At 39.0% G+C, this 72089-nt stretch overlaps 4 protein-coding genes and 1 non-coding gene across 5 annotated transcripts; 2 read left to right on the forward strand and 3 right to left on the reverse strand.

Annotated features, from left to right (window-relative positions):
* Positions 1-4029: 4029 nt before the first annotated feature.
* On the forward strand, positions 4030-5325 carry LOC140888375 (uncharacterized). The gene is made up of 4 exons (XM_073296055.1): positions 4030-4317; positions 4462-4656; positions 4762-4872; positions 4969-5325. The coding sequence occupies exons 1-4, from the start codon at positions 4030-4032 to the stop codon at positions 5323-5325; spliced, it is 951 nt and encodes a 316-aa protein (XP_073152156.1).
* Positions 5326-9610: 4285 nt separating this feature from the next.
* Positions 9611-17610, reverse strand: LOC140891547 (uncharacterized). Its single transcript, XM_073300087.1, has 9 exons — positions 17452-17610; positions 15777-15873; positions 15301-15365; positions 15105-15201; positions 14764-14828; positions 14510-14659; positions 10330-13176; positions 10073-10222; positions 9611-9978 (listed from the first exon to the last, which is right to left on the reverse strand). The coding sequence occupies exons 3-7, from the start codon at positions 15323-15325 to the stop codon at positions 11849-11851; spliced, it is 1665 nt and encodes a 554-aa protein (XP_073156188.1). The 5' UTR covers positions 15326-15365; positions 15777-15873; positions 17452-17610; the 3' UTR covers positions 9611-9978; positions 10073-10222; positions 10330-11848.
* A 327-nt stretch (positions 17611-17937) lies between these two features.
* Positions 17938-18881, reverse strand: LOC140888376 (uncharacterized). The gene is made up of 2 exons (XM_073296056.1): positions 18636-18881; positions 17938-18525 (listed from the first exon to the last, which is right to left on the reverse strand). Exons 1-2 carry the CDS (start codon positions 18879-18881, stop codon positions 17938-17940), a joined length of 834 nt encoding a protein of 277 aa, XP_073152157.1.
* Positions 18882-26701: 7820 nt separating this feature from the next.
* LOC140888377 (uncharacterized) lies at positions 26702-28129 on the reverse strand. The gene has a single exon (XM_073296058.1). The coding sequence runs from the start codon at positions 28127-28129 to the stop codon at positions 26702-26704; it is 1428 nt and encodes a 475-aa protein (XP_073152159.1).
* Positions 28130-28187: 58 nt separating this feature from the next.
* On the forward strand, positions 28188-28294 carry LOC140893993 (small nucleolar RNA R71). Its single transcript, XR_012153550.1, has one exon. It is a non-coding gene; the product is annotated as a small nucleolar RNA R71 (small nucleolar RNA).
* Positions 28295-72089: the final 43795 nt, after the last annotated feature.

The raw sequence follows: 72089 nt of genomic DNA on the forward strand, positions 1-72089 counted from the left end.
GACTGTCCCTCTATGCAACCGCAATTCAATTCTTTTATTCACATTTGGATACATTGTTTGTATGGGTTGGACAATTGGGTTCTCAATGATATAAGTCTTGCCGGCCTTCATCTGATCTTCAAATATTTGTATAATGTTTTCAAACATTATACCATGAATCATTGTACCCTTGAAACAGAAAACACAAGCAAATTCAGTAATTTGAGTTATTACAAGTAATAGGCAGAATATTACATTTTTCAGAACACTTATGCGTAAATATTATAATTTTCAGAACACTTTTGCATAAATATAATAACACTTTTGCATATAAAGAATACTTTTAAAGATGTTGGTTGTGCTACAGAGGTATCACGTTCATTTAAACAATTTAGTGGTAATTTTTAAATGTTGTTTGCCTCTCTCGATTTAAAATGAAAGAAAGTTGATCTTTGAATTATTCAAATCATCAGAATTTATAAAATGTGATTGACCAGATCGATATGTATAAAGAAACAATTGTTTTTACCAAAAAAAAAAAAATGGAACAATTAAATTAAATTAAAATTAAACCTTTCAACTTACTTCATCATCCATGAATATCATCTTCCAAATTGTTGTTGAACTTTGCATTGTGGAAGTTTGATTTCCTTGTCTAAGAACCAGTACTTTAATTCGTACATTTTTCTGGTTGGTTTGAATTTTTTTTATTGGAAAAATAACAGAATTATCCATTTCCGTTATTAAAAGAAAACCACCAGACCTTTTTTTTTTCTTCAGAGAGAAACTGGGAATAACTTTGGTTTATCTGTTATACTATCTATCTTCTATCTGTTATATATAATGGTTGTTTTTCGATTTTATCTTATTTTGAAGAAATTAACATTAATTAGTTTGGTATTTTGATTAGTTCTCACCGTTTCACAATTGCTCAGTTTCATTTTATTTCTCATCGATTCAGAATTGCTTGGTTTCTCACCTTTTCAGAATTAATTAAATTTAAATTTAAAGGAAATAAAATAAACAAGTTAAAATTAAATTACACTAAATAAAATCTGAAAGTGAAGAAAACGAAAACACCTGTGGTGGCTGTAATGGAGTATGAGAAAAGACACCGAATGCCCACAACTCTTCTTGTTGATGCTTTTCTTCTTCTACTTCCTTTTGAATCGGTAAAAGTCAAACCATCCATATTTTGCTACAATCATAATATGAATAAAATTAATAAAGACGGTGAAATCCAGATCTTAATTGGTAGATGAGATTCTAGCATATGGATAATACCCAAACCATGCATCCAACGGTTCGTATTTTTACACATAGACATAATTAATTATATATTGTTGACGTGGCAAATCATGGAACACTAGATCTATCATTGGGGTATTACCCATATGCTAGGTTGAAATATACCATCTTAATTACCCGGACGCATATATCTAATTTATTACATAGTGCAAACAAGATGATGCAAGTACCACGTGATTGCCGGAGCAGACAGCAGGGAAGCAAATGTGGAGAGAGGCGTTGATTGCTACAGCGTCTTGTTATAACTTGAAAGGATGGTGATGTGGTTATCATAAAATGAATACCCGGAATTGGGCAAATTCCTGGGTGGAAAAGATAGGTCAATACCTTATCAATTGAGAATTGAAGGTTATTTGGATATTTGAGAAAGTGAGTGTGTATGCGGAATAATGGTGAACCCGAAGATTCACCTTAGGTCCCTTCTTATAGTCGCCCGCCCGGGTTCTTAATGATTATTGGGTATGGGCTTACTGACAGCCTGTAGGAGGATGAGATGTTTACCACGTGTGATTTAGACACCCCGTCACTTCCCGCAAGAGCCCATCCTGTTGGCACGTGGTTAACAATGATTTGGTCTGTGATTTGCATCTGTTACACTCCAAGTAGACGTGACCGCTTCCTAGCCCTAAAGATAGAAAAACTCAGGTCCCACCGACCTCCCGGGATTCTTGAGGCCTTATCGGGTATTTTACACCCTCCGGGGTTTATTTATACCGGGTCGTCTTATACCAAGGTGACCCACTCTCCCGGGGTACTTTTTCACCGGGACATCACCACACTTCCTAAATATTGTCGGGCTAGGACCTGCTCCGCTGTCCCGAAGAAGAGAGGAGCCCGAACCGGGCTTTCTTGTACCCGGGTGAACCACTCTCCCGGGGTACTTTTCCACCGGGACATCACCACACTTCCTAAAGATAGTCGGGCTAGGACCTGCTCCACTGTCCCGAAGAAGAGAGGCGCCCTAACCGGGCTTTCTTGTACCCGGGTGAACCACTCTCCCGGGGTACTTTTCCTGGTAATTTCTCCCGGGCTTTTCCTCACCCGGACATCACCCTGACGTCAGCCCTAACCGCCTCGTAGTGCATGTGTCACCCGATCCCAGGGTGATTGGTAGCCATACTTCTCCCCTGGGCCGAACAGTTTGTCCTGCAAACCCATAAAGAGATGTTTTCATGGGATGGATCTCACACCCTTGTAAGTCCATCTGCTCGAATGCTTCTTGGAGGATGACATTCACAGAACTCCTCGAGTCCACAAACACCCTTCTCACGTCATAGTTAGCAACTCGAGCTCGGATAAGTAAAGCGTCGTTGTGAGGTAGACACACTCCTTCCAAGTCCCCGGTCCAAATGTAATGATTGGGCTAGGGTCCATCCTTCGGGCCTCGATTCCCAGGATTTCTCTTTTGCTCCAAGATTTTCGAGCCCTATTAGAGTCCCCATCAGTGGATCCTCCTAAAATCATGTTGATCACTCCTTTAGAAGATCCTTCTCGGGGCTCTTTGTCTGGCCTTCGAGGTGTCATCTCCCGGGTTCTCGGAGGGTCGGGCCTATTGGGCCGTGTGATGTTGGGCCGTGGCACCCAGGGGCGCCCCCGCTGCTTCTTCTCCACATGCCTTGCTTCCTCTGGTACAGACTGTCCTTGCTCTGATATGAGCCTTCGGCACTCACTGGTGTCATGGGTGTTTACCCGATGTATCGAGCAACATTTTCCCGGCCTTTTTGGAGGTAACGGCTGGACAGTCGAGGAAGATTGCCCGGATAGCTCGGGGTCTGGAGCCTGCTTTGGCTGAGCAATAGAAAGCTTGCCTGGCTCACAATGCGGATGTGTTTGCCTGGTCTCCCAAAGAACTAACGGGAGTCACGGCTTATCTGGCTGAGCACAAGTTGAATATCCTCCCAGGATCCCGGCCCGTCAAGCAAAAGAAAAGACACTTCGGGGCAGAAAAGGACAAGGTCATTGCCAAACAAGTCCTGGAGCTGTTGGAAGCAGGGCATGTCAAGGAGGTACAGTTTCCTACTTGGCTGTCTAAAGTGGTGCTGGTACCCAAGAGTACAGGGAAATGGAGAATGTGTATGGACTTCCGAGACTTAAACAAAGCCTGCCCCAAGGACTGCTATCCCATGCCCCGGATTGATCAATTGGTGGATTCCACCTCCGAGTATGAGCTGCTTTGATTTTTGCATGCTTACCAAGGATACCATCAGATTCCTCTAGCTAGGGAGAACCAGGATAAGGTTAGTTTTGTTACGTTAGGTGGAATATTTTGTTATCTGGTTATGCCTTTCGGGTTAAAAAATACAGGAGCCACCTATCAAAGGATGATGGATAAAGTCTTCCAAAATCAATTGGGCCGGAACGTGGAGGTGTATGTGGATGATATTCTGGTAAAGTCCAGGACCCGGGACCATTTTATTTCTGACTTGGAAGAAACCTTTGGTACCTTGTGAAGGTACGGGGTGAAGCTTAACCCGGCTAAGTGCGTGTTCGGAGTGAAGAGCAGGAAGTTTTTGGGATTTGTAGTGACTGAGAGAGGAATAGAGGTGAACCCGGAGAAGGTAAAGATCCTAAAGGAGATGCCATCACCCTCCTCAGTTAGGAAGTTGCAGCGGCTAACCGAAAGAATCACTGCCTTATCTCGTTTCATTTCTCGGTCTGCCCATCGGAGTCATACTTTCTTCCAGGTGTTGAGAAAGGCTCAGAAGTTCGGATGGAGTGGATTGTGAACGGGCTTTCCAGGAGATGAAGGAGCATCTGGCAAATCTGCCCATTTTGGTTAAACCAGAACCGGGGGAGAAGTTATGGGTTTATATTTCCACGACAGAGTTTGCTGTAAGCACGGTGCTGATAAAAGAAGAGGGAGGAGATCAAAAGCCAGTTTATTATGTAAGCCATGCCCTGAAGGGGCCTGAAATTCGATACAGTGAAATGGAAAAGATGGCCCTGGCCCTCATCCTGACCGCCCGAAAGCTCCGGCCTTACTTCCTATCTCATCCGGTCACGGTCTTAACCAATAGCCCCTTGGGCCAAGTGATGACTCATCCGAATGCTTCAGGATGATTGGTAAAGTGGGCAGTGGAACTGGGAGAATAAGATGTGGAATACAGCCCTCGGGCGGCTATTAAAGCACAAGCTTTTTCTGACTTCCTGACCGAGGTCATCACCTTTGGTCAGGAAGAGGTGTGGAGAGTCTTTGTGGATGAGGCTAGCAGTATGGAAGGAAGCGGGGTGGGAGTAATCCTTATTTCTCCCACTCAGGAAAAGACCAAAGTTGCGATAAGGTTATCATCTTTTAGATCCAACAATGAAGCGGAGTATGAGGCAGTAATCTCAGGTTTGAAACTGGCCCGGGATGCGGGAGCAGGACACGTAATTTTGTATTCTGATTCTCAACTGGTGGTGCAGCAAGTCCGGGGAGCCTTTAGCATCAGGGATAAGAGATTACAAGAGTATGTGGGGCTTATCAAGTAACAGGGAGAAGAATTTTCTAGCTGGAGTATCGAACAAATTCCTAGAGAGCATAATGCTGAGGCAGATGCCCTAGCTAGGATGGCATCATCTCTAACTAGTATTGATAGTCGGGAGGTGATACAACAATCCGGATCGGTGATGGCTGTAGAGGAGAGAATATGAGAGGCCTTGGAAGGATCCTGGATGGCCCCCCTCGTTGAGTATCTGCAGACAGGGATCCGTCCCGAAGAGGAAGCACATGCCCGGAAGCTCAAAAGACAGGTAACTCGTTTTACCCTGGTTAATGAAAAATTATACCGGCGATCTTTTCTGGGTCCCTTGTTAAGGTGCCTGGCCAAGGAAGAAGTGGGTTATGTACTTCAAGAAATACATGAAGGCTGCTGCGGAGATCACGGAGGGGCTCTGAGCTTGGCCCGGCGTACCTTGTTAGCAGGATACTGGTGGCCCACCCTGCAGCAAGATGCCCGGCAGGTAGTCAAAACGTGTGAAGGGTGCCAAAGATTTGGGAACTTCTCTCATAAGCCAGCAGCAGAATCACAGACGGCGCCAATGATGTGGTTATCATAAAATGAGTATCCGGGAGTGGGCAAATTCCTGGGTGGAAAAGATAGGTCAATACCTTATCAATTGAGAATTGAAGGTTATTTGAATATTTGAGAAAGTGAGTGTGTATGCGGAATAATGGTGAACCCGGAGATTCTCCTTAGGTCTCTTCTTATAGTCGCCCACTCGGGTCCTTAATGATTATTGGGTATGGGCTTACATCATAAAATGAGTACCCGAGAGTGGGCAAATTCCTGGGTGGAAAAGATAGGTCAATACCTTATCAATTGAGAATTGAAGGTTATTTGAATATTTGAGAAAGTGAGTGTGTATGCGGAATAATGGTGAACCCGGAGATTCTCCTTAGGTCCCTTCTTATAGTCGCCCACCCGGGTCCTTAATGATTATTGGGTATGGGCTTACTGACAGCCTGCAGGAGGATGGGATGTTTACCACGTGTGATTTAGACACCTCGTCACTTCCCGCAAGAGCCCATCCTGTTGGCACGTGGTTAACAATGATTTGGTCTGTGATTTGCATCTGTTACACTCCAAGTAAACGTGGCCGCTTCCTAGCCCTAAAGATAGAAAAACTCAGGTCCCACCGACCTCCTGGGATTCTCGAGGCCTTATCGGGTATTTTACACCCTCCGGGGTTTATTTATACCGGGTTGTCTTATACCCGGGTGACCCACTCTCCCGGGGTACTTTTCCACCGGGACATCAGATGGTGTTCTAGAAATTTTTAGGGTTTAAACTAAAAAGAATAGCCCGATCCACTTTGATTTATGAGTGAGAAGTGAGAAATCTCATTTGGAATTAGGCCAATTAGATTGAGCTAAGTTAGAAATTAGATTCGAGATATATATATAGAGTTTCTTTCAAGTGTTCACCCACCATGTCCACCAATGATGTGACACTATTCTATTGGACCTACAATTTATCACATCTTTATCACATCCAATAAAATAGTGCCACATCATTGGTGGGCATAGTGGTGGGTATGGTATGTGGGCACTTGAAAGAAACTCTATATATATATATATATATATATATATATATATATATATCTTTCTATTTTTTTTATTAAGTGTGAGGAGTTATTCAAAATAATGAATATTAATACAATTTTGGAATATAAATTAGTAAATTTTAGAATAAAAAAAATAAATAATTCAATAGTTTATACGTATTTCCGGAAGCTTTATAATTTAATTATTTCATTTCAAAAAAGATCATATAATACTTCTACATCTCAATTTCCGAGTTCCAACAAAAAAAAAATATTTTTTTTTTAAATAAAATCTAAATCTTCTTTATGAAATTCTAACCTCTATATTGGATTGTTGCATTTTATTATTCCAACTAAAAATTAATGACATTAATTATTTATCCGATACAAATTGCTTATTAAATATTTGAAATAATAAATTTTAAAATAAATTAGAATGATAATATATTTTATTCTAAAGATTTGATGTACAGTAGAGATATGGCATTTCTAAAATCAATGTGGTGAGCAATATCCTAGTGTTTATGTGGTCCTGCTTTTTTGCTTTATAATAAACCATCATCAATAATGAGCGTAATATTATGATTACGTTAAGGTAATATTTGATTTAAAATTTTAATTAATAAGTGTTTTTTAAAAAAAAAGAAACAATGTTGGATAAAAACTACATTATTTTTCGATAATAATATTTTAATTTTTATGACACTTACAACTTATCATATATGATAATTGTTTTTATTTACTTATCAATACTTGTTTGAAACGAATACACGTATTACAAACGAATTTTTTGTTCTTGGAGTTGATAACAAATTTATTATTAATAAGAGGTGTCATTCCATGAATATATGACACTACTTATAAATGCAATAGATATTTATTAGGACATCCAGTATAAATATGAGTAAACTTTGTGGTAAAACTTTTTTATAAACCAACGGATCAAAAAATAAAATTTATCGAATGTATTCTTATAAAAAAAATTTATGCCAATCTTTTTAACCTCTTCGGTTTTCGCATCTACATTGTAAACAAAAAAAAGTTTCATAAACATACTTTTATAGATATTAAATAATTTGATAAATAATGGCTCAATGTCACCCATATATATATATATATATATATATATATATATATAGTCATTTTTCAAATTCCCAATCCCAGTGCATCCAAAACGTTGTTTGATTCTTATGTTTTAAATCTTAATGTGGCCGAATAGCGGTTAGTTCGATGCTAGGTAGTGTCCTGGGGAATAGCGTGTCGGATCATGATTGGTCAAAATTAGTGGGCCCCATGTGGAGTTACACGTCACCAGCAGGGTATGTGGGGCCTACTGATTTTGACAAATCATGAAATTACACGTCATCAGCAGGGTACCTGCGGATGGCATGAACAAAACCCCGATTAGCATATGTTTCCTATATATTCAACACGACATAATCAATATTTTCACTCCTCTAATCAGTCATACAGATTCAATAGATCATATTTCTTTTGGATCAGGTTTAGCGACTTAAACAATATAAGAAATGAGTGGAGTGGCACGAGAAGGTTGGGTTGTGGCGTCGAGCATCGAAACTGTGAGGATATGAAAGATCAATTCTGGAGTTGGTGAGTACCGGTGCTTGCTTCAACATGCCAAATGAGTTTCCTATCCTAAAGAATATGCATCATTTGAATATATTCAAATCTTGACTTTTGAGGATTATTGCACCAAACTGGAAGAAAAGGAAAAGGTTATTTACTTAATAAGCAATGAAGTTATCGAGTTTATTTTAAGTGGTTAGGAATACGAGAGAGAAAATGCAAAGTTGAGTAATAGAGAAGAGGCATTCATGCAGTCCAAACCAATTACTTTCAGCTAAGGAATCTTTGATGACAATAATGATGATGACAGTTGATAAAACGAGGGCTGCGATGGAGTTTGTTTCAGTAGTTGAAGATTGAACACACTTGCTAGTAAAAAGCAGTTTAATTGAAGGTTAACTCGTGACCGAGGTGATAACTCGTAAATGAAACGCAATCTCAAGTTTCAACAGCACTAAGAATCTAGAGTGGTATCTTGCACGAGTTCAAGAAATGTAGAAACCAATTACTGACATCTAATTCTCACTTAAACAAATTTAACAATGCACAAACCTAAGTGAAGACAAGACAAAGGAAAATGAAATATACCAGCCTAACCTCTGAGAAATAAACAAGAAAGCATTATTCCCACTATTCAAGTAACAATAAGTTCACTGGACAATCCATTGGAAAAATAGAGCAGCAGTTTTCAAGTATTCCATTGTGCCAACAATTTTGGTATTAGAGACATTTGTTCCTTGCAACGTATAGAGCGGAAGATTTATGGGGCATGAATGAAAGCGACTACCAATATCCACCTACGAAGATGGTGAAGAATAGAGTGCAGATCAACAGACAATACACTAAGAAGAAGGAAAAAATTTTAAAAAAGATGCTGCTGCTTCATGGTATTTGAATCAGGGTGTTAGTAAGCATAGAATATTATACAAACGAAAAGAAAAGGATATATAGAAAGTATTGCAACAATAATTTGATGGAAAGGATTAAAATGTGGCTATGAAGCTTCAAGCACTATGGAGCGATTTCGATAATCTATCAATGATAGAAATTGACAGAAATATAAGGTATTTACGATAAATCATGTAACATGCATGCCGCCTTTGGCAATCATTTCACTAAAAAGAAATGCAAACATCATATTAGAGACCCTTTTTGTCAGAAAAAGAAATATATGCACCTTTGCAACACGCCAAAAAGCACTCAAAATATAAGATCGCATAAATTTTATAAGAGTTTAAATCACACCTTACACGCCTAAGGTATTCCAGTCCATCTTGTGGAGTGCCAAAATCAAAATCAGTTTTTTCTGTAACAAAAAATGCAGGCTTCTGAATGCTACTGCAATTTTCATTACTATTATTAACAGCTTTTTACTCTTCTTCTGCACCTGAGTATCTTATTTCATAATTTGGGATTTATAATGCCAAGGATCCATAAAATGAATTAGGTACAATTTCATTGCTTGCCGGGACAACGAGCAATAGCGAAAATAAATTGCTGATATTCAAGCCAATGAATAGTAATAAAAATCCCATCAACCATATCTCAAATTCTCCCATTGACACAGACTCTTAAGTAGGAGGAAAGTAGTGACATTTCCTGTACATGAATAGTTTTATTTTGTATAACAAACTTCTTCCATTCAATAATAGGATTAGTATGAATCAACGTTAAATTCAGAGAATACTTTGATTCTAGTTCATTGTTAAAACTTAAATATTATCAAATAGATTTGACTACAGATTATATAAAATATTTGCAGGATTCATGTGTCTAATAACATATTTTACTGTTTTATGCAAATAAAACCTGTTTTATGACGTGAATCAAGCTATTATCTGCATCGACATCCTTATTTTCCTATGCAGGTTGAATTCAAATAGTCCACCCACAAGTGCACCAGTAAGAAGATTTGGGTCGCTTCCCTTTTTGTTATACCATTTGGCATATCCTCCCCTGCAGCTGAGAAGGGTTTACCTTAAAAGACACGATAGAGGAACCCCTATGGTGCACTTGTCTTGAATAATTGTTTCCATCTCCAACTATGTAACTCGTGGCTTGCTGGTTGTCTCCAAGAACCTAGTTCATGTAAGGATCACAAAATGTTCATTGAAATACCATGTAACCATAAGTTATTTGGCATCATATATATAATAGTTGTCGGTAAAAGCACCTGAGATTTGGCAAATTAAAGGAGCTCAGTGGGTAAGACATTGCCGGATGCACTCTTAATGGACTGGCCAGCAGAAGCAAGATCATCAGAGTAGGCATGATTCACACACAATAGGGAAATCAATCCGCTCCCATCCAGCGGCTTCCTCGTCTGTGAGCAGTAAAAAGATACATATTCATATCTCCGAACTCCAAAAATAATTAACAGAAATAAAATAAGAATAAATTAAATTAAATAATGAATTCTTGTTTGCTTACACTGTATCTCCAAAAAAAATCCCAGTAATTCAGTCTACAAATTACAAACTGTTGTCTAGAATCTCTCTGTAAACAACATTTTTTGTTCGAGTGTCATCGGTGTCTCGGATTGTATCTGGCCGAATCAAAACTTTTGTAGTTTCCCTTGAAGTGCCTCTAGATAATGCAACATATAATTGTTCATAGGAAAAAAACAGGATGAGGCAAATATACTCCTACAATAGGTATTGTTTGACCTTGAGCTTTGTTAATTGTCATTGCAAAACAAAGTCGAATTGGAAACTGTTTTCTTCGAAACTGAAAAGGGTATCCTTCATTTTCAGCAGGAGACAATGGAATTCGAGGAATGAATACTTGTTTGCCAATGTGTTGACCAATAGTGATCTCTGCATGAATAACATTGTTTTCAAATGATCTGCAAACCATTCTAGTCCCATTACACAAACCATCCGACGGATCTAGATTTCGTAGCAACATAACAGTGCAATTCTTTTTGAGGACCAGGCGATGAGGAGGCATTCCATTCGGGATTAATGTATTTAGAAATTCTTGGGGATAGAAATTTTGATAATCATCAATAGCCTCATCAAAGCTTGTAAATTCTCGAGATTCTCCAAGAAACATCTGAATAATTTTCTCATTTAGACGATCCACATACTCATTCTTTGATGCAAGAATTGCCCGATTAGTAATATAAGTAGTTGAATCATAATTTTTTTCCAATTCAGGAAAAATTTCATTGATCAAGTTTTGCTCTGAGTATTCTTCGCCATTGTTGTCATATTTTATGATCATCTCATCTGGAATCTGAGCATTACCTTCTAGATCGGTAACTTCAGTTTCATTACCAATGCGAAGCAAAAATTCGCAAAAAACTGGATCCGTTCTTGCTCTCATGTTCTCAGACAAAGTTAACTGTTTCATCTTGGGAAATAAATAAGATTTCACCAAACTTGCATTGATGGTTTCTTGGACAGTAGCTTTTGGAATAACTGGCAAAACCTGCATAAAATCCCCGCCAAGAACCACCACTTTTCCACCATAGTACTTATTAATTCCAGTTATGTCTTGTAGAGTTCTATCTACTGCTTCAATCGCTGTCCTTTTTGCCATGGGTGCCTCATCCCATATAATTAAATGAGTTTGTCGTAACAATTCTGCAATACCACTTTGTTTTGCTATTGTACAATAACTCTCTTCATGTAAATCAATTGGAATTTTAAAACAGGAATGAGCTGTTCGACCACCTGGTAATATTGAAGCTGCAACTCCTGAAGTTGTTGTAGCTAGAGCAATTCTTTTGTTTTTTCTAACTTCCGCAAGTAGTGCTCTGTACAAAAAGATCTTTCCTGTTCCTCCAGGTCCGTTTACAAAGAACAGGCCACCATTTCCATGATTTACACATTCCAGAATTGATCGGAATGCTTCATGTTGTTTATCATTCAACTTGAACTGCGCTAAATAATCATCTTCTGAGATTGGTATCGACATTTCTTCATCTATTTCTCTGCAAAATGTTCTATTGCGTTGGTTTATGTTGAGAGACAAAAGCACCAATGTGTTTTCCCATGCTTTCCAAAATTATGTTTATACTTTGAAGTGTTTTTGAGACTAAAAATTCTCTGTTCAGCGAAAAATCTCTTTGTAAATCCTCAGACATTGCTTTAAAGTATGAATCCCACAACAATCTCACATCAGCTGGTTCACAATAAACTAAAATGGTTGCAAATAATCTTCTCAAATCATGTGGCATTTGGAAGGTAACCGCTTCATTCAAACAGTAAAAAGGTCTTTGGTCGGATTCAAGTAATCCCCTTTTCTGTGCTGATTCTTTGAAAGTAAAACAACGACTTCTATTAACTATTAACAAATAGTCAAAAGAAGTAAGTCCTCTTACATGGTTTAATAGAAGTCTCAAATAGTATCTTTCTCCTTCTGCGGGATTTGCTGCATTTACACGACCAATAGCTTTTCTTTTCTTCCTCTCGTACCAACATTTTCTTTGGTTTTGCCAAACATAATATTCAGGAAACTCAGCGTACAACAATGTTTTTGCCTTTGTGCTTATCGAGCAAGTATGAAAAAATTCAGTTAACATTGTTTTTGAGTTGTGATCTTGTGACAAAACATTATCTAAACTCTGATTCTTCCAAAACGTCACACAGTGTTTATTTGGAAAATATAGTGCTAAATTGATAACATCCGGAGACATCTCATTCATTTCAAACTCAAAAATTCTCCACAAAGCTTCCTGTGCGGATACCCATCTTGCATCTTGGAAATTTTTTATTTCATCTATAGTTTCAACCTCATTTCCTGATGCAATGTGTACGGCAACTTTGTCATGACCTTTGTAAATATACTTGTACAGATACTTAACTGCAGTCAATCCAGAACAAACTTCAACATTTATGTGGCAATCATATCTCATAAGAAGGTATGGATTGTAAGGCACAACCCACTGATTATTTAATTTAGCTCTTCTTACATCTGCTGTTTGGCCATCATTCCTTCTCCGGTAAATAGGATAACCATCTTCTCCTTGAACAGTTATCTCGCAAAAATTCCGTGGATAATGACTCTTACATTTTCCAATCTCATGTCCTCTTGTTTCTCCACAACTGATGCTATCCACAATGCCTTGATAATACTCAGATCTCAATTCAGCTTGATTATTTCTGCAATAATCCAATCGTGTCGTTTCAAGTTTGATGTACATGTCAACTGCATATTGTTGCAACAACCTCCTTGAATAAAAAAGAATCGATTGAATGTGGCTCCTGATCTGAAACTTATAACAATAGTACTCTCGGCAAGAAACCATTCTTGTGTTTTCTCTCCTAAGAGCTGTAAAGATATTAAACATTTTATAAAAATTAGTTTGCGAATAAAAATTTATATGCATAGTTGTATAAATACATTTTTCTAGTAATTTTTAAAGTTGAAAAATCAAATTAAAATTAAATACTTGTACAGATTTTTTGCAGTGTTAAATGAATTTATCAATTTATTTAATTATGAAGCATGATAGTTAACAAGTACAAAGAATCAAGCTGTTAGTAAATAAATTTGAAGTATAAATTTAAAACTACCATTTATTATTTGAAATAAAATCATAATGCTCTATTATATAAACAAACAAACACTAACTTGACAACATGATTTTATAGCTGATATAATAAATAGATTGGAACAATTCGGAAATCATACCTCTCTGTTCTGATTGAAGAATAAATTCTACGGAGGAAAAATCTATTTGATTCACAGTCGTATGTTGTGACTCGAGAACAATTCTTGCATCTTTAAATTTAGGAATATTCTGGTGCCATCCATTTTCACCGCTTGGAAAAAGAAGTGGATATTGTAGGGGGTCATAACAACCAAAATAATGTTTTATTATATGTTTTTTTTATCAGACCCATGAAGCATTGGAATATTAGAATTATTTCCCTCAATCCAAATAGTAGCAACTTGGTCAGCTGTAGGATTATTGTAGCTACGCTGATCTACTCCAGCATTCTTGCATATTTGAAGTGTTACATCTTCAATGGATGAAAAATCATGCATTCGACGCAACAGTTCAGCATATGGATTTTTTTTCATGACATCCATCAGTAGCTTCATGGTATTTTCACAAACATCAGCATTGTCAAATACAGCCATCCTATTAGTCAATTCGTTGTCGCTATCCCAAAAATACAATTGGAAATGAGATGGTTTTCCTTCTTGAGGTGTTAAAGGTGGGAGTGTATGGAATACCTGTCCTAACACTCTAAATATATAGACTCCACGTCTTGAAGAAGCAAGATTTGTATCCATTTTAACACCAAAAGAAGTGAATGAAAATATACTATTATATACTCTGATTTTTTTCCAAAAATCCTCAGCTTCTTTAGATTGAGTGTCCGTAAACAGTTCAAATAATTCATTTGGAATGGTTGATGCTGCTAATCTAATTTTACCATTATCACAGCAAAATGTGGGGCTCTCAAATTCAAACTTTTTGGCCTCGCAGTGATGACACATGATCATTGAATTTATTTCACATAATTCTACTGTTCCTACATGTTATGGCAATCAGAAAATATAATTATATGTTAATTCTGAAAGCAAAAAATGTATAAAAATATAGCAAAGGAAATCCATGAAGAAATAAATTACTAATAATTATTTTTTTTACCTTGATATTTTACAGCTATGAGTAACGTGACATTTTCTTTCTCTTTTCCTTTTTTTCTTGGCTGTAATGCATTCTTAATCTGTTGAGGACGTGTTTGAATAAGCGAATTTGAATGTTTGGACTCGGTCTTGTCCTTTTCTGAAGTATTTTCTGCAAATATGTTTGTAAATAATTATTATAGTTAGCAGAATGAAATTTAAAACACGGTGTAATTGACAATTCTATGATATATGAGACTTATCTTAAAAATATACCTTGGGGCAGTTGTTTTGTGTGCATGTAATCAATAGGCACGGGACTACCATCATTGGATAATACCCTTTTGATAAAATAAACAAAGGGAAATATGAATAAGTACAATTAAAAATTAAGAGGCAATATATGTTTTCCAGCAAGTTACAAACGTGTGCAACAAAAATGGAATTGTATATAAATGGTACAACAATTCTAATCATTTTTTTTCTCTGGAATATTTTTGAGGAGCTAAATTATAAAATGATAATAAGAAAATAAAGATAAGTAATTATTATATTTATTTACAATTTAGCAGTTTATGAGAATGGCAAACGCAATGCTGTAATGAAATTTGGAGAACCTGCTTGATTTGTAACCTCTATCTTTTCTTTTCTTTCTTGTCTCATATGCGTCCCTGAGTCGTTTTTTGTCTTTAGAGGCACTTTTTGCAAATTTCTCTAACATTAATGTAGTTGACGGTATCAAGTAGAAAATGGGAGGCAACTAATTGTTTTTCGAGCAGTGAGATTCATAATAGGTGGCAAGGAGAAATATACCTTGGGAGGTAACATCTGATAGCATACCATCGATAACTTTAGAATGACCACCTTTGAATAACAAGCTGTTGGTTAAAATATGTTTTAAATATTATATTGTATCACAATAATGACGATAATAAAACAAAAGGAAATTGATACCCTTCTGAGAGAAAAAATAAAGGATAATGAAATACATGTTAACGTATATCGTAGCATATAAAAATAATAATAGTGATAAATTCAGAGGCGATAAATGTTTTTAATCCATTATAAACTTGTATAGCGAAATTGAAATTTTATAGAAATGTTAAAAGCACTTTAATCACATTTATTTATTTTTTCATGAAATGATTTTGAGAAGTTACAGTACAAAATGATATATATATATATATATATAATATAAGTAAATAAATATGGGCAAAGATCACTTGTTTTTTTACAACATAACAATTGATGACAATAGACTAACAATGATGAAATGAAATTTGAGAAACCTGTTTGAGATGGAACCTCTTTCTGTTATTTTCTTGCTTGGCTTAAATGCGTCCCCAGACTTTTTTTTGAATTTTGGGGCACTTGCTGCGAGTGGCTCTGATATAATACAGTATATAACATCAAGTAAGAAGGGTGAGGCAAGAAAGATTTCTTTTTTTTTCTTTTTTGAAGTGAGGTTCATAACAGGTGGTGAAGAGAATTGTACCTTGCGAGGTAGAATTTGGTGGCATATTATCGATAGTCTTATAACAACTACTTTCGAATAACCCGTTGATAAAAAAATCAAATTATTGTATTGTATCACAATACGACTATCATTAATAAGAGGAAATTGTTATCTTTTAACCCATTAAGAACTTCGTTACATGATTAAGCTTAGAAATACAGAATGCTGCAGTGAGAAATGATAATCTGGTAAAATCCAAATAGTAAATGAGTTGGTAAAATGTTGTATCATACCTTCTATGTGAGACTACTGAATTTTTTCGGCCTATGCTGAATTTTGATTTTAATTTTAGTTTGATGAAGAAATTGGGTTTATGAAGCTTGAGAACCTGTAATGAAAATAGTGAAGAGAATTAATATTGAATAATTATGGAGAATTAGGGATCAAAATTTTTGAATCATATGAAAATGCTATATTTTGAAGAAAAATGATTGTATCTGATATATCCTCTAGAAACAAGAGTTGGCACACACAGACTGAACATAACATAAGAGAGCAAATAATAAACAAAGCGCATTAAATCAGTTCTGGATAAACATTTGTCATTATGCAACTTTTACGAATAATGCTAGAGTGAGGAATATACGCACATGAGTTATTCCCTTAAGTTGTAAATTAATTCGGAATTTTTTAGTAATATCAATATCTATAGACAACGTTATTTCTCTGAGATACTAATCCAATCATTGCCTAATAAAAGTTATAAATCCACTAAACGTATAGCATCTTTAGTCTATATTTTTCTCACTATAATTAAATAAATTTCCTAACCATGTACGACTGAATTATGACAAATATGCAGAAGTTTAGGATTGGCCATTTGAATGTGTATATAAACATTCAGACACCTATTCAATTATTCCAAGATTATGTGTCAATTCCTAAGAATTTATGTTACTGTTAACACTTATTGTCCATATCATACTGTATAAAAAGTTGTCGATAGTAACTCTGAAATTTTAACTGAAGTTTGAGAAGGTATATTTATGGAGAATTTTTCATTTGATCTTGTTAAACAGTGTAAACTAATTATTTTTCAGAGAATTGAAAGTTATAAAACTTATGAGTAAGGAATTTCGTACTACAACTTTAGTAATTTATAATAATAATTAGGCATTTTGGAAGTTTACGGTGGGGGAATTCAATTAAATTGAAATATGTACTGGTTATGTCAGTTCGATATTTGGCACTACAACTTTACTAATGTATATTTACTATTGATAATTAGGTATTTTGAAAGTTAACAGTGGTGGAATTCAATAAAATTTAAATATGTTTTGGGTTTGTTAGTGGGATTTAAATTTTGCTTACCATTTTGTTGGAGATATACGGTGGCATAATTAGAAAGTGATTTTAAGTAAAACTTTGTTGTCGCTTTGCTATGAAATTGTAATTGGATTGAATTGAATGAAATGGGATGAAATGAGTTGAGATAGCAATGAAATTACCTGTCGGATTTGGTTGGCGTATGAGGAAGGAGACCCGTCGGTGTTGGTTGGCGTATGAGGAAGGAAGTAGATGACAGTGATGTTGTTCCGCACTTGCAATTGTGGTGTATTGTTTGGTGTTGAGTGGGTTTCTGGTTGCGTTGGAATTTCGGTGTGAGTTTGTGGGTTATTTGTGTTGGGTGGAGTTTCATGAGTGTGGGTTGTGAAGGGCGAAGAAGCGTGAAGCAGTGGGATTAGTGTGTGGGTGGTTTGTTTGGTGTTTTTTTTTTTTTTTTTGTTATAAGGGTTTAAGTGTAAATTCACAATTTGAGTAGTAGGAATTTATTCATACAATTCATATATATATATATATATATATATATATATTTAAAAGGGAGATAGATATATATATTCAGATATATGCGCTATCAGTGGAATAAAGATGGCTAGCTACATGATAGCTGGCCACTAAATAACACAAAATAATATTTGGTTTAAAGAAGCAAATTAATGAAATATAATAGCTTGTTTGTCTCCTAACCAGACTTTTACGGCCTGTTGTGACAGATGCTTAAGTCCAGCCTCTAAATCCACCATCCTGATGGTAAATAAGTCATCACCTTTGGAGTCGAAAGTGAGCCTGGAATCTAAGTTCTCTCTCGCATTGTTCAGCAATATATGATCCACCAATCCCCCATCCATTTTATTCCTCAGCTGTTCATTGCTGTTCTTCTCCATCACTGAAACCACGGCATCTAAAGTACACCCTTTGTCCAGCTTAAACCCGTATAATCGACTCATTTCATCTTGTCTTGTCATCTTTAACGTCAGCAATTCAGCAAGATCTTGGTTGCTATAATCCTCAAACTTGAAATGGTGTGTCACTCTTCTGCAGAATCCTTCGTTGGACGAAAACACCTGTTTCATTGGTTCGTTGTAACCCGCGAAGATCACCACAAGATCTCCATCTTCTAGCACAGACATGATCTCTTCCAAAGCTTCAACACCAAAATCAACACGGCTTGATCCACTCCGAGCGGGTGCTAACTGGTATGCTTCATCGACGAAAAGAATACCACCCATGGCTTCTTCTATCTGTACAATTAGTATCGACATATTAAACATATAGACAAAGACTTGAACTTTAAGCTCCTGAGTTGTTCAAACTCGAGGAGGATCGATATATATATATATAATTAATTTACCTTCTTTCTAGTCTTTGGCCCAGTATGGCCTATATATTCCCCCACCAAATCCGTTCTTCTCACTTCTATCATGGTATCGGAAGAAAGCACTCCCACATAATGTAGCAGCTTCCCTAATGATGCGATTATCATAAAATGACTACCCGGGGGCGAGTAAACTCCCGGAAGAAAAGATAGGTGAATATATTTGAGAGAGTGAGTCCTGCCTCTGTTATCCAACCCTCCCTTAGATTTTATAATGGCCATCTTGGGCCTTCAATGATTACTGGATATGGGCTAACTGACAACTTTTAGGGTGATGGACGGCTGATCGACGGAATACTAACACTTAAATTTTCTTTAAAAATCTCTCAATTCCAGCCGAAATAATCGCAAGTGCACGATTCAAGTTATAATAAGATGTACTGAGTACGAGTATCGTCCTCAGGGACCAAACAATAATAATTTGTTTCTTTGATTTTTAACTACACAAAGTATCGAAAATTTGATTTTGGATTCTATCTAACATTTAACACTAAGAACTCAATGTAAATAATTCTAAATTTCACAACCACGAAACCAATTTGCACCACTAAAAGAAATAACAATTTGAAAATATTTTGTTGGAATTTCGGTTCACCTTCTCCCTAATTGAACTGGACGATTGGAACTTAATTAATGCGCATAAGTTTGACAGAAATCCCTGTAACATTGACACTCTCTCTTGAGGTTATGCCAAACTAATCAAATCAGTGAAACAATTAAATCTCTCTAATTATTTATCACGACCGATTGCTTTGCGTTCTATGAATTCTACAGCTTTCAACCTGGTGGTCTATGGCTATCAACATGTACTAAATACCATATCTCTATGCATATTTTAAGTCCATGGATTCTATCATTCGTCCTAATTATGAACCTATCTCTCGACAGTAATTCAGAATTTACGAATCTATGTTAAAGGTAATCATCAACATAGAGAAAAACACATGATAAAATCAATTATAAACATAAATCAAATCTCAATACGTCCGGTGATTCAATCACACTACAGTGTTTCGGGGTTCGGATCCCCTTGATTCCAACAAAATATAAGTTTAGCTACTGAACGTCATTACAAAATTCAATCTAAAAACAATGCTTAACATAAAAATTCAAAAAAGATGAAGAGAAAAACTCCCAATGGAGATGAGAAATCTTCAATATTCAGAGCCGCCTCCTCCTGTGTCTGTGCGTGTGTCCAACCCTCAAAACTGTTTAATAACATCCTATTTATATTGCCCAAGAGTCCTCGTCAAACCAATTACCCGAAATAAAATATTTCCCAAAATTACGTGCAGGCGCCTGAGCGGTAGAAAAGAGCCGCCCGGGCGCCTGAGCTCTGCCTCGAGGGTTTTTCTTCAAACGAGAGTGCGCGCGGGCGGTAGAAAAGTTCCGCCCGAGCAACTGAGCTCTGCCTCGAGGGTTTTTCTTCAAACGGAAGTGCACGCGGGCGGTAGAAAAGTGCCGCCCGAGCGCCTTGTCTTTTTCCAGAAATACAAAGTCCTTCTCTTGCTTTCCTCACGGCCGCATGCGTGCAACGCCTTCTCACTATAAATCAGCATTTCCTAGTGACTTTCTGCAGTACAAATAAATAAACCAGAGAAGTGACTACAAACACAATAAAACAAAAAAAACAGAACAAAAATGGTAAGGAACAGACACAACGTAACCGAAACAAATGCAAAACAAACACAAAACATGCAAAATAACGTACAAAAACGACTCCTATCAACCTCCCCAAACTAACCTTTTGCTCGCCCTCGAGAAAAATAGGTGACAATTCTAACATGCAGAAACAACAAAAAGACGACACAAGTAGGTAAAATCAACCTTCTCAAGCCTCAAAACTTTTCCAACAGAAACCAATCCAATCATATCAACATGCTGACCTTTTAAAACAAAAAAATTTAACAATAACTAGCAAACCTTGCAAACTTAAGAATCTCACAACTCCGTTTTTGGAATACTCTACTTCGAATTCTATTCACACATTCTAAGATCATAAGGACTTTTTCAGTTATACTGGGATCAAGATTTAGAAACATTCAATGATACACACTCACGACTGGTATAACTCAACGAAAAATAGTGTGTGCGTGTTTTGGTCAAGAATCCACATTCATTAACCGTGTCTATCAACAGTCCATCAGCAAAATTCCTACAACCCCTCTCCACTAGTATATTGGGCAACTGTAACTCGGTCAATAGTTCTTATTCGGCTTATAATGCTAGGCTAGGTTAATGGCTCCAAATGAAGGACAAAAATTCAAAGAGGGAGTAAATGATTATCATTCTCTACAGTCTACTCCTTTTGACTCACAAATTTGCACCTCTTCTCATTCATTGATTTTCAAATTTTTCTTTTCTTTCACTTGCCTTCTGCCAACATTCTTTTCTTTCTTTATTTTTCACCACTTTTTTTTTTCTTTTGTACTGAACACAACCAACACACCATTCCAATCTCAATTTTTCATTCGGAGCATAAACAAAAATAAAATACATTCAATTTACTCCCCACAAGGTAGGAATGAGTGTTTAAGCTATGGGTAGAAGTTATAGGATATTGAACAAAGTCGAATGGGGGTTTACCACACGTTTTCACGCATGCCATTCTTTTTCTATTAAGCTCAAATTAGGCACTAGGGACACATTAAGCCAAGGGTGGTTTGAAAGGCACAGACATAATTCAGAAAGAATTGCCTATATCACTCCTAAATCACAGTATACCTGTATTGTGCCTCAAGGGATGTTTGAACTTGTTCTAGACAAATTTCAATTCACAGTTAACTCATACAGATCTCAATCAGTGCATAACAGAGAATCATCAGTAGTAAGCGATGATTACACCAAAACAAGCTTCAGATTATGCACCTCTCGTGCTCATATAAACGTGAAGGCTCAACTGGGCATCTAAGGATAATTCACGAAAAATTTTAAGCCCAAAGATCAAACAAATTGCTTCAATCATATCCAAGTTTGTATGTTTCAACTTCAGATTCAAGTATACCTCACAGAGTATTTAGAGATCTATTCATCGACTTGGTTGTACTAGTTCAAAACTATTTGTCAAGCAAAGAAGATGATCATGGATTCAAAACTAAAAAAAAAATTATTATTTTTTTTTATCATTGGCTTTTTGGTTTCATTCACAACACTTGCAACAACAGTACAAACGACTCGAACGAACAAAAAGCATGAAAATAGAATGAAAACACAAAAGACACAACCTCCCCAAACTAAAGATGAGCATTGTCCCCAATGCTACTTGACATCACCAAATCTAAAAACACAAAAAGAAACATAAAAACAAAAAACACTAATCACTCCCCTGGTCTGAATCAGAATCCTCCTCATCGAGGTCTTCGGGCAGATCCCGAAGCGGCGAAGCATATTGGAATGGGAAGGGCGGAGGATATGGCGGTGGAACTGGATAAGCTGCAGGGTCCATCCCAGCATTTGCGAGCAGCCCTCGCATCATGGCATTGGTAGATTCGTTGTGGGCTGCATTCACCTCCTGGAATTTATCCATGTGTTGCACCCAGGCAGAAATTTCTCTCAGTGTCTCATTCGTGGTGCGTCGAGCAGGGGTGGCTTAAGCACATTCCTCGATGATTGACCGGGTCCAGAACGTGCCCGGCCATCAGATGTAAACTCCCTAAGTCGGAACGACTTTTTCGCCCTCAAAATAGTGTCATCCACCTCCTGCGTTGGGTGCAACCATTCTTCATCGTACCTGGTTGGGACACCAGCTCGCACACAAAGTGTAAAAACAATGGTCGGAAAGAATATCGCAATGTTGGAAGTGCGAATGGACGTATACAACTCTCGGTTGATAATCCGTCCGACATTGAGCGGCCATTGCTTGTGCAGGGCATACAGCAGCACCGCCCTGCTCATCACCACCTCATTGGTGTGGGATACCGGCATTAATCTGTGAGTCAGAAAAGCATACCACAAGGTCGATTCCAACCGCAAATATTTTTCTTTAAAAGACACAAATTTCACTGAGTCTTTCCAAAAGTTTCCATCATAGCACAGAACATTAGTAATTTCATTATAATCCGGGTTAGCCTTAAATTCTTGAAATTGGCTATCATCCACATCCGGAGTTTCCAAAAAATCATTAATAGCGGCAGGAGTGAAAGAAACCATCTTACCCCGCACGAAAACCGTGCTATCTGTACGCTCGATGGCATTGGCGTAGAACTCTCGTACCAAGGGGACAATCGCCGCTAGAGGTTGTAGGAAAAATTTGGTCCATCCTCGAGCCACGATGCCAAGGGAGGCGGTGCGTTCTTCGGAGAGATTGAATCCCCTATCTGCAATTGGATTCCTATTAGATTTGGCCGCCTCATACCTCTCCTTAGCTTCTTCCGAGATGAATTTCCCATATATGATATTGGATGGGGTAGCCCTAGAAGTGGCAATCTTTTGTTTCTTTGGCGCCATGGTGTACGAAACTTGAAGAATCAATTGATGGACCTGTGAATTGGAGAGAACAAAGAGAAGTATGGAGTGAGAGAGAGAGACGGCGAGAGAGATTAGGGTTAGGAAGAGGAATTAGAAAGGGAATTGTAAAAGAACGAAAGGGGGATCGGGTTTTAATTTTTCTGAGTCTGCGCGATGCGCCCGAGCGGTAGAAAACAGCCGCTCGGGCGCACCCCCTTTTTTTTTAAAACACTGAACAGAAGGAATGCACCTGGGCGGCAGAAAATAGCCGCTCGGGCGCATCCCCCTTTTTTGAAAAAAAAAATGAAAATAGAAGGGATGCGCCCGGGCGGTGAAAAACAACCGTCCTAGCGCATCCAATTTTATTTTTTTCTTTTAAAACTAAAACTAAAACAAACAAAAACAAAATTAAATAAAAGAGAAAGTAGAATGTAGTTCTCAATTTAAAGTCGAGAGCTTGACTTTTCTTCCTCCCCAAACTAGTCTTGGTCAGTCAATGTGGTGATGACCGGCATGTAATCAATGTCACCCCCCACGTAGTGCTTAAGCCTTTGAGCATTGACCGTAAAAGACTTGTTTCTGGCATCTTTGATCGCAATGGCCCCAGATGGATACACTCTGGTGATTTTATAGGGGCCTGACCACCTAGACTTCAGTTTCCCGGGAAACAGCCTCAACCGGGAGTTGAATAGCAAGACAGCATCTCCTTCCTTGAATTCCCGCTGACGAATGCGCCTGTCATGTATTCTCTTGGTTCGTTCCTTGTATGAAACCGCCATATCATATGCACTGTCGCGGAATTCCTCGAGTTGATTAAGCTCCAACAATCTCTTTTCACCTGCAGCAGCAAATTCAAAGTTTAGGGTCTTAGTAGCCCAATATGCTCTATGTTCTAACTCAACAGGTAAATGGCATGTCTTTCCAAATAACAGTCTATAAGGGGAAGTGCCTATAGGTATTTTAAACGCGGTCCTATAGGCCCATAAGGCATCATCAAGTCGAAGTGCCCAATCTTTCCGATTAGTACTCACACTTTTCTCCAAAATCTGTTTGATTTCTTGATTGGACACTTCCACTTGGCCACTGGTCTGGGGGTGATATGGGGTAGAGACTTTATATTTGACACCATATTTTTTTAAGAGTTTGTCAAAAAGTTTATTGCAAAAGTGGGTGCCACCATCACTAATGATTACACGAGGTGTACCAAACCGATTAAAAATATTTTTCTTCAAAAATTTCAGTACAACCTGTGCATCATTTGTCGCATAAGATTCAGCCTCTACCCATTTTGAAACATAATCGACTGCGACCAGAATGTATTTTTTTGTCATAGAAATTGGAAATGGTCCCATGAAGTCGATTCCCCATACATCAAATATCTCACACTCAATGATATTATTTAAAGGCATTTAATACAAACAAGCGCGCATCCTTAAAGAGATTGGGCCAATAGAACCCACATTCAAGTACCTTTGCTGCTGTTTTGACTGGCCCAGCATGGCCACCTACCTCACGATCATGACAATGACTGAGGATGCTTTGCATTTCTCCTTCCGCCACACATCTTCGGATCATTGAGTCAGCACATATTTTAAAAAACGGTTCCTCCCAAAAATAATGCTTGATATCTGATAAAAAAAAATTTTTCTGATGGAAAGACAGATTATGTGGGAGTGTGCTTGTGACTAGATAATTCGCAAAATTAGCATATCATGGTGAACTTTCTATGGAAAAAAAATTTTCATCAGGGAACCAATCATCTATGTCATCTATCTCATTTGTTGCACCATCAGCAATGCATTCCAATCTAGATAGATGATCACCTACTACATTTTCAACACCTTTCTTATCCCTAATCTCTAAATCAAATTCTTGCAAAAGTAAGATCCACCTAATCAGTCTTGGTTTCGCATCTTTCTTTGCCAACAAGTGCTTAATAGCAGAGTGATCTGTGTATACTGTGATTTTTGAGAGTACAAGGTATGAATGAAATTTATCCAGTGCAAATACTACAGCTAACAACTCTTTTTCAGTGGTGGCATAATTTAGTTGAGCTTCATTAAGAGTCTTGCTAGCGTAGTAAATAGTTTTGAATACCTTGTCTATTCGTTGGCCAAGCACTGCGCCAACAGCAGAGTCACTTGCATCGCACATGACTTCAAATGGAAGATTCCAGTTTGGTGATGTGAGTATTGGTGCAGTCACCAGTCTTTCTCTCAACAATTCAAAGGCCTGCAAACAATTTGAATCAAAGTCAAAAGGGGCATCTTTCATTAGCAAAGAAGAAAGAGGTTTGGAAATTTTTTAAAAATCCTTAATAAACTGCCGATAGAAGCCGGCATGGCCCAGGAAACTTCTGACTCCCTTGACTCTCGTAGGTGGAGGCAAATTTTGAATAACATGCACCTTGGCTTTGTCCACCTCGATCCCCTGCTCAGAAATTCGGTGACCCAATACTATACCTTCTGTCACCATGAAATGGCACTTCTCCCAGTTCAGTACCAAATTTGTCTCCTCGCATCTCATTAAAAAAGAATTCAAGTTATGCAGACATGCATCAAAATATTTACCGAAAATAGAGAAATCATCCATGAAAATTTCTAAAAAATTTTCGACCATATCATAAAAAATGGCAGTCATGCACCTCTGAAAAGTAGCAGGAGCGTTACATAACCCGAAAGGCATACGTCTATAGGCAAACGTACCATATGGGCAAGTGAAAGTCGTTTTATCCTGGTCTTCAGGTGCAATCGCTATTTGATTGTATCCTGAATACCCATCTAAAAAATAGTAAAACTCATACCCAGCCAGTCTCTCTAGCATTTGATCAATGAAGGGGAGGGGAAAATGATCCTTACGGGTTGCGTCATTTAGTTTTCTATAGTTTATGCACACACGCCAACCTGTAACTGTCCTAGTGGGTATCAGTTCATTTTTCTCATTCTGTATGACAGTAATTCCCCCCTTCTTTGGTACACACTGCACCGGACTCACCCATGGACTATCAGATATAGGATAAATGATACCTGCATCCAGAAGTTTGATCGTTTCAGCTTTTACAACTTCCTGCATTTTTGGATTCAATCTCCTTTGTGGTTGGACCAATGGGTTGATGTTCTCTTCCATTAAAATCTTGTGCATGCATAAGGATGGATTTATTCCTTTGATATCCGCCACTTTCGAGGCAAACACACTCTTGTGTTTATTGAGCACCTCCATTAGTCTGGCCTCCATCTCACCTGTCAAAAAGGAAGATATTATAACAGGTAACTTATCATTCTCACCTAAAAACATGTATTTGAGATGGACAAGTAATGGTTTCAATTCCATAGTAGGTGGTTCCTCAAGGCTTGGTTTCTGGAGGACTAAATCCTTCCGGTCACCAAGGTCTTTAAGTCTAAGCTTTCCACCTCTTCTCCATGACTGGTTGTCATTCAAATATGCGGTCATCTCTTCAATTCCATCACTAAGAACGTCCACTTGCTCAGAGATAAGTGCAGCTTGTTATGGTTCCTGAAAAGTATCCTGCACATAATCAAATAACAGTGAGTCCACTACATCCAGTTGAAAACATTCTTCATTATTCTGAGAAAATTTTAAAGCATTAAAAACGTAAACGAAATTTTCTCTTCTCCCACTCTTAATAGCAACTCCCCCTTCTGGACATCTATTAATGCCTTTCCTGTCGCCAGGAAGGATCTACCCAATATGAGTGGCATGTCCAAATCCTCTTCCATATCTAACACCACGAAGTCCATGGAAAAGATGAATTTGTCCACTTTTACAAGCACGTCCTCGATTATCCCCCGTGGATATTTGATGGACCTGTCTGCCAGTTGTAACGACATTCTGGTGGACTTAGGTTCTCCCAAGCTCAATTTCCTGAACACAGAGTAAGGCATTAGATTTATACTAGCACTCAAATCACATAAAGCTTTATGAAATTGAATATCATTAATCACACAAGGGATAGAGAAAGTCCCTGGATCTTTTTGCTTTAATGGGATTTTATTTTGCACCAGTGCTGAGCAATTCTCAGTCAGACTAATCATTGCATGCTCCTCCAGTTTCCTCTTGTTGGAGAGGATCTCTTTCAAGAACTTTGCATAACTTGGCATTTGCATCAGTGCATCGGCAAGGGGAATATTAATATTCAATTTCTTGAATACTTCTAGGAATTTTCCAAACTGAGAATCTAGTTTTGCCTTCTTCAGGGCTGCAGGAAAAGGTGGTGGCACAACAATTTTTGCTTGTGAAGTGGGTGAAAGTGTTGGGATAGATGACTTACCTGCAATTCTTTTTGATGTAGCCAATTCTGGCTCTTTCTCGACCTGTGGTGCAGGCTCTACTATCTTCCCACTCCTCAGTTCAATTGCTTTTACCTGCTCCTTCGGATTCTTCTTCGTGTCACTCGGCAAGGTACCCTGATCTCTGCTGGAAATTGTTTTTGCCAATTGCCCTATCTGATTCTCCAGATTCTTTATCGAAGCATCTTGATTCTGCATCCGGGTTTCAGTAGATGATATGAATTGCTGCATCATCTGCTCTAAACTCGATTTCCCTTCTTGAGGTTGTCTGCCATAGTTCTGATTCCCATATGGCTTATTGTTCTGTCCACTCCACGAGAAATTTGGATGTTGTCTCCACCCTGGATTATAGGAGTTCGAGAATGGGTCATTCCTTGGGAGATTTTGATTCCCCATGTGACTTGCCATAACTCCCTCTGGTTGAGAAAATGTTTGATAGTTTTTCGTGAAATGTTCTGCACCACATTTTTCACACCATACTTCTTGAACTCGCATCACAGAGTTTCCTATACTCAGTTCCTTAATTCTCTTGTTCATGACTTCAAGTTGAGCGGCCACTGATGTGAATGCATCAACCTGATGAATCCCATTAGATTTCCGGGCTGCACTCCTTTCAGATAAAGGGTGATAGCTACTAGATGCCATTTCCTCAATTAATTCATAACCATCCTCTGACGATTTTTGCAGTAAATTTCCACCTGCAGCTGCATCTAACATGGTACGATTAGAGTGAGAAAGACCATAATAAAAAGTTTGTACCACAAGACCGTCTGGTAATTGGTGGTGTGGACATCTCCTTAGTAGATCTTTCTAGCGCTCCCATGCTTCATAAAATGTTTCCTGTTCTCCTTGGGAAAAAGTTGTGATGTCAGTTCTTAGTTTCATTGACTTAGATGGTGGAAAGTATTTGGTGAGGAAAGATTTCGCCAGATCATCCCAAGTCATGATGGAACCTGCAGGTAAATTTGCCAGCCATGCTTTCGCCTTATCTCGTAGTGAAAAAGGGAATAAACGCAAACGAATAGCGTCATCAGAAACTCTTTGTATCTTGAATGTATCACAAATTTCCAGAAAATTTGTGAGGTGCACATAGGGTTCATCAATGACAGTCCCGCCAAATTGAAGTGTGTTCTGAATCATTTGAAGAATAGTAGGTTTTATCTCAAAGTGATTTGCCGCTACAGTTGGCCTGATGATGCTTGGTCTAGAACTTTCGATGTTTGGTAAGGCGAGATCCATCATGGATCTGTAAACTAGTTGTTCTTGTTCTTGTTCTTCTTCCATTTTTTCTTGTTGTTGCCTTCTTCTTCTTCTGTGAAAAGTTCTCTCGATTTCTGGATCAAAAGGCACTAGTTCTTCAGATGAGTGTCGCATGCACTACAAGAGAATCCTGCAGTTCACAGATGGAAAAGAGTGATTAAAATTGTAATATAGAAAAACCAAATAAAACAAATTAAAATCTCAATAGTACCCGGAAACGGCGCCAAAAACTTGATCGACGGAATACTAACACTTAAATTTGCTTTAAAAATCTCTCAATTCCAGTCGAAATAATCGCAAGTGCACGATTCAAGTTATAATAAGATGTACTGAGTACGAGTATCATCCTCAGGGACCAAACAATAATAATTTGTTTCTTTGATTTTTAACTACACAAAGTATCAAAAATTTGATTTTGGATTCTATCTAACATTTAACACTAAGAACTCAATGTAAATAATTCTAAATTTCACAACCACGAAACCAATTTGCGCCACGAAAAGAAATAACAATTTGAAAATTTTGTTGGAATTTCGGTTCACCTTTCCCCTAATTGAACTGGACGATTGGAACTTAATTAATGCGCATAAGTTTGACAGAAATCCCTGTAACATTGACACTCTCTCTTGAGGTTATGCCAAACTAATCAAATCAGTGAAACAATTAAATCTCTCTAATTATTTATCACGACCGATTGCTTTGCGTTCTATGAATTCTACAGCTTTCAACCTGGTGGTCTATGGCTATCAACATGTACTAAATACCATATCTCTATGCATATTTTAAGTCCATGGATTCTATCATTCGTCCTAATTATGAACCTATCTCTCGACAGCAATTCACAATTTACGAATATATGTTAAGGGTAGCTAATCATCAACATAGAGAAAAACACATGATAAAATCAATTATAAACATAAATCAAATCTCAATACGTCCGGTGATTCAATCACACTACAATGTTTCGGGGTTCGGATCCCCTTGATTCCAACAAAATATAAGTTTAGCTACTGAACGTCATTACAAAATTCAATCTAAAAACAATGCTTAACATAAAAATTCAGAAAAGATGAAGAGAAAAACTCCCAACGGAGATGAGAAATCTTCAATATTCAGAGCCGCCTCCTCCTGTGTTTGTGCGTGTGTCCAACCCTCAAAACTGTTTAATAACATCCTATTTATATGGCCCAAGAGTCCTCGTCAAACCAATTACCCAAAATAAAATATTTCCCAAAATTACGTGCAGGCACCCGAGCGGTAGAAAAGAGTCGTCCGGGCGCCTGAGCTCTGCCTCGAGGGTTTTTCTTCAAACGAGAGTGCGCGCGGACGGTAGAAAAGTGCCGCCCGAGCGCCTTGTCTTTTTCCAGAAATACAAAGTTCTTCTCTTGCTTTCCTCACGGCCGCATGCATGCAACACCTTCTCACTATAAATCAGCATTTCCTAGTGATTTTCTGCAGTACAAATAAATAAACCAGAGGAGTGACTACAAACACAATAAAACAAAAAAAAAATAGAACAAGAATGGTAAGGAACAGACACAACGTAAACGAAACGAATGCAAAACAAACACAAAACATGCAAAATAACGCACAAAAATGACTCCTATCAACGGCCATCACGTGTGATTTAGACATCCCGTAGTTTAAGGAAAGAGCCCACTCCGTTGGAGCGTGGTCCATAATGATTTGGTCGGGGATTTGATCCTGACACACTCTGAGCAGACGTGGCTGTTTCCTAGCCTTGAGAATAAAGAAAACTTGGGCCCCCCCAGCTTTGCTTTCTTTTGCTCTTACCCGGGTTCTCCCCAGACTTCCCGGGGTCTCCTGAGTGCTTAGTCTCCCTGGGTTATATCATCATCCGAGATACTCCTGGCACCCGGGGGTATAGCTACCTGGGGTATCCTACTAGGATATCACCTCCTGGCACCCGGGGGTATAGCCACCCGAGGTATCCTACTAGGATATCACCACATTTCCTAAAGATAGTTGGGCTAGGACCTGCTCCGCTGTCCCGACCACCCGGGTTGTAGGGTATCACCTGGGGGTATAGCCACCCGGGGTATCCTACTAGGATATCACCACACTCCCTAAAGATAGTCGGGCTAGGACTTGCTCCACTGTCCCGACCACCCGAGTTGTAGGGTACCACCCGGGGGTATGGCCACCCGGGGTATCCTACTAGGATATCACCCCGGTATCCGAAACCCCCCGGGTGGTGACACTAGCCTTATGTCAGCCCTAACCGCTTCGTACTGCGTATGTCAGAGATTCTGTCAGAGGTCGCTTCAGCTTCTGGAGCACGCTTCGAGTATCTGTGCCGTTCAATTCAAAATACACGGCTCAGATTGCTTTGGCCTTTTCGAGTATTTAATCCACGTGACCCTTCCTTCTTTTACTCACCGTCTTCCTCCTTGCACGATTGTCCTCTGGTTTCCAGCGCCTTTCTCCTGCTTCCATCACTCGTTCCTTTGAACTCTCTTATTTGCTCTTTAACCTGTAAGTTCCTCCTTCCCTTATGTCTACTGGTACATCTTCCACCTCTGGGGCGAATGCCAAAGGCTCGCCCAGAGACGAAGTTCCAAGCGATAGCTCGAGCGATGCTCGCTCCGCCTCTGCTCTTCCTTCCCAGCCCCGTTTTTCTAGAAAAACCTCTCGTCCTAAAACTTCCGCGGTTTCGTCTTCCCACGTGAAGGGAAAAGGAAAAAAAAGTGAAGAACCCTACACCCCTCGCATCTGCCCCTTCAGCCCTAGGTTGGTATACCTATCTTCCCAGCACCCTATCCCAAGGTGCTGCGGAGGAACTGCGCGGCTCAGGGGAAATCCCTTTGTCGTATTCTTTATTTCGCCCTTTACCAGGGAGCACCCCCGACACCCCTCCGGCAGGTTGTTATACCTTCTTTCGAGACCAAATCCGCAGTGGTCTTCGATTTCCTATTCCTCCCTTCTACCTGGCAGTTGCCGATTTCTTTAGAGTTCCTGTCAACCAGTTCCACCCCAACTCTTTCCGAATTATGGCCTCCACTTACATTCTTTTTAAAATGCACAATTTAGCTATCACTCCTCTCGTGCTTCACTATTTTTTTACCTGTCGATTTAACGAAGGGGCCTTTTCCCTAGCTGCCCGGCTGAACACCATCTTTCTTTCTGATATCCCCTCTTCTTTGAAGGGATGGAAAGAAAGGTATTTTTTCATCTGTCCCCCGGCCCCTTTTACTTTTAGGACCGGGTTCTTGTCCAGTCTCCCCTCGCAACCTGAGCTCCCTGACCATTATAAAGTCAAGGAGCCTTATGTTCGCAGCTTGGCCTTAGTTGGCAATAAAAACTTTTCTTCTCCTGTCCTTTTAACAAACGAGAATATGATAGCTTACGGGTTGAGTACCCGGGTGGAAGATCCCCTTAACCAGGTGATCGACGCATACGGTGCCCCGGGAGCTCAACCTGGTAACTTGTGATTCTCCTACTCCTATTTGTTTTGATCCCTTTCTAGATATCTTGATATTGATATGCTTCTTTTGCTGCAGATTCGTCCGATATGATGAGGGAGGAGTTTGCTCGCCGGGCTGCGGAGAGGCAAGCCGCTAAAGATAAATCTCATGCCTTGGCTGAAAGGAGGAAAAAAGCCAGGGAAGAAGAGGAGAGCCGCGCTATTCTCTCCGGCCCCCAGCGTCTGCCGATCCCTCCAACCCTTCTCCCAGTCCAAACCACCATTCCCGCTGCTCTGCCTCTTCTTACGACCAAGGGAGTCTCAGAAGGCCGAGCTATGGGATTGACTTCTCCCCAGTTGGAATCCCACTCGCAGCTGTCTTTGTTCGCAGAGGACTTGGAGGACAAGATACCTCTATCCCAGCGCAAGAGGAAAGCTACCCGGGAGCCAGATATGATCATTCTAAGTGACGCGGAAGACGCTGTCACCCCCGGCTCTTTCTCTCTAACTCTCCCAGCCAATCAAGACATGCCCTGAAAGAGTGGGTGCCCAGTGAGCCAACTTGTGGCTATGGGCTTTGATGACTCTTTGTACAAACGATCTTTTGTTTAATGTAATTTACACTTTTATTAATGGCAATGACTTTATCTTTCTTCATATTGTTATATTGTGATATACTATTGTTGTTTTGATAAAGACCTTGAATATACTATAGTGTATGTAAGATGTGGTAGAACATGGGGATGTCTATCATGAAATACATCTTATAGTCACTGCATATTCTAAACTGTTCCTAGTCGATTGAGCCGTCCGAAAATAAGGATAAGGATCGCTCGAGTTTGAGACTAGCTTTGCGATGCGGAGTACCACGTTTCATTGGTAGGGAACATGGAGATGTTCGAAGCATGCAAATGGATATTCATAGGATGAATAATCGAACTACCCTATCCGGACTTTCCAAGTGGTTATCACTTATCGAGTGGATAAAGTCCGCGGTTTTGGTTGTACACCATTAGTCCTTACTACTTGAAACATCATGGAGACTCTATATGCTAGTACTGTGCTTTGACTCGTTTACCGACTCTATGGGGGTCATCAGGTGTCGGGATTGGGTACAGTTACAACACATATAGGAGTCGATGCATTGTTGTCAAGGATTCACCACATACTTGCGAGTGTGGATATCCTATGCGATCTGAGGAGATATTAGTGTGACGAATCTCTGGCCAGAGTACTTGATGTGATTTAAGAAATGGTTTCTTAGTAGCACATGCGATGTCACTAATTTGATCTTCAAGATGTATTGCATAGTTATCGAATCTTGAACGACTCTCGATATACCAATGGTTGTTGATTCGATCGGGATATATGGATGAAGGGACCGTACTGTACGCTAACCAAAATCTACTGGTTCTTGTAGGCACTATCAGTGATACCTAGGGAATCATGGGGCGATGTTGCTAGGCGCTTTACCATGATTCGTTGGGTAAGTCGGAAATCGTTGTTCCGAGTCACAAGGAGTTGTGAGCCCACAGCTAGCTGTATCCCTGAACCATTGAGGGTCACACAGTGTAATGGAGTTTTAATCCCCGTTGAGATAGTTAAATTTAAAGAGTTAAATTTAATGAATAAAGAAGTTGGACTTCTTAAATAAGAGTAAGGGAGTAGGATTTTCTAAAATGACATAGGGATGTACATTTTTGGAAACCACTGAATTCGGATTCAGGAAAATTTATCTTGACTTTAAAATGTGCAGAAATGGTTTCTGTGCACATTGGTAAAATTGGTTTATCAATCGGAGTCACGATGAATTTTATATTAATTTCTGAACATGCGGGCTTTGCTTGTCGGGCCTCAACTTATGACTAATGGGCCCTAAGGTGTTAGTGGCCTGCATTATAAATAAGTTATTGCAGTACAGAAATTACACACAACAGGTCATAATTTTGAGAGAAAAATTTCGAAACCCTAGCCTCTCTCTCAAATATTTCGGCCGAACACCCTCCCTCTCTGTCTGAGAAATTCCGGTCTGTGATTTTGAATTGCAGTCTGGAATAACGAATCAAATTCGTTTATTCTCTTCGCAGAAAACTTCTGATAGATTTTCTAGTGCAATCTATCAGAGGGATTAAACCTCCATTCGTGGACCTGATTGAAGGAGTTCATCAGTTCCTGGGAGAGACAACAAGAGCAGAGAAATCTGTTGGAGTCCAATAATCTCGCTTCGAGATTGAAGGTAAAATTTAATAATTGTTATTTAATTTTACACACACTTATAATTTAATCGTTAAACGGTTGATACCCACACTATGGAATTGTTCCATAATAAAATTTTTAAACTTCCGCTGCACCGGGTATCAATCGTGATTGATCTGAACGCCAGTTTTCCAACAGTGGTATCAGAGCCAGGTTGCTCAGATCAAACGATTAAATTAATCGATTGTACAAAAATTTTTGAGTCTTGGTTTTTTAAAACAAAATAAATATTTTAAATAAAAAAAAAAATTTCGGGCAAAACCCGGGCAGCGATTGGATCGCTGCCCGGTGGGGCAGCGACGGTCGCTGCCCAAAGGGGGCGGCGCTCAGCGCTGCCCAGCGCAGCGCAGCACAGCACAGCGCAGAGCGCTGCGCAGGGCAGCGATTGTCGCTGCCCTAAAGGGGCAGCCGGGCTGCCCCGGCCCGCGCCCACGGGTGCGGGCCAGCCCGGGAGTGTCCAGGGCGGCCCGCGGGAAAAATTATTTTTTTATTTAAATTAATTTTAATGTGTTAAAATTTTATTTTTGGTCCGGTCAAAAATTGTTTTTGATTGGTTCACGAGGCATCGGATCGAATTGTTCGAGTCCGAAAATTTTAAAATTGATTTTTGGATAAATTTGAATTTTTGGAAAATTTTAATATTTTATCCTTAAATTGAATTTTGAAATCAATTATTTTTGGTACAATTGATGATAATATTTGATCTTATGTATATATTAAGTAAAATATGATTTTATCTATAAAATTAGATTCTGTAGATAAAATATGATTTTATTTAATAAAAGGTAAAATATGATTTTATATGTAAAATATGATTTTATATATAAAATATGATTTTATCCTGTTTAAATTTAAATTGCCATATGCATGATATCCAATAAATTAATTTTGAATTAAATGTTATTGGATAAGGATGATCGATTGCCATGACCAATTTTGTAGGTGTATGTTAGGAATTTACATTTGTTTTATTGTTGTTGGTTTTTATTAATGGGCCTGGTTTATGGCCCAATATGAATGTCATATGTAATAAAAGTGGGCTTGGTTTATGGCCCGTTCCCACCCCTAAAATGTATCCCCTACTTGTCATTGCTATTTATTGTAAATACATTAGATTTAGTGGGAGATCAAGATTTGAAGATGGTGGGCCCAGCAGACAATAAAGACGAAGAAATGTAAATTGGAAGCTAATGTAATAGGATTGCATTGCATACTGCATATTACCTAGGATTGGACTAAGACTCGTGATTGGCAACCACGAGTCAATTAGAAATGGAATCGATCATCCTATATATAATATATGATATTATGATTGTATGCATGTTTTAGACATAATTGTATGAATCCGGCAAGCATACAATAAATTGAAAAATGATGAGACAAATTTTCATGATTAAAAATCCCTCATTTTAAATATGATTTAAAATTGATATCAATATAAATAAAGGAAATTTGAATTTGTTTAAATGTTCCTACCTTCCATCAACGGTCAATGTATGTGATGCTACCCGCGGATACGGTCCGGCTCATATTATTGGGGGGGCCCGTCCGTCGGAAAGCTATACATTGGATCGACACATGTTGTAAGTTGGGTGGAACTCCCATGGGATCGGCTCATATTATTGGGGGATCCACATGGCGACCGTCCATCACAACTTAATATTGATGGGTCATCTTGACATGTCACTATAAACGGCGTCATATTATTGGGCCCTTATTGGACATGAGGTAAATACATGGGGGTTGCTTTGGAAGCAATTGGGCTCTACCTTTTGAGAATTATGGTTGGCTGATATTATTCGGGATCATAAGTTTGTCAATTGGACTCCATGTTCTCACTAAGGAAAAAGTTTCCCGCTTTCACTAGAGGGTAGTGAAATCGTTAAAATAGTGGGAGTGAGATTCATAAAATTAAATTCGCCTATTTTATGTCTTAGTAAATTGCTTAAACAATCATTGATATATGTCTGTTTTTCTTTTCAGTATTTCATACAATGAATTCGCGTAATTCATTATTCTCGATCCTCGAACAAAACAAGTTGACTGGCGCAAACTATACGGAATGGTTCCGGAAGTTGAAGATTGTCTTGACTTCGGAGAAGATGCTCTACGTGTTAGAGAAATCACCTCCGAAGGAAGCACCAGCTGACGTAAGTCCGGAGGAATTGGCCAAACTTGATGCATGGTGGGACCATGACATCAAGACCAAATGCTATATGCAAGCCTCGATGTCTGATGAACTCCAGAGGCGATTTGAGGACACCGTGAATGCTGCTGACATTCACGCTCAACTCAAGGAACTTTTTGGGGCTCAATCGAGGGCTGAAAGGTTCGCTACTGTTAAGGAGCTAATGACGTGTCGCATGCGTGAAGGGACTTCGGTCCGTGATCATGGGGTACGAGTGATTTGGCTCATACAGAAGTTAGCAACTCTTGATTTGGTGTTGGAGCATGAACTCAACGTGGATTTACTGCTTCTGTCTCTTCCTTCTTCGTTTGACGGATTTGTGGTAAATTTTAATATGAACAAGATAGAAGCCACCCTTGAAGAGATGGTCAATATGCTTGTGACATATGAATCCACACTAAAGAAGGATAAACCAGCTTTCTTGGTGGGCTCCTCATCTTCTGCTAAGAAGGGGCCAAGTACGAAGGGTAAGAAACGTTCTGCCCCACCCAAGAAAGTCGAACCCGAGAAGAAGCACAAGACAAAGGCTTCAAACAATGGAAAATCCAAGGATGTTTGCCATTACTGCAAGAAGCCCGGTCATTGGAAGCGCAACTGCAAGGAATATCTAGAGCAGTTGGAACTGCAAAGGGTATGTTCTATATTGAAATAAACATTTCACTTAATACTACTTCTTGGGTATTGGATACCGGATGTGGATCTCACATTTGCAATGATTTGCAGGTGATGACAAGAAGTCGCAGGCTTAGAATGGGTGAGACCCAGCTGAGGCTCGGGAATGGTTCCAGAGTTGAAGCTACAGCCATTGGAGATGTTTGTTTAATTTTGCAGAACGGTTTTAAGTTATTTTTAAGAGATGTTTTATTTGTTCCGGATTTAATTAAAAACATTATTTCTGTTTCTATGCTAGATAGAGATGGTTATTCTTGCAATTTTGTGAATGAGATTTGCAATATTTACAAGAATGAATGTTTGATTGGAAATGGACAACTTGAAAACGATCTATACAACTTAAAACTAAAAGACGTTCCAATAAATTATGTTGATAAACCGGCGACAACAAACAAAAGGAAAATCGATAGTCAAAACCCGGCAAACCTTTGGCACGCTAGACTAGGTCATATTTCCTCAAGGAGGATGAACAAGCTAGTGGGAGAGGGCATGTTTGATATGTCTGATATTAACTCTCTACCTACTTGTGAATCCTGCCTAAAAGGGAAAATGACTAAATCTCCTTTTAAGGGGAAACCTGAGCGTAGTCAAAATCTGTTGGATTTGATCCATACAGATGTTTGTGGTCCATTTAGAGTTGGGACTCAACATGGCCACACCTACTTCATTACCTTTACTGATGATTATTCAAGGTATGGGTATTTATATTTAATGAAATATAAGTATGAAGCATTTGAAAAGTTCAAAGAATTCAAGGCTGAAGTAGAAAATAAGCTAGGTAAAAGTATTAAAGCACTTCGATCGGATCGAGGTGGAGAATACTTAAGTACCATTTTTTTGGACTATCTAAAAGAGAATGGGATTCTCTCTCAGTGGACTCCTCCTATGACACCACAGCTTAATGGTGTATCGGAGCGTCGTAATCGAACTTTGTTGGACATGGTTCGATCCATGATGAGCTTCACTGAGCTTCCACCTTCGTTTTGGGGCTATGCGCTTGAAACGGCGGTATTGTTGTTGAACAACGTCCACACTAAAGCAGTGGACAAAACACCATACGAGTTATGGAATGGCAAAGCTCCTAAGTATTCGTACTTAAGGATTTGGGGATGTCCTGCTTACGTGAAGCAGACAGTGGGAGATAAGTTGGATAGTCGATCCAGCTTATGTTATTTTGTAGGGTATCCGAAGAATGCAATCGGATATTATTTCTATTATCCTGCTGAAACAAAGGTGTTTGTTTCTAGGAATGCCACCTTCTTGGAGAAGGAGTTCTTATTGGATAAGAAAGGCGAGATGATGGAACTCGAAGAAGTTCGAGAAGAACCCGAAATACAAAATAACGATCCTACGCCTCAGGAACCATTACTGGACACGCCTGAACCTAGAAGAATCCGAGAGGACTTCTAGACCTCCTGTTCGATATGGTCTTCTTCTTGAAGGGGATCAAGATGAACCCGACATTGGATGTGATCCAAGAAACTTCAAGGAAGCAATTTCTGATGCGGATTCAAATTTATGGCTTGAAGCTATGCAGTCTGAATTGGATTCAATGCATACAAACCAAGTTTGGTCTTTAGTAGATCCTCCTGATGGAATTGTTCCAATAGGGTGTAAATTGATCTACAAGAGAAAGCTTGGGCCTGATGGTAAGGTATTGACCTACAAGGCGCGATTGGTGGCGAAAGGTTACACTCAAAGACAAGAAGTTGACTATGATGAAACCTTTTCACCAGTTGCAATGTTCAAGTCCATAAGAATCCTTATTGCCATAGCTGCATGGTATGACTATGAGATATGGCAAATGGATGTGAAGACTGCTTTTCTTAATGGAGACATTAAGGAAGAAATCTATATGAAGCAGCCAGAGGGGTTCACATCCATGGGAAGCGAGCATAAGGTATGCAAGCTTCAGAGATCAATTTATGGTCTAAAACAAGCATCAAGAAGTTGGAACCAGAAATTTGATGAAACAATAAAAGATTTTGGTTTCATCAAGAACCCGGAGGAACCGTGCGTGTACAAGAAAGTAGTTAAGGATGCTGTGACATTCTTAGTACTTTATGTTGATGACATCCTACTCATTGGGAATGATGTAGGGATGTTGCAGTCAACAAAGATATGGTTATCAGGTAGATTCTCGATGAAGGATTTGGGTGAGGCATCCTACATTCTTGGGATACAGATCTATAGAGATAGATCTAAGAGAATGATAGGACTCACTCAATTAACCTACATCGACACCATATTGAAACGGTTTTCAATGGATGGGTCCAAGAGAGGACATCTACCCATGTGTCATGGAGTTTCTTTATCCAAGTCTATGTGTCCCAAGACTGATACAGAGATAGAGAATATGACACATGTACCATATGCGTCAGCTATAGGTAGTATCATGTATGGGATGATATCTACCAGACCGGATGTAGCATTTGCTCTGAGTGTCACGAGCAGATATCAGGCTAATCCTGGTCAAATGCATTGGAAAGCCGTGAAGGACATTCTTAAGTACTTACGAAGGACTAAGAATATGTTCATGGTATATGGAGGACGAGATCTGAAATTGGAAGGCTATACCGACTCTAGCTTCCAAAGTGACGTGGATGACTCGAAGTCAACCTCTGGATTTGTGTTCATGCTCAATGGCGGTGCTGTCTCTTGGAAGAGTTCCAAGCAGGACACCACAGTGGATTCCACCACTGAGGCTGAATACATTGCAGCATCAGCTGCTGCTAAAGAGGCCGTTTGGATGAGGAAGTTCGTCCAAGAGTTGGGCGTCATTCCTGAATTTGTTGGTCTAGTCCCGGTGTACTGTGACAACACGGGTGCCGTTGCTCAAGCAAAGGAACCAAGGTCTCATCAAAGATCCAAACACGTACTGAGAAAATACCACATCATCCGGGAGATTGTGGAAAGAGGAGACATCACTGTCGAACGAGTGGCCTCTGCAGACAATATCGCTGATCCGCTTACTAAGCCCTTGCCAGGACCATTTTTTGACAAACATCGCGAAGCAATGGGTCTACGTAGTATGACTAGTTGGCTATAGGGCAAGTGGGAGATTGAAAGAGTGGGTGCCCAGTGAGCCAACTTGTGGCTATGGGCTTTGATGACTCTTTGTACAAACGATCTTTTGTTTAATGTAATTTACACTTTTATTAATGGCAATGACTTTATCTTTCTTCATATTGTTATATTGTGATATACTATTGTTGTTTTGATAAAGACCTTGAATATACTATAGTGTATGTAAGATGTGGTAGAACATGGGGATGTCTATCATGAAATACATCTTATAGTCACTGTATATTCTAAACTGTTCCTAGTCGATTGAGCCGTCTGATAATAAGGATAAGGATCGCTCGAGTTTGAGACTAGCTTTGCGATGCGGAGTACCACGTTTCATTGGTAGGGAACATGGAGATGTTCGAAGCATGCAAATGGATATTCATAGGATGAATAATCGAACTACCCTATCCGAACTTTTCAAGTGGTTATCACTTATCGAGTGGATAAAGTCCGCGGTTTTGGTTGTAAACCATTAGTCCTTACTACTTGAAACATCATGGAGACTCTATATGCTAGTACTGTGCTTTGACTCGTTTACCGACTCTATGGGGGTCATCAGGTGTCAGGATTGGGTACAGTTACAACACATATAGGAGTCGATGCATTGTTGTCAAGGATTCACCACATACTTGCGAGTGTGGATATCCTATGCGATCTGAGGAGATATTAGTGTGACGAATCTCTGGCCAGAGTACTTGATGTGATTTAAGAAATGGTTTCTTAGTAGCACATGCGATGTCACTAATTTGATCTTCAAGATGTATTGCATAGTTATCGAATCTTGAGCAACTCTCGATATACCAATGGTTGTTGATTCGATCGGGATATATGGATGAAGGGACCGTACTGTACGCTAACCAAAATCTACTGGTTCTTGTAGGCACTATCAGTGATACCTAGGGAATCATGGGGCGATGTTGCTAGGCGCTTTACCATGATTCGTTGGGCAAGTCGGAAATCGTTGTTCCGAGTCACAAGGAGTTGTGAGCCCACGGCTAGCTGTATCCCTGAACCATTGAGGGTCACACAGTGTAATGGAGTTTTAATCCCCGTTGAGATAGTTAAATTTAAAGAGTTAAATTTAATGAATAAAGAAGTTGGACTTCTTAAATAAGAGTAAGGGAGTAGGATTTCCTAAAATGACATAGGGATGTACATTTTTGGAAACCACTGAATTCGGATTCAGGAAAATTTATCTTGACTTTAAAATGTGCAGAAATGGTTTCTGTGCACATTGGTAAAATTGGTTTATCAATCGGAGTCACGATGAATTTTATATTAATTTCTGAACATGCGGGCTTTGCTTGTCGGGCCTCAACTTATGACTAATGGGCCCTAAGGTGTTAGTGGCCTGCATTATAAATAAGTTATTGCAGTACAGAAATTACACACAACAGGTCATAATTTTGAGAGAAAAATTTCGAAACCCTAGCCTCTCTCTCAAATATTTCGGCCGAACACCCTCCCTCTCTCTGTCTGAGAAATTCCGGTCTGTGATTTTGAATTGCAGTCTGGAATAGCGAATCAAATTCGTTTATTCTCTTCGCAGAAAACTTCTGATAGATTTTCTAGTGCAATCTATCAGAGTGATTAAACCTCCATTCGTGGACCTGATTGAAGGAGTTCATCAGTTCCTGGGAGAGACAACAAGAGCAGAGAAATCTGTTGGAGTCCAATAATCTCGCTTCGAGATTGAAGGTAAAATTTAATAATTGTTATTTAATTTTACACACACTTATAATTTAATCGTTAAACGGTTGATACCCACACTATGGAATTGTTCCATAATAAAATTTTTAAACTTCCGCTGCACCGGGTATCAATCGTGATTGATCTGAACGCCAGTTTTCCAACATGCCCTTGGTAACGAATTGGGATACCCAATCGACCAGTATGGAGCACTTGGGCTGTGCTTTGGGAAATCAAATAGAGCCTTCTACCTGGAACTCTTGGTTTCCCCTATTCCTGACAGGGACCACCTCCTCCAAGGCTGCTGCGGTCCAAAGTTTGCTTTCCTCCGACGAACGAACGTCCCTGTCGGTGAGGGGCGCTACCTCCAAGTTCTCGGAAGGCATCTCTCATGCCTATATGGTGAGTCTAGGTCTTGTGCTTTATCACCACCCTTCTCTTCCTTTGGTTTTTATTTTTATTCTTTTCTACAGGATTTATGCATGCTGGCTAGCGCCCTAGAGTAGACGAACTCCACCCTTAACCGAGAAAGAGAAAATACTGATGCCTTCGAGGAGCACATGGCCCAACTCTGCCTACAAGCTGCCAGCATACAGGAGATGCATGAAGCAGAGATGCGCTCTGCTTTAGAGAGCTCCTGGGCGGAGGCTACTCAAGAGCAGGAGGAGTAGAAAAAAAAGCTAACTGATGCACAGGACCGCTACTCGAAGGAAATTCAATCCCTTCGGTCCCAACTAGAGGAGACTTCGAGAGACCTACACCGGGCCCAAGAAGAAAAAGGCGTGGCTCAAAAAAGGGCGGAAAGAATCCAACTCTCTGCAGAGAAAATGCAGGATAAGCTGAACGTGGCCCGCACAGAGGCGGATCTGTATCATTCTCTGGCTTTGGACACTATTCAAGCTTTGGAGGAATGCTCGAGTTCTGAGGCTGACTGGAAAGAGTCTTTCCTGTCTTCCAAAGATTTTGAGAAAATAGTGATTGATAGGTCTTTTGAATTTTTTACACAAGGCTTTGATCTTTGTGCGGCGCAATATGAAGAGGCCGGGCTAGTTCAGGAGGGGGTTCCTGATCTTAACCATGCCATTGATTCTCTGCCCTCCGAGTCAATGGGCGAGGGAAAGGAACCTCGGGAGAGAGCAGCCTTGCCCTAGATCTTAGGCTTTAGGCTTTTATTTTTCTTTTTCAGTAGATGCTTTTTGTAAGTTACATTTTGTAAGCACTCTTTTATTTAAGGAATGGCAGACTTTTCTTTATTTTAGAATCTTTTTACTTTTGCATTCCTCCTTTTTTATGGGCTTGTTAATGCTTTGGAAAACCTTTTGTCTTTTAGCCTAAAACTATCACCAGTTCTTGAGTTCCCGGGTAGTGGATCATTTTGACTTATATTGCTCGTGAATTATCACGGGCGTTTGAGTATCAGGGTGGTAGATCACCTGGGTTTTTGGGTGCCAGGGTGGCGGATCACCTGGACTTATATTGCTCGTGAATTACCACGGGCGTTTGAGTACTAGGGTGGTAGATCACCTGGGTTTTTGGGTGCCAGGGTGGCGGATCACCTGGACTTATATTGCTCGTGAATTACCACGGGCGTTTGAGTACCAGGTTGGCGGATCACCTGAACTTATATTGCTCGTGAATTACCACGGGTGTTTGAGTACTAGGGTGGTAGATCACTTGGGTTTTTGGGTGCCAGGGTGGCGGATCACCTGGACTTATATTGCTCGTGAATTACCACGGGCGTTTGAGTACCAGGGTGGTAGATCACATGGTTTGGGTGCCAGGATGGCGGATCATCTGGACTTATATTGCTCGTGAATTACCACGGGCGTTTGAAGACCAGGGTGGTAGATCACCTGGGTTTTTGGGTGCCAGGGTGGCGGATCACCTGAACTTATATTGCTCGTGAATTACCACGGGCTTTTGAGTACCAGGGTGGTAGATCACCTGGGTTTTTGGGTGCCAGGGTGGAGGATCACCTGGACTTATATTGCTCGTAAATTACCATGGGCGTTTGAGTACCAGGGTGGTAGATCACCTGGGTTTTTGGGTGCCAGGGTGGAGGATCACCTGGACTTAAATTCTATGCTTACAATAGATACAAACATACTTTTTATTTATATAACCGGCAGAAACATAATTTACAGGAGAGCTTGCATTTTCAAGAATAATACGACTTAAGATGCATAGTGTTCCAGGGTCTTTGTAGAGCCTTGCCCCGGTTGTCTTCTTGGTACCAGGCATTCCTCCCTACCCTTCAAGTTATTTTGTAAGGTCCTTCCCATTTTGCTTCTAGCTTTTTTACATCTCCTGCCGGGTTAACCTTCTTTAATACCAAGTCTCCTATCTGGAAGTCTCGGGGTTTGATCTTTTGATTGAACGCCTTGATTATCCTGCTCCGATAAGCTTCCATTTGAATAACGGCCCGCTCTCTTTTCTCCTCAATCAGGTCTAACTCTTGCGTCCGGTCCATGGTTTCTCCCTCCTGGTAGGCTTTCACCCGGGGGGAGATCTGTCCAATTTCTATTGGGATCACGGCCTCGGACCCATACACCAGGCTGAAAGGTGTTTCCCCTGTGGCCGTCCGGGGGGTTGTGCGATAAGACCATAGCACACCAGGGACCTCCTCCACCCAACTCCTACCAGCGCCAAAGAGTCGGGTCTGCAGAGATTGGACGATGGTCCTGTTAGTTACTTCCGTTTGTCCATTGCTCTGCGGGTATGCTACGGAGGTGAATGCCTGCTTTATCTTCATCTCTGTGCACCAATCCTTCATTTTCTTTCCCTGGAATTGCCTCCCATTGTCCGAGACGAGCTTCCGGGGCAAGCCGAATCGGTAGACAATGTTCTTCCAAATAAATCCCAACACCGCTTCTTCAGTGATTCTTGCCAAAGGTTCAGCCTCTACCCACTTAGAGAAATAATCCACCGCTACTAGTAAGAACTTCTTCTGTCCGGGGCCCGTGGGGAACGGTCCCACGATGTCCATGCCCCACTGATCAAAAGGGCAAGAGGCCCATACCGTCTGTAACTTTGTTGCTGGTTTACGAGAGAAGTTCCCAAACCTTTGGCACCCTTCACAGGTTTTGACTACCTGCCGGACATCCTGTTGCAGGGTGGGCCACCAGTATCCTGCTAACAAGGTACGCCGGGCCAAGCTCAGAACCCCTCCGTGATCTCCGCAGCAGCCTTCATGTATTTCCTGAAGTACATAACCCACTTTTTCCCAGGCTAGGCACCTTAGCAAGGGACCCTGAAAAGATCGCAGGTACAATTTTTTGTTAACCAGGGTAAATCGAGTTACCTGTCTCTTGAGCTTCCGGGCATGTGCCTCATCCTCAGGAAGGATCCCCGTTTGAAGGTACTTGGTGAGGGGAGTCATCCAGGATTCCTTCTCGGTCTCTTCTGCTTTTCCTTTTATGGCCATTACCGATCCGGACTGCTGTATCACCTCCCGGCTATCAATACTAGTCAGAGATGATGCCATCTGGGCTAGGGCGTCCGCCTCAGTATTATGCTCCCTGGGAATTTGTTCAACGCTCCAGCTAGAGAATTCCTCTCCCTGCTGCTTGATAAGCCCCACATACTCTTGTAATCTCTTCTCCCTGATGCTAAAGGCCCCCTGGATTTGCTGCACTACCAGTTGAGAATCCGAATACACAATTACGTGCCCTGCTCCTGCCTCCCGGGCCAACTTCAAACCTGAGACTACCGCCTCGTACTCCGCTTCATTATTAGATCTGAAAGAAGATAACCTTATCGCAACTTTAGTTTTCTCCTGAGTAGGAGAAATGAGGATTACCCCCACCCCGCTTCCTTCCAAACTGCTAGCCCCATCTACAAAGACTCTCCATACCTCTTCCTGACCAAAAGTGATGACCTCGGTCAGAAAGTCAGACAAAGCTTGTGCCTTAATAGCCGCCCGAGGCTTGTATTCTACATCATACTCTCCTAGCTCAACTGCCCACTTGACCAATCGGCCTGAGACATCCGGATGAGTCATCACCTGACCCAAAGGGCTATTGGTTAAGACAGTGACCGGATGAGATAGAAAGTAAGGCCGGAGTTTTCGGGCAGTTAAGATGAGGGCCAGGGCCATCTTTTCCATTTCACTGTACCGCATCTCAGGTCCCTTCAAAGCGTGACTTACATAATAAACTGGCTTTTGATCTCCTCCCTCTTTTTTTATTAGCACCGTGCTTACAGCAAACTCTGTCGTGAAAATATAAACCCATAGTCTCTCCCCTGGCTCAGGCTTAACCAAGATAGGCAGATTTGCCAGATGCTCCTTCAACTCCCGGAAAGCTCGTTCACACTCCTCACTCCATCCAAACCTCTGAGCCCTCCTCAACACTTGAAAGAAATGATGACTCCGATGGGCAGACCGAGCAATGAAACGAGATAGGGCAGTGATTCTTCCGGTCAACCGCTGCACCTCCATAATGGAGGAGGGTGATGGCATCTCCTTCAGGATCTTTATCTTCTCCGGGTTTACCTCTATTCCTCTTTCGGTCACTACAAATCCCAAGAATTTCCCACTTTTTACTCCAAACACGCACTTAGCCGGGTTGAGCTTCACCCCATACCTTCGCAAGGTACTAAAGGTTTCTTCCATGTCAGGAATAAAATGGTCCCGGGTCCTGGATTTCACCAGAATATCGTCCACATACACCTCTGTTGGAAAACTGGCGAGTTCCCAGACCAATTACGATTGATACCCGGTGCAGCGGAAGTTTAAAAATTTTCTCATGGAACGATTCCATGGTGTGGGTATCAACCATACAACGATTGAATTATTGTGTGTGTAAAATTTAAATAACAATTAAATAAATTTTACCTCAAATCTCGCAACGAGATTAATGGACACCAACAGAACAATTCTGCTCTTGTTGTCTCTCCCTGGAACCGATGAACGCCTTCAATCAGGTCCACGAACAGAGGTTTAATCCCTCTGATAGATTGCACTAGAAAATCTATCAGAAGTTTTCTGCGAAGAGAATACACGAATTTGATTCGTTATTCCTTACTGTGATTCAAAATCACAGACCGGAATTTCTCTGTGACAGAGCAAGGGGGCGGCCGAAATATTATTTGAGAGAGCTAGGGTTTTTCGATTTTTGCTCTCAAAAATTATGACCTGTTGTGTGTAATTTCTGTACTAAAATAACTTATTTATAATGCAGGCCACTAACACCTTAGGGCCCATTAGTCATAAGCTGGGGCCCGACAAGCAAAGCCCGCTCGTTCAGAAATTAATATAAAATTCATCGTGACTCCGATTGATGAAACGATTTCACCAATGTGCACAGAAACCATTTCTGCACGTTTTAAAGTCAAAATAAATTTTCCTGAATCCGAATTCAGTGGTTTCCAAAAATGTCCATCCCTATGTCATTTTAGGAAATCCTACTCCCTTACTCTTATTTAAGAAGTCCAACTCCTTAGTTCATTAAATTTAACTCTTTAAATTTAACTATCTCAACGGGGATTAAAACTCCATTACACTGTGTGACCCTCAATGGTTCAGGGATACAGCTAGCCGTGGGCTCACAACTCCTTGTGACTCGGAACAACACTTTCCGACTTGCCCAACGAATCATGGTAAAGCGCCTAGCAACATCGCCCCATGATTCCCTAGGTATCACTGATAGTGCCTACAAGAACCAGTAGATTTTGGTTAACGTACAGTACGGTCCCTTCATCCATATATCCCGATCGAATCAACAACCATTGGTATATCGAGAGTCGCTCAAGATTCGATAACTATGCAATACATCTTGAAGATCAAATTAGTGACATCGCATGTGCTACTAAGAAACCATTTCTTAAATCACATCAAGTACTCTGGCCAGAGATTTGTCACACTAATATCTCCTCAGATCGCATAGGATATCCACACTCGCAAGTATGTGGTGAATCCTTGACAACAATGCATTGACTCCTATATGTGTCGTAACTGTACCAATCTCGACACCTGATGACCCCTCAGAGTCGGTAAACGAGTCAAAGCACAGTACTAGCATATAGAGTCTCCATGATGTTTCAAGTCGTAAGGACTAATAGTGTACAACCAAAACCGCGGACTTTATCCACTCGATAAGTGATAACCACTTGGAAAGTCCGGATAGGGTAGTTCGACTATTCATCCTATGAATATCCATTTGCATGCTTCGAACATCTCCATGTTCCCTACCAATGAAACGTGGTACTCCGCATCGCAAATGCTAGTCTCAAACTCGAGCGATCCTTATCCTTATTATCGGACGGCTCAATCGACTAGGAACGGGTTTAGAATATACAGTGACTATAAGATGTATTTCATGATAGACATCTCCATGTTCTACCACATCTTACATACACTATAGTATATTCAAGGTCTTTATCAAAACAACAATAGTATATCACAATATAACAATATGAAGTAATATAAAGTCATTGCCATAAAAGTGTAAATAATATTAAACAAAAGATTGTTTATACAAAGAGTCAACAAAGCCCATAGCCACACAGTTGGCTCACTGGGCACCCACTCTTACAATCTCCCACTTGCCCTATAGCCAACTAGTCATACTACGTAGACCCATTGCTTCGCGATGTTTGTCAAACAATGGTCCTGGCAAAGGCTTAGTAAGTGGATCAGCGATATTGTCTGCAGAGGCCACTCGTTCGACACTGATGTCTCCTCTTTCCACAATCTCCCGGATTATGTGGTATTTCCTCAGTACGTGTTTGGATCTTTGATGAGACCTTGGTTCCTTTGCTTGAGCAACGGCACCCGTGTTGTCGCAGTACACCGGGACTGGACCAACAAATTCAGGAATGACGCCCAACTCTTGGACGAAATTCCTCATCCAAACGGCCTCTTTAGCAGCTGATGCTGCAATGTATTCAGCCTCAATGGTGGAATCCGCTGTGGTGTCCTGCTTGGAACTCTTCCAAGAGACAGCACCACCATTGAGCATGAACACAAATCCAGAGGTTGACTTCGAGTCATCCACATCACTTTGGAAGCTAGAGTCGGTATAGCCTTCCAGTTTGAGTTCTCGTCCTCCATAAACCATGAACATATTCTTAGTCCTTCGCAAGTACTTAAGAATGTCCTTCACGGCTTTCCAATGCATCTGACCAGGATTAGACTGATATCTGCTCGTGACACTCAGAGCAAATGCTACATCCGGTCTGGTAGATATCATCCCATACATGATACTACCTATAGCTGACGCATATGGTACATGTGTCATATTCTCTATCTCTGCATCAGTCTTGGGACACATAGACTTGGATAGAGAAACTCCATGACACATGGGTAGATGTCCTCTCTTGGACCCATCCATTGAAAACCGTTTCAATATGGTATCGATGTAGGTTGATTGAGTGAGTCCTATCATTCTCTTAGATCTATCCCTATAGATCTGTATCCCAAGAATGTAGGATGCCTCACCCAAATCCTTCATCGAAAATCTACCTGATAACCATATCTTTGTTGACTGCAACATCCCTACATCATTCCCAATGAGTAGGATGTCATCAACATAAAGTACTAAGAATGTCACCGCATCCTTAACTACTTTCTTGTACACGCAAGGTTCCTCCGGGTTCTTGATGAAACCAAAATCTTTTATTGTTTCATCAAATTTCTGGTTCCAACTTCTTGATGCTTGTTTTAGACCATAAATTGATCTCTGAAGCTTGCATACCTTATGCTCGCTTCCCATGGATGTGAACCCCTCAGGCTGCTTCATATAGATTTCCTCCTTAATGTCTCCATTAAGAAAAGCAGTCTTCACATCCATTTGCCATATCTCATAGTCATACCATGCAGCTATGGCAATTAGGATTCTTATGGACTTGAACATTGCAACTGGTGAAAAGGTTTCGTCATAGTCAACTCCTTGCCTTTGAGTATAACCTTTAGCCACCAATCGCGCCTTGTAGGTCAATACCTTACCATCAGGCCCAAGCTTTCTTTTGTAGATCCATTTACACCCTATCGGAACAATTCCATCGGGAGGATCTACTAAAGACCAAACTTGGTTTGTATGCATCGAATCCAATTCTGACTGCATAGCTTCAAGCCATAAATTCGAATCCGCATCAGAAATTGCTTCCTTGAAGTTTCTTGGATCACATCCAATGTCGGGTTCATCTTGATCCCCTTCAAGAAGAAGACCATATCGAACTGGAGGTCTAGAAGTCCTTTCGGATCTTCTAGGTGCAGGCGTGTCCAGCAATGGTTCCTGAGGTGTAGGATCGTTATTTTGTATTTTGGGTTCTTCTCGAACTTCTTCGAGTTCCATCATCTCGCCTTTCTTATCCAATAAGAACTCCTTCTCCAAGAAGGTGGCATTCCTAGAAACAAACACCTTTGTTTCAGCAGGATAATAGAAATAATATCCGATTGAATTCTTCGGATACCCTACAAAATAACATAAGCTGGATCGACTATCCAACTTATCTCCCACTGTCCGCTTCACGTAAGCAGGACATCCCCAAATCCTCAAGTACGAATACTTAGGAGCTTTGCCATTCCATAACTCGTATGGTGTTTTGTCCACTGCTTTAGTGTGGACGTTGTTCAACAACAATACCGCCGTCTCAAGCGCATAGCCCCAAAACGAAGGTGGAAGCTCAGTGAAGCTCATCATAGATCGAACCATGTCCAACAAAGTTCGATTACGACGCTCCGATACACCATTAAGCTGTGGTGTCATAGGAGGAGTCCACTGAGAGAGAATCCCATTCTCTTTCAGATAGTCCAAAAACTCGGTACTCAAGTATTCTCCACCTCGATCCGATCGAAGTGCTTTAATACTTTTACCTAGCTTGTTTTCTACTTCAGCCCTGAATTCTTTGAACTTTTCAAATGCTTCAGACTTATTTCATTAAATATAAATACCCATACCTTGAATAATCATCAGTAAAGGTAATGAAGTAGGTGTGGCCATATTGAGTCCCAACTCTAAATGGACCACAAACATCTGTATGGATCAAATCCAACAGATTCTGACTATGCTCAGGTTTCCCCTTAAAAGGAGATTTAGTCATTTTTCCTTTTAGGCAGGATTCACAAGTAGGTAGAGAGTTAATATCAGACATATCAAACATGCCCTCTCCCACTAGCTTGTTCATCCTCCTTGAGGAAATATGACCTAGCCTAGCATGCCAAAGGTTCGCCGGGTTTGACTATCGATTTTCCTTTTGTTTGTTGTCGCCGGTTTATCAATATAATTTATTGGAACATCTTTTAGTTTTAAGTTGTATAGATCGTTTTCAAGTTGTCCATTTCCAATCAAACATTCATTCTTGTAAATATTGCAAATCCCATTCACAAAATTTCAAGAATAACTATCTCTATCAAGCATAGAAACAGAAATAATGTTTTTAATCAAATCTGGAACAAATAAAACATCTCTCAAAAACTTAAAATTGTTCTGCAAAAATGTCTCCTATAGCTTTGGATTTATCTCTGGAACAATTCCCGAGCCTTGACTGGGTCTCACCCATCCTTAGCCTATTACTTCTTGTCATCATTTGCAACTCATTGCAAATATGAGATCTAATCTGGTATCCAATACCCAAGAAGTAGTATTAAGAAAAACATTTTAATGTAAAACATACCCTTTGCAGTTCGCAACTGCTTGAGGTATTCCTTGCAGTTACGTTTCCAATGACCGGTGTTTCTTGCAGTGATGGCAAACTTGTTTAGACTTGTCCAATTTTGCATGTAACATTTGGCCTTGAGATCATGGTCCAACCATTTCTCTAGTTCGGCCAACCTTTCGGCAGTTACATCAGCCGGGGCTGTTTTCGGAGAAGCCTTTTCTAACACTTTAGAAAATCTTTCCGAACTTAGGACAATCTTAACTTATGGAATCATTCTGTATTGTTTGCGCCAATAAGTTGTTTTGTTGGAGAATAGAAACATGTGGATTACTGAGATGAAACAGACAATTATCGATGATTGTTTAAGCAATTTACTAAGACATAAAATAGGCGAATTTAATTTTATGAATCTCACTCCCACTATTTTAACGATTTCACTACCCTCTAGTGAAAACGGGAAACTTTTCCTTAGTGAGAACATGGAGTCCAATTGACAAACTTATGGTCCCGAATAATATCAGCCAACCATAATTCTCAAAAGGTAGAGCCCAATTGCTTCCAAAGCAACCCCCATGTGTTTACCTCATGTCCAATAAGGGCCCAATAATATGACGCCGTTTAAAAGTGACATGTCAAGATGACCCATCAATATTAAGTTGTGATGGACGGTCGCCATGTGGATCCCCCAATATATGAGCCGATCCCATGGGAGTTCCACCCAACTTACAACATTTGTCGATCCAATGTACAGCTTTCCGACGGACGGGCCCCCCAATAATATGAGCCGGACCGTATCCGCGGGTAGCATCACATACATTGACCGTTGATGGAAGGTAGGAACATTTAAACAATATTTAAATTTCCTTTATTTATCTTGATATAAATTTTAAATCATATTTAAAATGAGGGATTTTTAATTATAAAAATATTTGTCTCATCATATTTAATTTATTGCATGCATTGCCGGATTCACGCAATTTATGTCTAAACATGCATACAATCATAATATCACATATTATATAGGATGATCGATTCCATTTCTAATTGACCCGTGGTTGCCAATCACGGGTCTTAGTCCAATCCTAGGTAATATGCAGTATGCAAATGCAATCCTATTACATATGTTTCCAATTTACATTTCTTTAGTCTTCATTGTCTGCTGGGCCCACCATCTTCAAATCTTGATCTCCCACTAAATCTAATGTATTTACAATAAATAACAATGACAAGTAGGGGATACATTTTTAGGGGTGGGAACGGGCTATAAACCAAGCCCACTTTTTATTACATATGACATTCATATCGGGCCATAAACCAGGCCCATTAATAAAACCAACAACAATAAAGACAAAATGTAAATTCCTAACATACACCTACAAAATTGGTCATGGCAATCGATCATCCTTATCCAATAACATTTAATTCAAAATTAATTTATTGGATAACATGCTGTGGCAATTCAAATTTAAACAAGATAAAATCATATTTTATATATAAAATCACATTTCACATATAAAATCATATTTTATCTCCATATCAAATAAAATCATATTTTATCTATAAAATCCAATTTTACAAATAAAATCATATTTTACTCAATATATCATAAGATCATATCTTATCATCAATTGTACCAAAAATAATTGATTTAAAAATTCAATTTAAGGATAAAATATTAAAATTTTCCAAAAATTCAAATTTATCCAAAAATCAATTTTAAAATTTACGGACTCGAACAATTCGATCCGAAATCTCGTGAACCAATCAAAAACAATTTTTGACCGGACCAAAAATAAAATTTTAACATATTAAAATTAATTTTTAAATAAAATATAATATTTTTCCCGCGGGCCCCCGGGACACTCCCGGGTTGGCCCGCACCCGGGGCGCGGGCCGGGGCAGCCCGGCTGCCCCTTAGGGCAGCAACGCTTGCTGCCTGGCGGCGCCGGCGCCGCTGCTGGGCGGCGCTGTGCGCCGCCCTGGGCGGCGACGGTCGCCGCCCCTGGGCGGCGCGCCCTGGGCGGCGCGTGCGCCCCCTTTGGGCGGCGCCGTGCGCCGCCCCTGGGGGCAGCGACCATCGCTGCCCAGGGCAGCGATCCAATCGCTGCCCGGGTTTTGCCCCGGAAAAAAAAAAAAATTTTTTTTATTTAAAAATATTTATTTTGTTTCAAAAACGAGACTCAAAATTTTTGTACAATTGATTAATTCAATCGATTGATCTGAGCAACCTGGCTTGATACCACTGTTGGAAAAACTGGAGAGTTCCCAGACCAATTAGATTGATACCCCGTGCAGCGGAAGTTTAAAATTTTCTCATGGAACGATTCCATGGTGTGGGTATCAACCATACAACGATTGAATTATTGTGTGTGTAAAATTTAAATAACAATTAAATAAATTTTACCTCAAATCTCGCAACGAGATTAATGGACACCAACAGAATTCTGCTCTTGTTGTCTCTCCCTGGAACCGATGAACGCCTTCAATCAGGTCCACGAACAGAGGTTTAATCCCTCTGATAGATTGCACTAGAAAATCTATCAGAAGTTTTCTGCGAAGAGAATACACGAATCTGATTCGTTATTCCTTACTGTGATTCAAAATCACAGACCGGATTTTCTCTGGCAGAGAGCAAGGGCGGCCGAAATTATTTGAGAGAAGGAGCTAGGGTTTTCGAATTTTGCTCTCAAAAATTATGACCTGTTGTGTGTAATTTCTGTACTGAAATAACTTATTTATAATGCAGGCCACTAACACCTTAGGGCCCATTAGTCATAAGCTGGGGCCCGACAAGCAAAGCCCGCTCGTTCAGAAATTAATATAAAATTCATCGTGACTCCGATTGATGAAACGATTTCACCAATGTGCACAGAAACCATTTCTGCACGTTTTAAAGTCAAAATAAATTTTCCTGAATCCGAATTCAGTGGTTTCCAAAAATGTCCATCCCTATGTCATTTTAGGAAATCCTACTCCCTTACTCTTATTTAAGAAGTCCAACTCCTTAGTTCATTAAATTTAACTCTTTAAATTTAACTATCTCAACGGGGATTAAAACTCCATTACACTGTGTGACCCTCAATGGTTCAGGGATACAGCTAGCCGTGGGCTCACAACTCCTTGTGACTCGGAACAACACTTTCCGACTTGCCCAACGAATCATGGTAAAGCGCCTAGCAACATCGCCCCATGATTCCCTAGGTATCACTGATAGTGCCTACAAGAACCAGTAGATTTTGGTTAACGTACAGTACTGTCCCTTCATCCATATATCCCGATCGAATCAACAACCATTGGTATATCGAGAGTCGCTCAAGATTCGATAACTATGCAATACATCTTGAAGATCAAATTAGTGACATCGCATGTGCTACTAAGAAAACCATTTCTTAAATCACATTCAAGTACTCTGGCCAGAGATTTGTCACACTAAATATCTCCTCAGATCGCATAGGATATCCACACTCGCAAGTATGTGGTGAATCCTTGACAACAATGCATTGACTCCTATATGTGTCGTAACTGTACCCAATCTCGACACCTGATGACCCCCTCAGAGTCGGTAAACGAGTCAAAGCACAGTACTAGCATATAGAGTCTCCATGATGTTTCAAGTCGTAAGGACTAATGGTGTACAACCAAAACCGCGGACTTTATCCACTCGATAAGTGATAACCACTTGGAAAGTCCGGATAGGGTAGTTCAACTATTCATCCTATGAATATCCATTTGCATGCTTCGAACATCTCCATGTTCCCTACCAATGAAACGTGGTACTCCGCATCGCAAATGCTAGTCTCAAACTCGAGCGATCCTTATCCTTATTATCGGACGGCTCAATCGACTAGGAACGGTTTTAGAATATACAGTGACTATAAGATGTATTTCATGATAGACATCTCCATGTTCTACCACATCTTACATACACTATAGTATATTCAAGGTCTTTATCAAAACAACAATAGTATATCACAATATAACAATTATGAAGTAATATAAAGTCATTGCCATAAAAGTGTAAATAATATTAAACAAAAGATTGTTTATACAAAGAGTCAAAAAGCCCATAGCCACACAGTTGGCTCACTGGGCACCCACTCTTTCAGTGGTGTTACCTGACGAACCTTACAAGAAGAGATTTTGTCTCAGGCTCATCGTAGTAGATTCACCGTACACCCAGGAAGTGCCAAGATGTATAATGGATCTAAAAAAAGATTCTGGTGAAAAAGTATGAAGCGTATCGTTTATCAATTTGTCTCTCAATGTCTTCTTTGTCAGTAGGTTAAGGCTGAGCATTGTCAACCAGGTGGTCTGATGCAGAGTTTGGAGATTCCAGAATAGAAGTGGGAGCATGTGACGATAGATTTTGTCACCCACTTGCCAATGACCTCCAGACAGTTTGACGCTATTTGGGTTGTTGTGGACAGATTTTCCAAGTATTCTCATTTTCTCCCTAAAACCGCGAGAGTTCAGTTTTGATCGCATGGCGAGGTTATACATTCAGGAGATTGTGCGATTGCATAGAGTTACATGGAGCAACATCAGCGACAGAGATCCTAGGTTTACCTCATGGTTTTGGGGTAGCTTTCAGCGAGCTTTGGGTAATACTCTGAGTTTGAGTACTGCGTATCACCCAGAGATAGATGGTAAGTCTGAGAGAACTATTCGGACATTAGAGGATATGTTGAGGACTTCAGTGATGGATTTGTGGATTATCCTGGCAGGATCGACTTGTCGTTGATAGAGTTTTGCCTACCACAAAAACTATCATTGTAGCATTGGCATGGCACCATTCAAGGCTCTCTATGGTCGTCGTTTGTTAGACACCCTTTGTTTTTTGTTGAAGTAGGGGAACGACTGGTCGATCCAACAGATTGTGGACAAGACTGAGTTGATCAAGAAGAGGATCAAGATAATCGTCAAGATACTGCAATGCCAGTTATGTCAAACCATCAGCGTAGACCTTTTCATATTTGAAACAGGAAAGCATGTCTTCTTGCGAGGATCTCGTTTTCGAAAGGTCATGAGAGTTTGGTCTGACAAGGCAAGTTAGCGAATCCTAGATTTATTTGTGCGTTTGAGATTCTAGAGAAGATTGGATAAAATTTTGGCTTATAGTTTTGGCGTTAACCACAGTATCTCTCCCATTATTCACAATATGTTCCATGTATCATTACTTGGTCAGTATTGTTGCAGATGAGTCGCACATTCTGCATACCAGATTCGATGTCCAGCTTCAGCATGATCTATCATACGTGGAAAGAACCCTAAGGATTCTCGATAGAAACAGACAAGGGTACTTTGAAACACACACATTCTTTTAGTCATGGTTCAATGGGCAGCATTCGAGGCACCGAGGAAAACGACTTGAGAGTTAGAAAGTCATATGAGTTCCAATGCATCCCGAGTTATTTTTATTGTATTTCTTATTTTTCCTTTAAGTAGTTTGAGTTGTATTTTGAACTGAGTGTTATTGTAGAATAATGCTTACAGTGGTTTATTGTTACGGGTTTATCCTAGTCTGGATTCTAGTGGACTAAATCTCTTAAGTTGGGGAGAAAGTAGTATCCCTTCTCATAATTAAACTAATATATTGCTTAAACATCATTTAGGGATACATAATTTGAGCTTAAGTAGATGATATATCGATTACATCAACGATTCATATAATGGTGTTCTAGGGCTTCGAGTGTTTTGGGACAGTTTGGAAGTTCCGAAGGAGGGATCAGTAAAACTATACACTCCCGCTCTTCACCGAACTGTTCGGAAGCTAGTATTGCTAATCGGAAGGTCTTGAGTAGTTCGGAAGTTCCAACCGTGCGATCAGGTAGTTCCGATCGTTGTTGACAGTCGGACATGCGTATGGTGAGTTCTTGATTGCGCGCCAGGTGATCGTGCGAAACTCTCAATATGAGATTTTGGAAGCTTCCGAACGAGGAATCGGTGGTTCCAAACAGGTGTCGGTAGCCGACGTTGTCAAATCAGAAGACACGTGGTTGGTGGGAGAACGATCGAAAGCACAATCGAAATCGCACGAGCTTCAAAGGGATCGATCTCGGAAGTCGATCACTCGACACGCGCCAAGGTAGATATAACTCAAGGCTGAGAGTTCACAGTTTCAAGTGACCAATTCTCAGTTTTCCCTCTTCTGTCTTCTTACTTATATTTAGGGTTTTGGGCATCCTATCGCGAGAGGATAGGCGGTGAAGGAGTGCTGTCGGTGATCGTAGCAGGGTTGTTCCTAATTTTTGAGGCCATGCTCATAAAAAAGGCTGAACTACGAACACAATAGTATATATTCTAGACTCTGTTTTAGATCCAATGAGTAGCTATTAGTCTAGCTTAAGGCTTTTAGTGGAAACTTAGTGATTACAGTGATTATCTGTTTATAGGATTGACTTATTAAGAGCCATTATCACTAGGTTGCCTTATTTTGAGTTACAAACGTACTATCCGAGATTCCTTGTTGGAGTATGCATGTTCAATGTTTGCATGATGTTATATATGAGTAATATTTTATGTGCATTGCATTATGTCACGGATATTTAGATGCATGCATTATCATGTTGAAGCTATACCTTGATAGTACCTGTAGAGGGGTCGCTCAGGACACCCCATGATATTTTGTGGATGAATTTCATGGTTTTGGATCCGGATAGTCCATGGTTTTATGGTATGGGAGTCACCTCCTGGTGCGACGCCTCAGCGTGCTACATACCATGGCGCCTTTGACTGAGCAGTATTCTATCAATGATAGGTTTCCAGTACCATTTCACTTGCATTTATCATTCATAGCATGTGTATACTGATACTTTCTTACCGGTTTTAATTTGCTCACGTCCTCGGTTTTGTTCTGGACATCCCATTCTAAACGGGGCAAGACTTAGGTTGGACGGACTAGGTGATAACGATCGTTGAGAAGCAAGGTGGATGTATTGTATGAGGTTTCTTTGTTGTTGGATTTCAGTATTTGATTCAATTGGATTGTATAACACTTTTAGTAGTTTCAGTATTTACTGTGAGGCCGGTTGTATTCTTACCGGTAGTTTTTAGTTTATTATTTAAGTTTTCGCTGGACTTTCTGATTATTGTGTTTAATATATTTTGCATGTATAAGCCTTATTTAATTACTGATTTTGGGACATGTCACTATAATGTGATTGCATAAGCTTCTGGTTAGCTGAAAACCCACTAAGGGAAATACCCAGTGCACGATCTAGAGCGTGCAGGGATCTTTTTTGCACTCAAGATTTGGTATCAGTATATGTATGCGAGTGATTCGTGATATTTTCCCGACCACTAGATTTTGAAGTATTTGTTCACTCAAACTTCCCGACGGTTGCCAAAAACCCTGCAACTAAGTCCGCCTTGAGCCTCCTTCTCCATCCAACCTAAGGCCTGCCCCGTGGAATGGGGGGTCCAAAACAAATCGAGGACATGAGCGATAAAAGTGCTCAACATGAGAGTATGAGTATACAAGTATTATATGAGTATGAATTCAAGTGTATGGATACCAAAACTCAAAGTCAAGAAACTCTGTTCAGACAGACTCGGCACCAGGTATATAGCACTCTGTGCCGACGCACCAGGAGGTGGCTCACATAACCAAATGTGGATATAGGAGTCTTGACCACGAGTCCACATGTCCAACTGAAACAGCCTCTACCTCTATTATAATTAATAATTAAATAAAATACGGATTTTAAAAAAAAATTAAAACTTTCGGCCTGACCTATTTTTATATATTACAACCCACCTGTCACGGACAGCAACAAAAAATAAACAACCGACAACACTAAATAAACTAAACCAAGAAAATGAACGAGAACAAAGAGAAAGGTTTGACATCACAACACCCAAAACATTTAAACAATTTCATAATAACATGCCAACAAACAAATTTAAAGATTATTACATTTACTTTTCTCAACGAACTAACATATACTACTGTTAAACATTTAAGTTTGAATCAACTCTGCAAAAGGTTGGCATGGGTCGGAGGGATGTGCCGTGCCGCATTGCAGTCCGCTCGAGAGTCCTGCCTCTCAATATCAATGATAACTTATACCTACACCAAGTAGATGTAGTGAGCCTAGAGGCCCAGGAACAATATGGGGTGAAGTAACGAGTAATAAATATACATGCACACGCAATTAAAATATGTTGTACTGAAAATAATTTGTGCCCTTTCTTAAAAAAAAGACCTCCAGTGAAGGGAGTAACTTGAAAATATCACATGTATGACTGAAACTGAACTATAACTGAATAAACTGAACTGAACTTAATAAACTGAACTGAACTGAACTGAACTGTGAACTTAGATCCTTGATTGTGGTTCTTTTTTCTAAAGTTTTGATCGATCAATGGATGTATTATACTATGCCGGCAAGGAAGCTAGGATTTATCCCAACCCGTCTTGCCCCGTGTTGGTATGGGAAGCTATGATTTCTCCCAGCCCATCCATACCTTGAGGTGGTAAGGGAAGCCAAGATTTCTCCCAGCCCGTCCAGACCCTGAGGTGGTAAGGAAAGCCAAGATTTCTCCCAGCCCGTACAGACCCAGAGGTGGTCACAGTCCTCTCTCGTTGTTCAAAATATTTTCTTCACTTGACTCGACTCGAAGACTTAGCCTGAATTTATGGAAATGACTTTCTTTGAAATTATTTACTCGATTATTCGATTTATGAAATAAATGATGCAAGATGGTTGACAAGGATGATGATTTAGGTGTCAAACCATAGCTAAGATTCGAGGCCTTAATTTGCGCTTAGGACATATCCCGAGCAATCTGCCCATAAAGCTTACAACTTATTCCTTTCTTAATCAAATAGACTTCCGCTTGGTACCACGATTCGCACGCATTTCAAACTAAACTAGGAGGTCAACCTCAAGGTGTTATTCTTATCCATTCTTTTCTCACGATAAGGTTCTCGGGCAGCAACTCTTAACATCTAAATTTTGCGCCTTAACATTCAATATCCTAGAACTCAATCCAAACTTAACCGAATCGATTTCTGCTTGAAACGGCGTTTCTCTAAAACCTAAGATATTTCTAAACCCGAGCTCTTGAACAAAACATGAGTGCAACCCTGTCCTTTACCACCATTCCCGGACACCCCCGCTTCTTGGCAGAAAACAGTGCAACTCTTCCTACTTGACCCCTTTTAAACCTTCAACTCACGCTCCTCTAAGTTTCAAGCCTATAATCTAACATCATGACCACCCATATACCCTAGTAAAATCAATAGAACAGCTTTCCCCAAGCCTAGTGTGACTCAAAAAGCCAGCCCCTGCCCCTCAAAACCGTCCCTTATTCAACACCCAAACACCAGCCCTTTACCTCCAATTTGCTAGACAATTTCACCCATCCTAAGCACTACCATTTGAGCTACGTCTCAACCGTGGCAGCTTCTAAATCATGAAAGAGTGGGTGCCAGTGAGCCAACTTGTGGCTAAGGGCTTTGATGACTCTTTGTATAAACAATCTTTTGTTTAATATAATTTACACTTTTATTAATGGCAATGACTTTATCTTTCTTCATATTGTTATATTGTGATATACTAATTGTTGTTTGATAAATACCTTGAATATACTATAGTGTATGTAAGATGTGGTAGAACATGGGGATGTCTATCATGAAACACATCTTATAGTCACTGTATATTCTAAACTGTTTCCTAGTCGATTGAGCCGTCCGATAATAAGGATAAGGATCGCTCGAGTGTGAGACTAGCATTTGCGATGCAGAGTAACCACGTTTCATTGGTAGGGAACATAGAGATGTTCGAAAGCATGCAAATGGATATTCATATGATGAATGATCGAATTACCCTATCCGGACTTTCCAAGTGGTTATCACTTATCGAGTGGATATAGTCGCGGTTTTGGTTGTACACCATTAGTCCTTACTACTTGAGACATCATTGAGACTCTATATGCTAGTACTGTGCTTTGACTCATTTACCGACTCTATTGGGGTCATCAGGTGTCGGGATTTGGTACAGTTACAACACATGTAGGAGTCGATGCTTTGTTGTCAAGGATTCACCACATACTTGCGAGTGTGGATATCCTATGCGATCTGAGGAGATATTAGTGTGACGAATCTCTGGCCAGAGTACATGATGTGATTTAAGAAATGGTTTCTTAGTAGCACATGCGATGTCACTATTTGATCTTCAAGATGCATTGCATAGTTATCGAATCTCGAGCGACTCTCGATATACCAATGGTTGTTGATTCGATCGGGATATATGGATGAAGGGACCGTACTGTACGCTAACCAAAATCTACTGGTTCTTGTAGGCACTATCAGTGATACATAGGGAATCATTGGGCGATGTTGCTAGGCGCTCATACCATGATTCGATGGGCAAGTCGGAAATTGTTGTTCCGAGTCACAAGGAGTTAAATTTAATGAACGGAAGAAGTTGGACTTCTTATTTAAGAGTAGAGGAGTGAGATTTCCTAAAATGACATAGTGATGGGCATTTTTGGAAATCACTGAATTCGGATTCAGAAAAATTTATCTTGACTTTAAAAGGTGCAGAAATGGTTTCTGTGCACATTGGTAAAATCGGTTTATCAATCGGAGTCACGATGAATTTTATATTAATTTCTGAACATGCAGGCTTTGCTTGTCGGCCCTGAACTTATGACTAATGGGCCCTAAGCTGTTAGTGGCCTACATTATAAATAAGTTATTGCAGTACAGAAATTACACATAACAAGGCACAAAATTTTCAAAAACCCTAAGCTATTTTTCTTAAAGTGGCCGCCCCCTCTCCCTCTCTCTACTCGAGAAAAATTCCAGCCTGTGATTTTTGAATTACAGTCTGGTTTAACGGATCAAATTCGTTAACTCTCTTCGTAGAAAACTTCTGATAGATTTTCTAGTGCAATCTATCAGAGGGATTAAATCTCTATTCGTGGACCTGATAGAAGAACTGTTCGTCCATCGGTTCCAGGGAGATATAACAAGAGCAGAGAAATCTGTTTGGTGTCCAGAATCTCGATTCGAGATTAAAGGTAAAAATTATATAATCGTTATTTGAATTTTTACACACAATTTAATCGTAAAGATGTGATACCCAATATGGAATCGTTCCATATAATAAAAATTTTAAACTTCCGCTGCACCGGGTATCAATCATGTTTGATCTGAACGCCGCTCTACAACAAATCACAAATCCAAGAAACACAAGAACTTGAACACAAGCATAGTACAACAAGCAAAATGGAAACTGAAATCTCATACAACTATCCCAAAGGAAATAGAGGACTCGAATCAACACATACCCCATCACAATGAAGAATTTCGAAATTTAGGCAAATGGAAGCAATAACCGAGACTCCCAATTCAATACCCGTCCAACACAAGAAAACCATACATAACGACCGTAAGCATGTGTTGAATTGGATTGGATCAAATTGGGCCAAAATTGCATTTTTAGTGTGTAGGTTAAATAATATATAATATGTAGTATTTTAAATGGTGGGTGTGAAAAAAGTTTTAGTTCCAAATTCCCCGCAAACTCTCTATGTTTGAAAATTCAATAATAAATACTTAAATCCTATTTCCCTGGTTTAAAAATCATAAATTAAAATATTAAATTGGATTTTACTAGTTTGGGTTTAAAAATGCTAATTTCGAAAAAGTAAAAAAAAATAAGCTTGAGAATGATTAACTTAAATATTTGAGCAATTTAAACTTTAAAAGAATTTAAACAATAACCTAGAAATTAAATTCAACACTTTACATATTCGTTGTCACAGCAACGAGTAAAATATTTAAATAACAAGCAGAGCGATTAAAATAATTTAAACTATCTAAATGTATGTTTAAAAAGTCATTTTAAATAAATAGATGAGCAGAATAAAAATATTTAAAATGGCTTGGACATTTAAAAGCACTTTAAATAAATAATCTAGACATTTAAAATAATTTAAAATAACTAACCCCTAAACTTAAATTATTTAAAATAAATAAGTTGAGCAATTAAAAATCATTTAAATAACTATCAAATAAGCTCAAGTAATTTTAAATATGTAAACGGAACAAGTAAGATCATTTAAATGAATAAACTAAATAATTAAAATCATTTAATTAAGCAAGCTTAACTTTTAAAATATTTAGAAAAATTAAGTTGCACATAAAAAAATCATTTTGACAAATAAACTTAAACAATCAAAAGCAATAATTAAATAGATAGTAAAATAAAAATTATTTGGATAAATAATTAATATTTTATAAGCACATAATTCAAATAAAGAATTTAAATTAATTAAACTTAAAAATAATAATAATCCTAATATTTATTATATTTAATGCATGTGATTTAGTAGATTAGATTTTAGATGCTACAATTTCTTCCCCCTTAAATGGAATTTCGTCCTCGAAATTCAAGAGTTGACGCTAATTAACTTTCGCTGCGCACTCTGATGCTTACTGATATCTATATCATCAAAGATCTGACTAACTCTTATTTCAACATAAAATTAAAAAAAATTTATTTGTTCCCAAGTGATATTATCCTTAATGAAATTCTATCACTCCTGAAATTTACTTTCGATCTAAATTTACAATCTTAGAAACGTCATCCAACCGCAACTGATAAGTTCTTCAATATATAAATTCTTAGATCTTTAAGTTGGTTTGCACAACTTATATTTCGCTAAACTTATACTGAAAACGACCCTAACCTCTAAAACTTAATTAAATAATCAAAGAAAAGACGGATTTATAAAAATTTTGCCATTACTTGTTTGAAAATAAACAAACCACCAACCCCAGTCTCACGCAGTAGTTCTAACATAAAGGGAGTAATAAGTTGATAAAAGAAATCCAAGCTGCGATAATTCATAAAATTCAAAAAATAAAGGCAACCCCACACGGTTGCAATAATAGCCGATAACAAACTTCAAATCATAAAAATTCAAGAACAGGGAAACCACATCTTGGCTGATACTGAAAGTACTCAATAGTTAAATTCTTTATTTCAAAACATAGTCTTATGCCGGAACTTAAAATTAGTAAAACAAGCGACGGTCATAGGGCCTTGGCACCGCCATGCGACCTCAACCTCGAGGATCCTGCCCCTTGGTCCCTAGGTACTCCTCCTCACCTGACATGTCAAACAAGAATAGTAAGTCTAATGAACCAGCAAGTATAAACAGTGTAATAACAAGGGCTTAAAATAACTGCGGTAATACTCAAAATACTATACATAATATACTTGAAACTTAAACTGTAAGAATGCGCATGCTACAAGAGAATGAGACAACATGTAAACAATGAACACACGCCAACTCACACTATGAAACTCTTGAACTTTCTTATCATAACTGAAACTCATGCATGACTTAAAATTGAATGCATTAAGATGAGTCAAACTGAAACTGAAACTGTAACTGTAACTGTAAACTTAGATCCTTGAATTGTGACCCTCTGTTTTGATCGATCAATGCTGCAGTGCACTATGCCGACAATATGCCGAAATTCCTCCCGACGCGACTTACCCCTTTATCTGTCATTTGGTAGGGATCCCGAGATTTCTCCCGATCTCACACTACCCGGCTATTTTGGTAGGGATCCCGAGATGTCTCCCGATCTCGATCTACCCGTCTATGGCAAGTGAGTGAGGCTTTCCCCACCCATCAATACCCTGTCTCGTCACAATCAAATCACTTCGTTCAAAAAAAATATTTTCTTTTTCCTTCTTTGACTCGGCTCAAAATACTTAGCATGCATGAATAAAAGCGACTTCCTTTGTAAACATTTCGCTCGGCTCAAAGACGAGACTCAAACACACAAGTATGCAACTATGGGAAATGAAACTCAACACAAATATTGTGGGTGTTAAGTGTGAGAGTGGCTGCCCCTAGGTGCTACTACCCAACCTTAACTCTTTTTTTTGCAACCAAGGCATAACAGAGTAAGCACACTAAAAGCCCTTAACTTGATCTTACATTAACCGAATTTCGATCCCGCTCAAACTGACACTCTCCAAACACTACAAACTAACCATAGGTCTAGTCTATAACCTCATTTGACAGCCCAAGAAATACATGGACAGCCCCTTATTTATTCCAAAAAATTCTGCACCGACACCTCAACTTCAAAGACCCATAACTCATTGAATACTTAACCGAACGAGCACATTATATACCGACGCAACCACAACATCGTAACCTAGACCTAGGACCTGCCGTAACCACTCCCAAACCTCGTACAGTTCCTCCCCTGACCCGAAACCAGACTGCCCTGCCCATGGAGTCAACACCTTACAACCATTCTACTTGGAGGAAACCATCCTAAGCCCTTTTCCCTTTCCTCTACCTCCTTCCAAACCACCAAACACACTTATAGACATTTCTTAGGACTTTCCACAAACACTTAGGCAGTCCTCAACCACACTCCAACCCCACATTTCGAAAATCACATGATCATGCACCAAAATGCCTCAAACTCATGAACAATCAATCAAGCCCAATGCAAATCATTAAAATGTTTCAAACTAACTTCAATTTCAGCCCTTACACATGCAAAATTTTGAATTTAAGGGGAATACAATTTCTGGATTTTTCAAAAATACATCAAGCATTCAAAACACCTCATGACCCCCATCACAAATCACCATGCAACACCTTAAAACCCAAGCTCAATCAAAAATTCAAAAATCACACATACCAAATCTGAAATTTCAGAGAAACAAATCGAGCCCTACATGTTAAAAATTGCAAGCATTTCGAAATTTAAGAAAAGGTTAGGTGCAAGAACATAGTAGCTAGCTTGAATTCCCAAGGAATGCTCATACTTGCCTTGGTTTGAAAAGCTCAAAGAAATGATGGAACCTAGCTGGAATACACGACCCAACAGCTGCTTGACCTCCTAATACTCGAGCTCCGGTCAGCTATGGTGGTTGTAGGTCAGCGGCGACGGCAGGAAAACAAGAGGAAGAAGAAGCCGATGGATCGGTTAGTGAGAAACGAGAGAGAGAGGGGGAGAGGCGTGAGGAAGGGGTTATTTTGGGGGCTAGGGTTTGGGTTTTAATTTGTTGTGTGTGTTGTGTTTAAAATAATATAATATGTAGTATTTTAAATGGTGTGTGTAAAAGCGTTAGTCTTAAAATTATAAAAGTGCTACTATAGTTATTACAACATTTGCACTACAGACACAAAGCCCCTCAAACACTCTTAAGTTTTTAAAAAAAAATTCAAGAATTGAATTAAATACTTAAATCTCATTTCCCGGTTTGAAAATGCTAAATTTTGGAAAAGTTTAAAAAAACAAACTCAGGAATGCGATAAAAAGCGATTTTTTTGACACCCGAAAAATTCTAAAATCAACATTTCATCTATTTTCCTCAATTCTCAAAAATATTAACTCTTGAAATAAAATTTAGGAATTTTCTGCCAAAACCCACCATCGTCGTATGCCGGAACCGGAAGTCACTCGACTCAAGAAATTTCAATAATAAATAACATAAATTATTTGAGCACTTAAACTTTAATGGAAACTTTACAATTAAATCCAAGGAATTAAAAATCATAATTATTAAAATGAATTTAGGCACTATCTTAGGAATTGAAATCAACACTTTAAATATTTTGATGTCGCAACGATAAATAAGATTTTTAAATAATAAACAAAGCGATTAAAATAATTTAAACAAACTAGACAAAATGTTTAAAAGTAATTTAAATAAATACACAAATAGAATAAAAATATTTAAAATGACTTGAAACAGTTAAAAACATTTAAAATAAATAAGCTAGACATTTAAAATAATTTAAAATAAACTAACCGCTAATCTTAAGTTATTTTAAAATAAATAAGTTGGGCAATCAAAAGTATTTAAATAAATAAGCTAAACAGTTAAAATCATTTAAATGAATAAACTAAACAATTAAAATCATTTAAATAGCAAGCTTAAACCTTTAAACTATTTAAAGCAATTTAAATTGCACAATAAAATTATTTAGACAGATAAACCTAAACAATTAAAAATATTAATTAAATAGTTAGTAAAATAAAATCATTTGAATAAATATTAAAAATATTTATTAACACATAATTCACATAAAGAATTTAAATCAATTAAACTTAAAAAAAAATAATCCCAATATTTATTAAATTAATTCATGCGATTTAGTAGAGTGGATTTTAGGCATCACAATTCCTTCCCCCCTTAAATGGAATTTCGTCCTCGAAATTCAAGGATTTGCTAACTAGGTTCGAATGCCTTAGACCAGATCAACACTAAATTTCCAACTTTTCACCTACATGAGTTGGCCCAAAATAGCTTTCGATGCGCGCTTTGATGCTTACTGCTATCTATATCATCAAGGAATTGACTAACTCTTATTGCAATATAAAATTCACATTTCTTACTTGTTCCCAAGTGGTCTTATCCTAGATGAAATTTTATCACTTCTCAAATTTACTTTCGATCTAAATTCATAAACTTAAAAACGTCACCCAACCGCAACTGTCAAGTTCTACAACCTACAAATTCTTTGATTTTTAAGTCATTGTACAACTTACATTTTGCTAACCTTATATCCTACGTCGGAATTCCAAGCTATAGAGTCTATATAACAAATAAATAATTTATGTCGACCTTCCCATAATTAAAAGCTTCCTCACAATGAGACTATGCTCAATGACCACATATCGATTAAGCTTAACATAAATAATATAGAACTCGAGCTCTTGAGAAAATCACAAGTTCCTAAAATACTTAGTAACTAAACACTAAACTTTTCTAAATAGGATGGCTAAAGGAACTATACAATTCTATCTCATCAGCCCTCAAGATATGATATGGATCTGACTCATACTTCCACAACCAAACTTTGCGGCATGGCCAAACGATAAAATAATTTTCCAATCTCCTCAACGATTGCATAAGGACCGACAAACGAGTTAATTTCCTTACATACCCAAATCACTAGTATTACGGAATGATGATACCTTCAAGAACAACCTAACATCCATTTTTGAAATTTTAAAGGCTCACGCCACTTATTAGCAGTGCTTTGATTAAAGATCATGGACTATTCTCAAACTCTTATTAGTTACTACAACTCACAACACTTCTATGGATGATTAGAAATTCTCTTAAGCAACGTATCTAGTTCAGTTAACCTTCAAGTTGAACAAATGACACTCCTCAACTTAGGATTGATTGACCCAATTCTATAAATAAATCTAATCTAATAGTTTAAAAGAAAATTTAACCACAAAATCCATTGTTGTTCAGTTCCAAGATACTGACCGATAATATAGAATCCAAATGGGTAACTAAACAGATCACATTCATCCATTCACCAATCTATACTTTCGTCCCTTAGGCATTCTTGATTCTACAATAAGTTCAATAATACGGTCATGTAACCTCAAAATTTTGGTTCACCCAATTTGTTGAACGACTTACTTTCCTTCGGTGGTATTACATTTCTTAGTTAAAATTTTCCAACGGATTTTTCCACCTTAACTATCTCAGAAGCAACGACTAAATAATACATATTTACTCTCGAAATCGAAATATACCAGATGGCGTTCAAAAACTCTAGAAATGCAAATGTGAAGTGCCCAAAAGTCTATAGGGACAACTCTATTTTCCTATCTCGTGATTGATAATCCATTGAGCTTACCAAAGTTGTCATTTTAATCTTAACAATCTCATTTTAAAATTAAAACACATAAAATTAATCCACAAACTAATAGTCTTCCCGTTAGAACTTGATATAATTGATAGTCGTTATTCCTTGGATCACCACAATAACTTAGGATTTTATCTAGTACTAATACTAAATTCCAACAGTCTAACAACTCACTAAGAAGTTACGAGTCAATTATCTACTCAAGAAATCGAAATGATAATTGAAACTATAATCCACCGAGTACTCATCAGGATGGATCATGAAAGGAAATAAACATACAAGTAATGTTGCTCAATACAAACGAAATAAGGCAAACATTACAAACAAACGAGTTGGAAATAAAATTTAGATAAGTGAAAGCATCTCACTCATAATTCAATTTTAGGGATGGGGGAATAATAATGAAGGCTCCAAGAATAATGAATATGGGCCAACAAGATAACAAATCTGATGGTCACTCATCCATGGGTAATGACATCATGCCCAAACAATCAAAGCACAATCGAGGAAATCAGTGCGACTTCAATCGAGAGAAGTCCACACGGGTCAATAATCAGAGAAACAACGTCTCGATACATATTCAAGTGTCAACCACACAACGTAAGTAGATCACCAATTGAACACGAAGTGAAACTTACTCACATCAACATGTGTGGCTCTAGTACCGGAGAAAAATTTCAAGAAGTGTGAAAAATAAGAAAGATTTTATTAAGAAGTTTAACCAAGGTCAAAGTAGTATCATACAACGTTGACTGATGTCATACGAATCCATAAATGAATAAAGGATGTGCAAAGCAATTTCGTCTACTTAAAAGTATATGTTGCAATAGATATGAGCACAAAAAAAACAAAAAATAATGATCGAAATAATAGTTCATATAATCGAAAGGTTTATAGTAACCGAATCACTATTTTCCAAAATCATATTTGCCCATATAACAAAAGAAAAATCAAACTATCCATAATAATAAAAAATAAAGTACGTATCCCAAGTCTTCGCACGGCTTCGATTTATTAACTTAATAGACCAACATACATCTATAAATTTCTAAGAAACCTATGCACTTAGTTATATCCGACTAAATTCCATTTATAAGAGAATAAATTACAACAAGGGCACATCAATTTATATCTCCCTAATGCACAAGTTTAATATTTTTTGGCAAACTCCTACAATCTCACCAAAATTGTTAACACTATCTAATAACTCAAATAACTCCCACATACTGTCTAAACTGGAAGGAATATTGGTACACCAACTCCGCTTACCTTGAAGTCGCATGCTATATAAAAAAAATAAATAAACATTTAAATGGTGAATTTTAAACTACTAAAAGTAATATAATTTTTTTTAAAACAAAAATAAACATTGACCTACACATTTAAATAAATTAAACATCTAATTTTGAAAATATTTTTTTTTTTAAAAAGGATGATATAAAAACATTTAAAGCAATAAATCAATTACGACTACCATATAAAATTCATTAAAACTTACAGACCTTGAGGCGAGATCCCTTGAGTTTCGGCAACCGGCAGTAGGCTCAGCCCAAACCAAGACCGTGATCTGATACCAACTGAAATGGCCCTAACCTCTAAACTTAATTAAATAATAATAAAAGACGGATTTATAAAAATTTTGCCATGACTTGTTTGAAAATAAACAAACCACCCTGTCTCACGCAACAGTTCTAACATAAAGGAGTAAAAGTGATAAAAGAAATCCAAGCAGCGATAATCATAAAACTTTGAAAAATAAAGAAAACCCCATACGGTTGCAATAATAGCGATAACAAAATTCAAATCATAAAAATCAAGCACAGGGAAACCACATCCTGTCTAATACTGAAAGTACTCATAGTAAAACTCTTTATTTCAAAACATAGTCTTATGCGGAACTTAAAATAGAAACAATGACAATCATAGGGCCTTGCACCGCCAGCGACCTCAACCTCGAGGATCCTGCCCCTCGTCCCTAGGTACTCCTCCTCACCTGGAAAACAAACAAGCATAGTGAGTCTAATGACCCATCAAGTATAAACAGTGTAATTACAAGGGTTTAAAATAACTGCGGTAATACTCAAAATACTGTACATAATATACTTTAAACTTAAACTGTAAGAATGCGCATGCTAACAAGAGAATGAGACAACATGTCAACAATGAACACACGCCAACTCACACCATGAAACTCTTTATTTTCTTATCTTAACTGAAACTCATGCATGACTGAAAACTGAATGCATTAAGACGAGTCAAACTGATACTGAAACTGAAACTGTAAACTTAGATCCTTGAATTGTGACCCTCTGGTTTGATCGATCAATTACTGTAGTTCACTATGCCGGCAAGACGCCGAGATTCCTCCCGACGAGACTTACCCCTTTATCTGTCATTTGGTAGGGATCCCGAGATTTCTCCCGATCTCACACTACCCGTCTATTTTGGTAGGGATCCCGGGATGTCTCCTGATCTCGATCTACCCGTTTATGGAAATTGAGTGAGGCATCCCCCACCCATCAATACCCTGTCTCGTCACAATCAAATCACTTCATTCAAAAAAAATATTTTCTTTTTCCTTCTTTGACTCGGCTCAAAATACTTAGCATACATGAATAAAAGCGACTTCCTTTGTAAAATTTCTCTCGGCTCAAAGACAAGACTCAAATACACAAGTATGCAACTATGGAAAATGAAACTCAACACAAAAATTGTGGATGTTAAGTGTGAGAGTGGCTGCCCCTAGGTGCTACTACCCAACCTTAACTCTATTTTTCGCAACCAATACATAAAACCCGAGTAAGCACACTAAAAAGCCCTTAACTCAATCTTACCTTAACCGAATTCGACCC

This window comes from Henckelia pumila, chromosome 3 (genome assembly GCF_033568475.1).
Source record: "Henckelia pumila isolate YLH828 chromosome 3, ASM3356847v2, whole genome shotgun sequence".
NCBI classification, from domain to species: domain Eukaryota; kingdom Viridiplantae; phylum Streptophyta; class Magnoliopsida; order Lamiales; family Gesneriaceae; genus Henckelia; species Henckelia pumila.

What these genes read in the sequence shown, in the direction of transcription:
- LOC140888375 (XM_073296055.1), top strand. Translation starts at nt 4,030, where the DNA reads ATGAAGGAGCATCTGGCAAATCTGCCCATTTTGGTTAAACCAGAACCG. An exon ending in GGGATGCGGGAGCAGGACAC is followed by an intron (nt 4,657 to 4,761) that starts GTAATTTTGTAT and finishes ATCAAGTAACAG; the next exon opens with GGAGAAGAATTTTCTAGCTG. An exon ending in CTAGTATTGATAGTCGGGAG is followed by an intron (nt 4,873 to 4,968) that starts GTGATACAACAA and finishes GAGTATCTGCAG; the next exon opens with ACAGGGATCCGTCCCGAAGA.
- LOC140891547 (XM_073300087.1), bottom strand. Translation starts at nt 15,325, where the DNA reads ATGCTATCAGATGTTACCTCCCAAG. An exon ending in ATCAGATGTTACCTCCCAAG is followed by an intron (nt 15,202 to 15,300) that starts GTATATTTCTCC and finishes CATTAATGTTAG; the next exon opens with AGAAATTTGCAAAAAGTGCC. An exon ending in CATAGCTGTAAAATATCAAG is followed by an intron (nt 13,177 to 14,509) that starts GTAAAAAAAATA and finishes ATATCTTTACAG; the next exon opens with CTCTTAGGAGAGAAAACACA.
- LOC140888376 (XM_073296056.1), bottom strand. Translation starts at nt 18,881, where the DNA reads ATGGCCATTATAAAATCTAAGGGAGGGTTGGATAACAGAGGCAGGACT. An exon ending in GGCCAAAGACTAGAAAGAAG is followed by an intron (nt 18,526 to 18,635) that starts GTAAATTAATTA and finishes CTAATTGTACAG; the next exon opens with ATAGAAGAAGCCATGGGTGG.
- LOC140888377 (XM_073296058.1), bottom strand. Translation starts at nt 28,129, where the DNA reads ATGTTAGATGCAGCTGCAGGTGGAAATTTACTGCAAAAATCGTCAGAG.